Below are 70,919 nucleotides of genomic sequence, written 5' to 3' on the forward strand. Positions count from 1 at the left end.
GGGAGCTTGGCTGAAGCTGTCAACGGTACACCTGCAAACACACGGCCTCTCTGGCACAGGCTAGTCTCAGGGTAGTTGTACTTCTTAGGTGGTGTCTGGGTTTCCCCAGAACTCCCAGCGGAAGTGGCATGACCAATTCTAATCTAACCTCAGAAGTCACATAGCATTATTTCCGCCATACTCTGTTGGTCAAAGGAAGTTTTTGCTCACCCAGATTCCAGGGGAGGAGCATGGACTCCATTCCCTCGAAGTGTTAAAGAATTGGGGGCCTTTTTTAAAAAAGCCGCCATATCCCTATGGTCTGTAGAATCCTTTTCCTCTAGCCCAAGGCCCTGTGGCTGGAGCTGGCTGAAGCTGTGTAGCTGTTTATGGCTGTTGTTGGGGGAAGCATGATGGTGTGAGGGATTGGGGAGACACCCACACTTCTGATACTCCCTTTCCTTAAAACAGTGCCTTCTCTCCCCTCCTTCCTTGGCTTCTTTGAGTTTTAGGCTTTCAAAATAGCTCTGGGAGAATGACTCACTGCAAGGGTGATGGGGCCCCCAGAATGAAGCAGGCCCCATGGACTTACTCCAGTTGCAAGAAGGAAGGAAGCTAATATTTAATGAGCACCTATTATATTCCAGTTTGGAAAGAATTCTATACTGGATTCCAGTAGGTTTTCCAGAAGGAGTTCATTTTTTCCTCCCAACACCTCTGCAAGGAAGCGTTTTTATTGTCATTCTCCCTTTAGAAAGTGGAGGTTCAGAGGGTTCAGGGACTTGCCCCAGGTCATAGGGTTGGTGATAGAGTCATGATTCAAATCTACTTCATGCTACCTGCCCTGGGCAAGCATGTGGCAAAAGAAGTTGTCTCTCATGCCCCCCTCATGCCCTCCTCTTCCTCCCTGTCTGCTTGCTATACCCAGGGCCCAAGCTCAGCCATTCACTTCCCCATCAGAACTTAGCTGTTTGTGCCCCACTCAGGCACCAGTGACTGAAGATCTCTGGCACCCTGGAATAGGCCTGTTTCGTGGGCAGCCACAAATTCTTTGGCCCCCTTCCCATCAACAAGCGGGACCTGTATGTCCTCCCATTAACTCTGGGCAGATGCTGTGACCCACAGAATATGGCAGAAGTGTCACTATGCCATTTTCCAGGCCCAGGCCTTAAGAAATTGACAGCTTCCATCTTCTATCTCTTGAATCGATCTCTCTGGGCACCTTGAGCCATCACATGCAAGTCTGGCCACCCAGAGGTGAACTGTGCTGTGGAATCCAGTTGTAGATGCTCCTCTGGGGACAGTCTGAGCCCAGGCTGCCAGCTGTTCTCACTGAGGTGCCAGCCATTTGAATGAATGTGAGCGAGGCTGCCTTGGACCCTCCAGACCAGCTCATCTGCCGGTTGAATACCACTGAGTGACCTCAGTTGCCACTAGAAGAGCCACTCAGACAAGCCATACCTGAATTCCTCACCCCCAAAATCATGAGATATAATAGAATGGTTGTTTCAAGCCACTAAGCTTTGGAGTAACTTGATACACAGCAACATGCATTATCTCATTCAATCCATTCGTTATACCTATCTTATAGACTAGGAAATGTAAGCTCAGAGGGGTTAAATAACTTGCCCTAGGTCTTTCAGGAAACAGGAAGCCTAGCTGGCATTTGAACTTGAACTTGGGAAGTCTGACTCCATAACTCCCTCAAACCCAAGCATTTGTGATACCGCTTTTTGGTGGATCTATGTGTCCCTCCTGGCAGGAGTGTTGGCATTTCAACCCAAAACATTACCTTTAAACAAATAATTGAATTAATTTTCAAGGAGTGATATTTTTAGCACCAAGACATTCCCCTGTTTGAGAGATATATGGGGAGATTTGAAGATGGGGGGCGGGGGAGGAGGGGTTCCCTTCCCCAAACTCAGGACAGTGAGCGCTGCTGATTTATTTATCTTTGTGTATCCATAGCTGGCACAGAGCCTGTTCATGGTGGATACTTAATAAATGTTTGTTCAAGAATAAATTAGCCCACAAAAGAATAAGTGATGGAGTTGGAGAGACGGGTAAGTGGACCAAGACCTGGAGAGAAAGGTTCTCCTGCCATCTGGTGGCTATTCCTGGAACAACACTTTCTTCTCTGTGGCAGGAGAAGGAAATGGAAGGTTCCTTGGGGGACTTTGGCTGTGTCAGGTATCAGGTAGCATCATTCTAGACTGGAGTAGAGTGCCGTGTGGTGGGGCTTCCCCCAGGATCCAGACTTCTTGTCTCTTCCAGTGTCTGTGCTCCTTGAGGGTAAGCAAAGAAGTAGTGCTTTCCCTACCCCCAGCTCATTCTGTTCTCCAGAGCTAAGCATTCAGTAGGTGCTCAATAAATACTTGAGACTGAAATTTGTGAAAATAGGCAATGAACAATCTCATATTTCACCTTTACCTTCTAGTGAAGTTTGCAAAAAAGATAGCTACCTTGAAGAGAGGGGCCATTCTCTCAGAACTTACGTGGCCTGCTCCTGGCAAACCCTCAAGTCCCCGGCCATCCCCCACCTCAATCTCAGGCCTCAGGACACTGGCGCCTTCCCACCGCCAGCGTCTCCCACCTCCCCCCTTGCAGAACTGACAGGCCTAGATGGCTGTCTTCCTGGCAGTAAGGCAGGGTCGGACTTTTCCCTACGAGGTCCCGTACACGGACACAAAACACCATCGTCACATCAGACGAAGCCTCATTTGCCTCACCTGGAAAAACTTGGACAACAGCATATCTCCCTCAGAGAGCTGTTGCTCTGTGATCACATGAGCTTAGATGTGTGAAGTACTTGGAATCCGTAAGGCTTGCTACCAGTGTATGCGGTTACCTATCCTGGACAATTCCTAGGAAAATAAACACATGCCCCTCTTCATCCTCCTCAGACTCCTCAGCCAGACAGCCAGGCAGCCCCCAAAGTCCCACAGCGGTCCTCACCAACCCATCCCACCCAGGCTTTCAACCCAAAGCTGCCCTCGGGATCCGTGGCCTCTCCCATCCCCTCCCCCTGATCCCAGAGCAGGTCAGAAAGGCAAGAGGGGTTTGGTGAGAACAGACACTTTATTGTACACCATGGGGGGTGTAGAGAGGAAGGAGGGGCTCCAGGGGTGACAAAGCCTCATCCCCTCCCCTGGGCTGAGTGGTCTTGACCCAGGGCTCTGACCAGCATGGGGCATGTAGACTAGTATTTTTCTGAACTTGCGCCAGAACCGAAAGTGACACCTGGCATGTGTGCTTAGGATGAGAAGGGACGCTGGGCCCTTCTCCCCCATCCCCAGTCATTAGGCTCCAGTGAAGGGGCAGCAGGCCCCCAGTTTGGGGGCCTGGTGGGCGCTCAGGGAGTCGGGTGCATCCCAACATGTACTCCGGTGGGAGGGGGGAGGTGCGGCTGTGAAGAAGGCAGAGAGCAGCCCCCTCCCCGTACTAGTGCAGGCCTGCTTGGGCCTGGGACCACACAGCTTCTGACCCCCAGCCTCACGGCCTGTAGGCTGAGTCAGGAGGGCCTCTCCTAGCACTAGTCCCCACAGACTTATTGCTCGAGGGCAAAAGCCAACCTGGCTGGCATCAACCTCTGTGCCCACCTGTCCACCCATCTGGGCCTCAGGCTTCACGTTGCCTCAGTGGAGAGGGCTCCCTGAGCAAGAAGCTGGTGACTGGGGCTGGAGGGCGGGCAGAGGCAGGACCAGGCACCGGGGACTCTTTCAGGTACACCCCTGCCCTGCTCTGCCCCGGAGTCTGCTCTGTCCCCTGTGGGCACTGCATGGACAGCACCAAAGTCAGTGGGGTGGGGACCGTGTGCTGGAACATAGGGCCTGCCCCTCTCTGGCCACCTCCTGCTCCTCCAGGGAATCTGGGGCTGGATCTCTCTCCATCAGATGCCCTACCTGCTCTTGACCCCATCGGCCCCATCCACTCCCAGCTCCCCTGAGGAGTGAGCAGAGGTGTGTGTGTGTGTCAGAAGCACAGGGGAGGGGCAGCTGTTCCCTCTGAACACTGTCAGGGATGTCTCAAGGACAAACGCAGGACAGAGGCGCTGTGAGATGACGCCCTCTTGGGGTCTCACCAACCTAAGAACCCCAGCACCTTCCCCGGAGCTGAAGACGTTGTGTCTCCAGTGGGCACAGCAAGAAAATAAAATAAATGTGGGGACTTCTCCCACTCTCCTAAGATGCCTCATTCCCTGTTTCTGGCAAGCCCAGTGGGGTGAAGGCAATGAGTCACCAGTGAGAGGCATGTGCCCACGACAGGGGTTTCCCACAGAACCCTGCCCTGAGGCCTCGCCTGACGGAGCTGAGAGGAGGAGGAGGTGGCAGGAGGGCAGCGTGGCCTTCAGGAACGTGGTGAACACGGGGACCACAAATCAGCACCCTACGCACACCCACACCCACATATGCACGCACACACACACGCACACGCACACGCACACACCAAGCTCCGGGCCCTACGTCTAATGGCAGAGACGCAGCAGGACAGGGCCCGGCCTACGGCAGCCGGCTGCGAGCACTACCCAGCCCACGAGGACCAAGCTGACGGCCCCAGCTCAGCCGCCCTGTCACAGGCTGGCGTGATGGGGCCTGGTCCAGCCACACGCTACAAAATTAAAAATATATCAAATATACAATGAAAATAGATCTTTACAGCACTGAGGATGAAAATAGTCCACCAGCCACAGTATAATATTGGGTTTGTCATTTAACAGCATTTACACCCACATGTACAGATTGAATATACAATAGAAACAGAATATATAGAAGAGTATATATAGTAGTGTCTCTCCTGGGGCCTTGCTTTTCCTGTTGCTATTTCTGCTTGGGATTAGGCACAGGGCCAGGTAGGAGGCGTTGTCAGGTGAGGGGGCCTAAGGCGTGATGTTGTGTCCCAAAAGCTCATGTCTTTGTGGAGATGTGGGTCTCCCCCTCCCCTCACACACTCAGGAAGGATGGGTGGGGCTGAGAGGGCTGGAAATGGGAGCACGTGTCGGGGGAGGACGAGGAAGGGAGATGGCGAGTGGACCCCAAGGCGGGTGGGGAAAACCAAGGGACTAAGGGGTGGAGGAGGGACCCCTGGGCCTAGTGTGTCCCTCCCAGGGCTGAGAGCAGTCAGAGGCACAAGAGTGACTCAGGACCCTTTGTGGAGGAGCCAGGCCTGCCCCTGTCCTGCCCACTGCAGCTCTCAAAGATGGAGATTTGCTGTCCCAGCCAGTCTTCCTTCCTCCCCGGCTCCTTCCTTCCATCCATCCATCCTTGCATCCTTTCATCAGTCCATTCATCTCTCTGCAGATTCTGACCTCCAATCAGGTTCCAATCCTCTTAGCCTGCACTCCGAGGGCAGCCCTCTTCCGGGGGAGGCGAAGGTAAGCGTGGGTGGGGTGCCACAGGGCTGGGCCCCAGGACAGAGGCCTGGCCCTCCCCCTGGGCAGCTTCCAGTGGCCACAGCGCGGCCTGTGCCCCCTACACCCCGCCACGGGCCGGGCAGCTTGGGAAAGGTTTCTGAGGTGTCCACACACGACGTGCGCACCGGGTGGCTGTGCTTGCACAAGGAGAGGGGCGGTGGCCCAAAGGGGCAGTGAAATTATCTCTTTCCCAGGTGTGAGCCCCTGACCTCCAGGGACTGCCGTTCCAGGGCAGAAGCTGCCGCTAGCAAGAAAGTCGGGCCCCGGGCGAGAGGGGAGGGGGTATGCTTCACAGCTGTGCTCCAAACCATCTGACTTGTGCTGTGAACCATCAGGTGTGCTCTGGAGACCTCTCCTCTCTCGAGGACAGAGGCAGAGGCCACGACTCTGGGCTCCTGGGTGGGGGTGTGGGGAGAGAGCAGGCTAAGCCCTAATGGAGGTGGGAAGGGCTCTGGGGCCAGTCACTGCCCTACCAGGCAGGATGCGGGAGCACACCCCACCCACCCCAGGCAGGGCCAAGAACACTGGAGGGTCCACCTTGAGCCCGGGGCCAAGGAGCCCCCTCATCCCATCACCCCCGCTGCCAAGGCTCATGCTCTAAACCAGAGGGCACCGTGTGCCTCACCAAACAGAACTTGGGGATTTCTGCAGACTCCATCCCAAAGTCTGAGCCCTGAGTCCTGGCACCTCTGCCCCATCCCCAACCTTAAATTGGGCACCTCTGGAAAGGGACACCCCACCCAACCCATCCCTGCGCCACCACCACTACCTGGCAGCACAGATCTAAGGGACTCCGAGACCTAAGAACTGCAGGAGAGAGGGAGTATGGAGTGACCCCTGGAGTGGCCACTTGGAGTCTCCCCTGTGCTGGGAATCGGGACGTCTGGGTGGTTCCAGTTACTCAGCTGTAGTTTGGTAAGAGGATCTCTGAAGGTTAGCTGGGTTGGGGGCCTAGATTGGGGGACAGAGTTTCTCCCAGCCTCCACTCAGATCTAGGAAGCAGAAGTCGGCTGGGACTGGGGTGGAGGGTGAGGCAGGGCAGACCCCCTCCCCTTGGGCAGAGGGCCTGGCCTGGAAGGAAAAGCCAGGCTGGGACACGTGGGCTGGCTGGGTGTGGGAGGCGAGGCGGGCAGGGCTGGGCGGTGGTCACAGCTCCGACTCAGGGGTGCTGGCCAGGAGGTAGCCACTCCCATAGTGTCCGTTGGGGTTGCCACTGGTCTCCAGGGGCGATGTGCTGCCGGGCCCCAGGTAGGAGCGGTGAGTGGGCATGGGGGAGGGCGCCTCGCTGGGCACCTTGCTGAGGATGAAGCGGGTCTCGTCGTTCTCCTCCAGGTTGGAGATGTCCTTCATCATGCGGCCCTTCTTGTAGGACACGGAGAGGGTGTTGGAGCCGTCGGAGAGCAGGTGGAAGTGCCGCAGAACGAACACCACAGGGATTGGCAGGACAGCCACGATGATGAGCGTGATCAGGAGAGCCATGGCCCAGTTAGGGAAATACAGGTAGCGCTCCGCAGCCTAGGGGTGGACACGGGTGAGAGCGTGCTGCCCGCCCTGCCGCAGCCTCACCCTCTCAGACTCCAGGACCACCACCCCCGCCGCACTCATCCTGCCCAGGCACTGGCAGAGATGGGGTTCATCAGGGGCTGCTCCTTGGGTTAGCTGGTCCCCTTGGCTAAGGGCCTGAGCCTCCCTGGGTCTCAGTTTCTGCACTTGTAAAAAGCTGGGGTGGATCCACTCCACGGACTCCACGTGGAGAGAAAACGTGGGTTAGAAAGACTGGACAAGCGCGTTCACCTTTCTGACCCTCAGTTTCCCCATTTGTGTGACAGCGATAACACCACCTCTCTCTTTGGGTTGTTGTAAAGGTTACAGATCAGCTGTGCAGAGCCCCTGGCGGGGCCTGGCACCGAGTAGTTGCCCTATAAGGGGTTATCTCTACCACCTGTGGCATTAAAGGCCTGGGAAGATGCCAATGTCCCTGGGGTTTCAGACCCCGCCTCTCACCTCCTCCTTGATCCAGGCGCTGTAGCCCGGGGGCGTGACCCCCAGCTGGATGATGCTGGCCGTGGTGAGCACAGCCATGCACAGTGGAGACACGAACTTCCACATGTAGAAATAGAAGCGGTAGGGCCGGAAGCCCAGCATCTCCGTCAGCTCCTGCATGAACCTGCCAAGCACAGCGCAGGGTCCAGAAGTTGGCACCCCCCACTATGCCGGCACAATGCCCCCCAGCCACCTCCTCCAGGAAGCCTTCACTGACCAGTCCCTCCCTCCCAGGCTCTTACGCTCTTCACATTCAATACATTATTCTGTGGCCCCGCTGGCCTCTGAAAAGGCTCTGTTGTCCTCCCCTAACTTCCTCTGACTATGTCACGTCACACCTCACCCAGGGATATGATACAGCCCATAGGACACGCCCTGGGCAGGTGGACAGGCTCCAGAGGGCTTTGCTGGGCGCCCAGCCCACCTGGTGCTGGCCTGGCTCTAGACTCCCCCTGCTGGAAGAGAGGTAGAAGTGCACATTCCTAGTGTCCAAAGGCAGAAGGCCGTCCTGACTCAGGGATGCCTAACCACTGGGAGTGTGGGTGAAATTCCAGGAGGCTGGCAGGCTGTGTACATGAATGGCATGAAAAAAATCATCTTTACCTCAGTAACACCTAGCTGAAATCTTGCATTTCTTTATATTATAAGTGCAAGCAACGACAGTAGTATTAACAGTACCCAAGACGCTGTAAGCAATTGATTAAATCACAGATATTTTCCTAACACATTACAATTGAGATGCCGACAAACATCATTTATGCTCATCACTGCTTTGAAATTACCATTGTTATTAGACCCACAGCTAGATCTTGTAACTTAATGCAGTAAAAATAAAGTACACGTATATTACTGTATCACAGATTTTAAACATTATTTTGCTAATTTTCAATATAACTAGTTTCCTATATAATCTTATATATTTTATCTTATGCATTAAAAAATAACAGTCTGAGAAGGGGTACGGGGCTTCACCAGACTGCAGAAGAGTGAGAGCCTTTCCAGCAGCGTGTTCTAACCCCGGCTCACAGGGTTGCTCTCTGTCTTATCAGCCCATTCCCTCCTGCACTGTCCTAGGAAGTAGACGGCCTGTGAGAGTCTGATTCTGAGACCAGGTCTAGACATCAGGGTGGGTCAGGCTGAGTGGGTTAGAGGAGCCCCGGGCATTGCTGAGTGAGTGAAAGGACTTCCTGGGGACACAGATTTGTCCTGAAATGAGGAATGAGGCCAGGGGCTGACAGTGTGTATAGGTTTCCCTGAGGCTCAGGCTACGAGACCCAATCCTTTCATATTGCTGAATTCTCTTACCCCACCCAACCCCAAACTTAGGGCCCAAACCACACCTTGTCTCACACTCCTTTGTAGGTCACTCTAGAACTATGAGTCAGGTTGCCGAAGTCAATGGGTTCTTTGAGGGCAGGGGCCTCTTGTGTACCCACCAAGTGCTTAATGAGCTTGACAGAATTCTGAAGAGTTGGTACCCAGGAAAGGTGTTATGGTAATTTAAGCCCGTTCAGGATGATGCCAGCACCTGAATCCAGAAGACTTGTGTCCTCAGCCTGACTCTCTCTCGCACCAGCACAGTGGCCTTGGACAGTCGTGTCCTCTCTCTGAGACTCAGTTTCCCTAAGTGATCTGTAAGGGCACTTTCTGGCTGACATTCTGACTCTGTGATCTCCTGCCCCACTCATGAGCAGCCCTGGGAACACAGCACTCTCCAGGGAGTCATGATGGGACAGACCCTCCTCCTGTCCCCACCTCTCCCCCACGTCCCCCTTACTTCTTGGTTCCATAGATCCAGGCCACAGCGACGTTCTCAAGGATGACGATGACGGTGAGCGGCAGGGTGGCCGAGTAGTCATCAAACATGGTGACAAAGTAGTTTCCGGAGCGCTGGACGAACAACAGCCCCACGAAGAAGGCAAAGACACAGCAGCCCACTACAGAGAGCCGGGAGGCCGGTATGGGGGCAAAGGTGCAGGGTGGGTGGTGCCCCAGGGGTCTTGGGGGCACCCAGGTCCCTCCCATCTCACCCCTCCTCACAGCAGGCCTGCAGCCCACCCTCCGGTAGGCCCAGCCCTGCATGGAGGTGGGGAGGCGGTCCAGATGCTGAGGTCCTGAGCTCCTACTCTACTAGGCAGGGAGCACCCTGGGGCTGGGAGTGACAGGGATGGAACAGGGTGCAGGGCCTGCACGGAGGAGGCCGCCCCTGCTAAGACACCTCAGCAGGCCCTTGGGGAGAAGGGCAAACGAACCAAGAAAGAGGCCTATCTCCCAGCCCAGGTTTGGCACAGATTCCCAAACAGCCTTCTCCCTTCTGGCTCTGAAGTGCTCTTCTCTGGGTGGCAGAGCCAGGCTCCAGCTGTGTGCCGGGTTGGGTGGGGGGTGGGGAGGTGGAGCTTTCTAAGTATGGAGTCATGAATAACCCAGTGGGAAGCCAATCCTTCTACCGTCAGAGCCACCACCTGTTCACTGTCCCCCTGGACAGCCCACAGGGCCAGTGGGGGCTGCCGGGAGGAGTTACCTGTGAACATCTCCTTGGGCACCTTGAAGGTGTCGATGATGGGCGTGGTGATGCCCGCCATGGTCCCGATCATACTGCCCAGGCCCAGGTTGATGAGCATCAGGAAGAACATGACGGACCAGAACGGGGAGGCGGGGAAGTGCGTCATGGCCTCGGTGAAGGCGATGAAGGCCAGGCCTGTGCCCTGCACGGACTGAGGGTGGGTGTGGAGGGCGGGGCTGAGTGAGGGTCCACGCCCACCTGGGAGCCCCCTGCTTCCTTATCTCCGCCCTCAGAGCTTTAGGAATATAGCTGTTCCCTCCTTCACAGAGATCCCCGCCCCCCTAAATCCTCTTGCTTTCGGCCAGTGGGTCTCAAATTTGAGTGGGCATCAGAATACCCCCCAGGGAGTAAAACATTAATTCAGGGCTTCACCTGTGGGGCCTGGAATCTACGAGTTGTCCAAGGACCCCAGGTGATTCAGATGAAGATGCTCACTTTTAGAAACACACCCAGCTCAAGACTCTCCTCCTCTAAGCAATGCAGCTGCCCCCAGCTCTGAACGCCAGACTTTATCGAAGTGGTCTCAGCCTCGGCTGCCCAATGGACTCACGTTGGAACCTTTAAAAAACACTGATGCCTGGGTCTCTCCCCCAAGGACAATGATTTGTTTGGCCTGGGGGTAAAGCTGGGTATCAGGGTTTTATAAAGCCCCCAGGTGACTCTGATGGGCAGCCAAGGTAGAGAACCACTGCTTTAATGCCCAGGTCCCTGCTCACAGGGAACTGACCACACACTGTCCACTGACATCACTTCTGTTCTATCCTGTAGTGTCTGCGGACTGCGAGGGGACACCTCCCCAAACTGTGAGAGTGTAGTTCTTGTCATTTAGATGTTATCGAGATTGTATTATGTAAAAAAAAAAACTGCTATGGGGACTTCCCTGGTGGTCCAGCAGTTAAGACTCCGTGCTCCCAATGCAGGGGGCCTGGGTTCTATCCCTGGTCAGGGAACTAGATCCCGCATGCCACAACTAAGACCCCGCACAGCCAAATAAATAAATAAATATTAAAAAAAAAAGCCTGCTACCATCCTACTTCTATTCAGCGGACCAGGCCACACCTGTGAGAATGGGGCAGGGTCTCAAGGAAGGGTGCCGTCCTTTATGCTGCCAGTTACCTGGGGAAGAAACCAGGGCAGGGGTGCCCAGACATGGCCCTTTCACTCTTGATCACATGGGAAGAGCTCACAGGCGACACAGTCCCTCAGCATTAGGCTGGTGCCAGTAGAATGCAGCTGACTTTTTCACGAGCGCAGGGAAAGCGTCAGCTTCCCTGGCTCCACGGAGAAGGGGAGGGTTGGTCGAGGCTGACTGACGGGAGCTGGCTTGGCCCCATGTGAGCCCTGGCACCAGCTGGATCCCAGGACCCCATGGGTATGTCTCTCTCCTGTTACCCCTCCTAACAGAACAGTCACTTTGAAAGTTTCCAGCTGTGCAAACGGGGATAGAAGCAAGGTGTCCAGACTTGGGCCTGCACGTTAATGAGAGGTAGTATTGCCCTGCCCTCCCCAGGGGCTAAGGGTCATTGTGGCAGTGGGAGTGGGGCAGCTGGGGGAGGCGCAGAAGCATCAAGATTTGAACCCTGGCTCCCCTACTTCTTAGCCGTGAGACCTCAAGCAGGCTACAGGCTGCTCGCCTGTAAAACAGGAGACAACATTAATACTCGGCTCACGGCTCTGTCACGAGGGCCCAGGGGATAGACAGCAAAGGGCAGACGCTAATGTAAACACTTATTTTCTGCGTGCTGTGTCCGGGGCACTGTTCCAAACGCATTACACATGGCAGAGACGGGTGCGCAGGAAACCCATTCAAGACACGAGAAAGCCGTCCCCATTCCCTGTGATTTCTGGGACTTGTGTGTCTGCCTCGTCTTCTCAGAGAGACTCAGCCTACCTCAGGGCAGGGGTTTTGGCCTTCCCTCTGTCCTTCTCTGGGCACATAGTAGGTCCTCACTTATCAAGTAAAAAAATGAGTCCCTGGAGGCTTTCTGCACCCAAGCTCCAGCCACCCATGGCCTGTCTCTGGGTCTTGCACTCCCACACCTGCCTTTCTGCCCATCCTGGAAGGACAGCCTGCCCCATACCTTGTCCAGCTCATCCTCCAGAAGGCAGGGATCGAGGCCCAGGGCTGAGAAATGGTCCTCCTTCACGGTCTTGATGACCTTGTACATCTCCGCGTAGTCCTTAGTGGTCAGGTGAGAGAAGTTGACGTGAGGAGGGATGAGGGCCCGGCTCAGGACGTCGGTGTTGAGGTACCCCAGGATCTTCTCGGCATTCCTGCAGCACAAAAGGGGAGGGTAACGTCAAAAGGTTTAAAACAAAAAAGTCGAGAGAAAAGGTAAAAAAAAAAAAAAAAAAAAAGTGCAGGTAAAAAGGCAGGACTGGGCACCATCCTGGGGGCACCTCCTAGACACCCAGGCAGGATGCCATGGGCATCGACGGAGACATCTCTGAAGCTGTCCCTGTGGTCCAGGGCTGGGGACAGAGAGCTCCTCTTACCTCCATCGCCCAGCGCGGGTGGAGGGGGACTCTCCCAGGGGAAGGTGGACAGCGAGAAAAAAAGGACAGGAGGAGAAAGGGGCCACCTACTCGACCACACACTTCTCGTTCATGATGTTGGCCTTGAAACCCAGCACAGCGAACACCACGAGGGTGGCCAGCACCGAGGTGAAGAAGTTGATGAAGGACACCAGGGCGGCGTCGAAGTGGCAGTTGTTGTCCTGTTTGTTGTAGCTGGAGAAGGCGATGACACCCCCGAAGCCCAGCCCCAGGGCAAAGAAGACCTGTGTGGCTGCCTCCCGCCACACCTGGGGGTCCAGCATCTTGTCCAGCTGTGGTGGGGGAGGGGCGACCATGGCGGGGAAGAAAAGAGACACACAGATCATGGCTTAGGGAATTCCCTGGCGGTCCAGTGGTTAGGACTCGGCATTTTCACTGCCGTGGCCCAGGCGCGAACCCTGGCCGGGGAACTAAGGATCCTACAAGCAGGCGGCGCAGCCAAAAGAAAAAAAAAAAAAAAGATAACGGCTTTATTCACGTGCAGTGGAATTCCCACCACACACCCCCCTTCCTCAGCCTCACGGAGTCCAGAGGCAGGGTGGCACAGTGGTAAAAGAGCTACGTGTGGCCTGGGCAATTCCCCTAACCTCCCTGAGCCTCAGGTCTCCTATGGGTAAAACACAGATAGCAAGAGTATCAGGAATCTAAAAAATACAACAAACTAGTGAATATAACAAAAAAGAAACACACTCACAGATATATGGAGAACAAACTAGAGGTAATCAGTGGGGAGAGGGAAGGGGGAGGGGCAAATGGGGGAGGGGATTACGAGGTACAAACTATTGTTTATAAAATAAGCTACAGGGATATATTGTACATCACAGGGAATATAGCCAATATTTTATAATAACTATAAATGGAGTATAACCTTTAAAAATTGTGAATCACTGTATTGTACACCTGTAACATATACTATCGTACATCAACTATACTTCAATTTAAAAAAAGAGTATCAGCTTCAGATGATTGTTGTGAGGCCAGGTAAGATAAAATAAACGCTACATGCTTACATAGTAAGTTCTCGGTTAATTTTAACTGCTATCGTTGCTTACCACGGAGCTATCATACCAAGGAACATCTTCAAGGCCATCAGGAATGATGTGTAGGGCAAACTCTAGGGAGTGACATTCACTTAGACTATAGTGTGAATGGTGCCTCCTGGAGTCGTGCAGTATACGGCTTGCACAACTGTACAAGACAACTAAGAACACAAACGTCTCCCTCCTCCACCTCAAACCATGAAAAAAGATACCAACCTCTCCCTCCTGCCCACCCAAACTCCCTTTTCCAAAAAAGAAAAAAACCCTACGTTCATTCATATACATCTACAGGCCCATACAGATCACAGAAGAATCACCCCCAACCCACCCAGCTTGAAGCACAGAACCCAGACACTTCCTGGAGAGGCGAGCCCCTACCTGACCTGCCCATCTGCCCTCAGACCCAACAGGAGCCAGGACCTCCACAGTATCTAGAGGGCTTGGGGCAATTTCTAAACGCTTTTCATGTCTGTTTTCCTTTTACTGTTTGTTCCTCAATGCAGGGACTAGGGCTTGGGCCCAGCATAGGGTTTTAGAGAGTCAGAAAGACCCAGGTCTAAGTCTGATTTCCTCTTTAAATAGCTGAGAAGGCTTAGGCAAGTGATAGTGCCTGTTTTATGAGCCTCTGTTTTCTCATCTGAAAAATGGGAATAATAATAAAGTCTCCCTCCGAAAATGATTGTGAGGACCAAATGTACAGTCTCAAGTAATGCCTGGCGCATTTAATCCTGGAGCATTTAATCCTGACAAAATGCCTCTGACCTGATCAGGACAGAGGTGGGTTTTGGGGGTTTTTGTGTTTTTTTGTTTGTTTTTTTTGGTGGGGGAAGGAATTGTTATTCACATTTAGAAAGAGTAAACTAAGACCCAAAGGTGAAATAACTCACTCAAAGTACCGGAGCCAGCCAGCTGGGGCAGAGGAATTACTAAAACACAGATCGTCTGACATCAGGCTATGGCGCCCTCCTAGCACCATCTCCTGACTCAGCTGGTCTGCCGCTATACTCCTCAGACCACTTTCCCTTTGGACCTTTGCTGCTGAGGTGGACCCAAGTGACTTCACTCTAAACAGATGAGGAAGGCAAGGAGCGAACTAGAGAATCTACTCCCCCTGTGGGCACAAGCCCCACGTGGTCCTGGCCCGGTTGCCCCTTGCTGCGTGCCTATAAGAGAGTCTGTTCCTTGTGTGTACAGTAAAGTGATGGGCTTAGGGTCCATCCAGCTCTAATATTTCAGTCCTAACATCCAGGACAGAGGCCCACCATCTCAGCAGCTTCCCAGGCGTGTCTGAGCACCAGGAGTCACTGCCCAGCTGAGAAGGCATTGGCAAGCTTGGAGGCTGGCAGAGTGGTGGCTAGGGGAGGAGGAGGAGGGAGATGGTAGTAGAGCCCTTGGGCTTTGGGTCCTGTACACAAATGGAGGACCAGGAGGACTGCCTGGTCGTTAGTATGCGCATTCCAGGGGAGATTACAGTCCCTCAGTCCACACAAAATAGGTAAAGCCATCTTTGGCCCACCAAGAAAGCCCCGAGCCCAGACCTTAAGGAGCCAAGAGCCCCTTGTCATTCATGAGGAGGTGACACCCTCCCACCCCCTCGCCCTGGCTGTATACTCAACATCTGTAACATGTGTGGGCTCCCTGTGGATACGACATGCAGCCACTCATCCATCAAACCCTGAGCACCTACTGTGGTCCAGGCCCGGTACTGGGTGGTGGGGAACCACGGGGAGCAATAGCAGGCAGGGTCCCAGCTCTCGTGGAGCTGACATTCTAGTTGGAGAGATGGACATTGGTCAAATGACCCCATGAATAGATGCTAAGTTGCAAAAGTGACATGGGCTGGGAAAGCCAGGTACCTAATGCTGGGAGAGCCTGTGATAGGGGGATTTGAGTGAGTCAGGAGGTCAGGAAAGGCTTCCAGAGGAAGGGATCTTTGAGCTGCCCTCGCTAAAGGGAGGGAAGAGCATTCAGGCAGAGGGAACAGTGTGTGCAGAGGCCCTGAGGGGGGATGGAGGAGGACACCCTCCCCACACGGGGAGCTATGTGTGTAGGGAAGCGGTGAGGACAAGGCAGGAGTGGCACAGGCGAGGCTGGGAGAGTCAGAGGAGTCACAGCAAAGGCCCATAAGGATCCTTGTCTTGATCCTAAAAAAAGCACTTAACCAGGGAAAGCACTAAGGGGTGTGAAGGAGGAGGGAAACAATCGGATGGGCATTTCTAAAAGAAACCAGTGGATGCAGCAGATCTGCGAGGAAGCACATCCTGGGATTCAGGTGGGAGGTCACAGTGGCGTTGCCTAGGGTCAGGGTGGTGAAGACGGAGAGGGTAGAGTAGGAAAAAACAAGTCTACCTTAGTGACGGACTGGAGATGGGGGGTGCTGGAAGGGGAGATGCCAGGGTGACGGCCACAGCTCTGGCCTACAGACCTGAGTGGGTGGATGTGGAAACAGCGGAAGAGGGGCCGGTGTCGATGGGGTTAGAACAGGGAAGATCAAAGCATCCCTTCTAGAAATGCTGAGTTTAATGCGTCCTTAAGATATCTACAAGGAGATGTCAAGCCGGTAGTCAGACAAATGAGTTTGGAATTTCGAGGAGAGCGCTGAGCTGGAGGTATAATGTGTGCGTAGCAGGTGTACAGGCAGTGATTGCCCTGAGGCTGTGGATAGAGTGAGAAGAGGCAAGAGGCTGGGGCCAAGTCAACATCTGCAAGTTTAAAGCAGGGAAGAGGATCTTACAGGGAGGGAGAGGAGAAGCAGCAGTGGAGGCCAGAGGAAAAGCAGGAGAGGGCTGGATCACGGAGGCCATGGGAAGAAAGCCCGCCGGGGAGGAGCAGGGACCCCTGCTACGGAGTGAAAGATGCTACAGCCACGAGGTCATGGGTGAGCTTAGTCGGAGCTGTACAGGGAGCAATGGGGCCAGAAGACAGAGAGGAATGAGGAGAGGTGAGAAGCAGAGGGGAAGAAATGGTGGACACTCTGGAGAAGCTAGGCTTGGAATGAAAGACAGGGCAGTATCGGGGGAAGGCTACGAAATCAGTGGAGGGTTGCTTTTTGATTTGTTGTCTCGTTTTTGTTTTTAATGCAGTGACTTGACGATACCTAAAGCTGATGGAGGACAGGAGACCTAGAGGAGGGAAGAGGAGCTGTCTTCCATAGGGGACCCTTGAGCTGCTCACCTGGGGGACGAGAGAAGGAGGACAGGATAGGGCAGCTGTGGGCAGGGTTGTATACATATTCTGTTTCTGTCTCCGCCATCTAAGGGAGTTTTCGTCTTGGTGGCTTCTGTTTTCCCCATAAAGCAGGAAGCAAAATCATCTGTTGGGGGTAAGGTGCACTGGGAGGAGAGGTCAGAAGGTTCAGACAGTGGAAGGGGTTTAAAATGTTCACCATGGAACACGGGAGAGAAAGATGGCCAGAGAAATGGCACAGGGTCATCCCACACTGTTGAGGGCCCGCTGCTCTTGCAGTGTCATCTTCTTTACAAAAGTGGTACAGACCTGCATCTCCTCATCTACAAGCCTCGGAAGCAGACTGGTTTTGGAAACCAGGCTTTGTTTCCAATTTTATTTTAGAAAGGTAATATGGTGCATATGTCACATAGTTACATAACACGCCCCGTGGGGTCTAGGGCAGCACCCTGTAATCAGACACATTAGTATTTCTGCAGCAGAATATGAATATTCACACCAAGTGAATCGATAAAGACTATAAATAGTCTCACATCTGTTCAGGTCATTTTGCCGCCAAATGAGTTCTGGGAGAAAGAAAAATTTTTTTTTTTGTTTTTCAGGGTTATTTGGATTTTGGCATTGTGCATAAAGAAATAGGCGCCTATACATGCTCCTAATAGAAATCTGGAGATTATTTTAAAAGGGAGAACAAAATAATCATAGTTCCACTGGGAAAGGACTTCTGTACCTCCCTTCTCCTGGGTGGGTTTTTTGAAATGATCCTCTCAGAAGGTTCCAGAAATGGGTGGATTACTTATGTCTGGAAGGCGTGCTGGTATTCACTGAAGTTCACGGATGTCAGTCATGACAGTCCTACCAATCCGCTGGAACCTCAGGCTAGAAACCTGGACCTAGTGGGAGGGCTCTGGGTAGTTTGGAGAGTTCCAACTAGGAGGAAGCACGAGATTTTGTAAGAGAGGGCCGGTTGAGACAGACATAGCTCTGGCAATGTCGTTTGCATGTTGAAACATCTTTAATGGTTCCCCACTGCCTGCTGGAAAATCTTTTTCCATTCTGTGTTCTGAACATCCTAACCACTCTTCAAAAGCACCGTGGTCTTATACTTCTGGCCTTTGCCCAGGCTGCTCCCTCTGCCTGGAATTCCCTTCCACCTACTCACTTTCTGGTGAACTCCTATTTATTTCTCAAAACCCAGCACAAATATCACCTGCTCTTTGAAGCTTTTCCTGACTGCCTCTGGCAGAGCTACTCGTGGTCCCTGGACCCTCACAGTTCTTGTCAATACCCGCATTTCAGGTTTCTGTGTCTGTCTTCCTTTCCACACTGGGTGCTTCTTAGGGGTGGAGCCCATCTCCTGTTCATCTTTGTGTGAGCAGTGCCTGGCACACAGGAGAGGAGGAAAGAGTGGGGGGCAAGAGAGAGACAGACAAAGGCTGACCTGTGTCCTCGAGGTGAGCTGAGCAGGAAGGACCAGACCAGGGGCTATGAAGTTGTATACGCCTTTTTGTGCTAAGATGCAGTCTTCTCAGACAGGAAGATCCTTAGGACTTTAAACTTCTACTTTCTAAAACAAGGCTATTTTAATGCTGGCTTCCTTTCCATCTCCTTTCCTTCTCTTCTCTCTCTCTCTCTGTCTCTCATTTTGAAGTAATTATTTCCTTTTTGATCTATGTCAGTCATTACCAAAGTTTTTACAAAAAGGTCTGGGCCGCTTATGAGACTCAAACACATGTCAGCATTAGGATTTTCACCACTTCCTGAGCCTAAAACTACGATGTGGATAAATTCCTAGGCCCAGGCACCATCAGGGCCAATTTCATAAATGGAGGCGGCCACTTCAGGGAGGACACCATAATCCCAAACTGGGCCATCAGAACTGACCCTATAGCATGCGGGATTTCTCAGAGGACAGGGTAGGATTGTCTTACATGCAATGATTTTGGACGGAAACAAAAACTGTTTTTTTTGTTTGTATGTTAAGATGGTATTTAATTGCTGTTATTTTTCCCTTTTTAAGAATTGTAGAACATTGATTACAAAATGTACAAAAGTGGAGAGGATAGTGTTATGAACCCCCATGTACCCATCCCCCAGCTTCAACAATTATCAACACATGGCTAATCTTGCTTCCTCTATATCCCCACCCTTCCCCCCGCCCACCTCTAGATTACTTTGAAGTAAGCTGATGGATCCAAATCTGACATTAATAAGCCCCCAGGAAAGCAGCCGAGAGGGCCAAAGCTTGGCCTTTGTGTGAGTGGTCCCTGGGCATCCCCCCTTCCAGCCTGCAGTGTGGAGGGGCACTCTTACCGGTGGAGAGGACCAGAAGCCCAGTGCACATCTGGGGGTAAAGAGAGCCAGGCACCTTCAGGACTGAATGCCTGTGTTCCTTGAATTTAAAGGGGCTCTTTGAGGATTTCATGGATGATAGTGCCTGATCGCAACAAGGTCCTGATCATAGTGTCAACAGAGGAGGAACCCCAGACCAGACCTCAGGAAGCCCAGTGTCCTTTCTGGACATCAGGATGTGACTGCAAGAAGAGAGGTGGGAAACGGGCTTTCCCCACTGAAAACAAGGCTCAAACCTGCCTCAAGGTGCCCACCCTGAAACAGAGCAACGACTTCCTGCCATTTCCTTGGCACATGGCTGAGTCACTTCCTCACGCGGGGAGCAAGGTGTTCCACGGCATTTGACTCAGCAGCATGAAGATGCTTTTCGAATCGACAAGCAGCTGCTGAGCCCTAGCCCGGGCTGGTGCATGACAGGAGCGCACGCTGCCCTTGCTTCTCAGCACAGACGGGCCCGCAGACACCAGATGGCACTGGGGCACCTGGTTCCTACTGCCCAAGAACAGTGTCACCTTCACGACGGAGAAGAAAAATAGCTAATGCTCACCATGCACTCCCTGCACCCCGAGACAGTCTTATATGCTCTCTTGACGATGCAGTGAGGGAGCTGCCGTGGTTCACCCCATCTTGCAGCTGAGGAAACTAAGGCCCCGAGAGGCCAAGGAACTTGCCCTCCCACGACTGAGGGATGAGCTAGGATCTGAGCCAGACTGTCCGGCTCCAGAGCCCACCTCTGGGAACAAGGCTGGGCTGCCCTCACCACCCTGCTCAGAAGCCTTACGCTAGTTGCGGGAGTCACGAAGTTCCTCCACTAACCGCTACACCTGGGCCTTTGCAGGGACCCCACTTCTCCTCTCTGAGGGTGAACGCACACCCCTGACCCTGCGGCCTGTCCTCACCGGGGAGGACCACTCGCTCGTCCAGACCCCAGAGGCCGCAAAGCAGATGCCCGCATCTCCCACATGGCTCAGGTTGTGCCAAGTCCCGCCCCCAAAAAACTGGTGTGGCTTCCATCTTACTGATTATAGGTGATGCGGTTACTGGTTTAAAACTCGAAAGGCATAAAAGGGTCTCCCTTTTCTCACCGCTGTATTCCAGATACTCAGTTCCTCTTCCCTAGATGTAACCACAGTACCAGTCTCTTGCCTACCCTTCCAGTGATATTTTATGTGTATACCAGCAATATAGATATATGCACGCACACACACACACGTCACACACGTCACACACACGCATATCTACGTGTGTGTGTATTCCTCCGTTTCTTCCCTACTGTCCACCAGAGATGTCGCCCCCAGCCTTAACACTTCCTCATCCTGCTGAGTTGGGAACCCACAGGGTTCCGGGGCTCCTGGTAAGCTGTCCCCCCTGCCTCTGCCCACTCATAGCCTCGTCCCCACATTTGGTTAAGGGACCACCAGGCCAGGTCCTTGGTCCCAGGGCCCAGTTTAGCTCCGCCGCTGCAAAATGTCCAGGACTCCAGGGTCATCCTTCATCTGGCCTTCATCCCGGGAGGGCCAGGTCTGTCCCCTGCTCTGACTCAAGCCTCTGCGCCACCGCCCACAACTGCCTGCACCCTACCACTGGGCTGTTATCAGCACAATCCCCTATTACTGCAACGCATCTCCGGATGTTCTCTTCACCTTCTTGCTGTGACTCAGAAGCTCTCCACCCTGGCTACCCACTAGAATCACCTGGGGAGCTCTGATGATCTACTGCCATCTGGACACCACACCCAGCGATCCTGATTAACGAGTCCTATTGCTGGATTCTGATTAGTCAAGGGTGGGCCTGAGCGCTGGTAGTTTTTCCTGGTCGTTACAGCTCCCAGGGGAGCCTGATGTGCAGGGAAGGGCTGAGCAAGGGGCCCTGAGGCCGAGGCGGCCCCTGCAGCCTCTCAGGGGGAAGGCTGTTTTCTTGCACACTTAGGAGCACTGGGCCTGAGGGGACAAAGTGCTGTCCGCTCTCCCGGCCCCTCCCCACGTTCCACTGCACACTGTCGCTCTTCCCAACACTACTGCTGCTGTCATCTGAGCGATTTCAATATCTCCATCAATGTCCCCTCCAACAATCTGCCTCTGGGTCCCTTTTCCTCCTCCCTTCAGAGACAGGAGCAAAGAGGGCAGGGCACAACCTTTAGAAGAATGACAGAGCTGTTGAGGATACAACAAAAACTGGTTAGAATGGTTTAGGCCCAAGATGGCGGAAGATTCGACTTCCAGTGGACTTTGAGCCTCATGATACACTCATGGAATAGATTAGCTACGTGACACACCCACAGGCGCCAGGACAGTTCCCAGGCCAAGCATAAAAGGCCAAAAGGTGGGTGATGGCCCAGTTCCTGGAAATCCCCGCCCCTTTCCCAAAATAGTTGGAATAATCCTCCCACACGTTAGCCTATGAAATTACCCAGCCCATAAAAACTAACCACCCCACCCCTCGGGGCCTCCTGAGACCCGTTGTGTATCTCAGTAAACCTGCTTTCACTTCACGATGGCTCGCTCTTGAATTCTTTCCTGCGTGAAGTCAAGGACCCTCCCTTGGCAGCCCATCCCAGGGACTCACCCGAGACCTGGGCCATGACCATCCTCTCAGGCCCCATTTTCCTACAACACTTCCAGTACTCTTCGCCTTCCCCCACTCCTATGGTCATGCCATGGCCTTTGTCATGACTACTAGCTGTGCTCCAATTAAACCTCAGTTTTTAAGGGTCCCATACTCCAAAGCACTCCATCTTTCCAGCTCACCTCTAGTATCTAAACTCTAAAAATTCTTCAGCCCTGCTGGGACCGCCAATCCTTTGGCCTACCTCCATTTCACTGCCCCTCACCCTGTTTGTATCCTAACTTTCCTGCGTCACTGGCTTAGTCAATGTCCATCCTTCTCGTCACTCCTTGCTTACACTCTCATCTCCCCTGTCATCTCTCCATTGTCATCGCTTGATAAGCTCCTGACCCTGGTGATGACGAACCCCCCGTCTACTCTGGGCCTGCCCCCAAGCAGCAAGCATAGCTGGACACAACGCACACCTTGGGCCAGGACACATGGGACCTTGAACTAATTATTTAACTTCTCTGTGCTTCAGTTTCCCCATGTGGAAAACGGTGATAATAATAATACTTCTAGAATTGTCATGAGTTTAACTGAGTTAATATACGTAGGTGCCTCACATAGTAAGCACTGACTGCTGGAAAACATGTGATTGTTCTAAGTGTCTCACTGATTGTGAGAACAGCACGCCTTCAGAGATGGTAAAATATGAAGAACTGTCCACCGTGGAACTGGAACCACGCTGGCTGCCTTCCCTGCTCCCCCAACCCCTGACCTCCAGCTCCTGCCCCCTCCACCCCCGTGTGCATGCATCCCCATCTGGTACACAATTACATCACACTCACCCCTCCTCAGGCCTCCAACCCCTCCCCCACCATCCCTACTCTCAGCTGATGACCTTGCTGCCTACTTCACAGAGAAAAATGACCCAATGAGAAGAGAGCTCCCACAGTGAGAATATCCTCGCCACCGCTTCTCAGCTGCCAGCATCTGTGCCACAGGCTGGCCCATCCCTCCTGCTCCTACGGGGACAGTGTGTGCTCCAAGCTAAGACCAACTCCTCCACCTGGGCACTGGGTCCCATCTCTCCTGCTTATTCAAGGACTTTGCTTCCCTCCTCTCCTATAGCATCAATTTCCCTCTCTTTTCTGGATTTTTTAAAAAAGTGTACAGTTCAATGGTTTTTAGTATACCACAGAGTTGCACAACGTTCCCACAATCAATTTTGGAACATCTCCATCACCCCAAAACGAAAGCCCATACCATTAACAGTTACTCCCCATTTCTCCCCCAACCTCCCCACAAGCGACTACTAATCTGTTTTCTGTCTCTACAGAATCACCTATTCTGGACATTTTATATAAACAGAATCACACAATATGTGGTCTTTTGTGACCAGCTTCTTTCCCTCAGCATAATGTCTTCAAGGATGAATTCATCCATATTGTAGCACGTACTTCATTCCTATGTATGGCCAGCTAAATTCCATCGTATGAACATACTACCTTTTATTTTTCCATTCATCAGTTGATGAACATTTGAGTTGTGTCTACTTTTGGCTCTTATGAACAATGCTGCTATGAACACTTGCACACAAATTTTTGAACATATGTTTTCAGTTCTCTTGGATATGCGCCTAGGAGTGGAGTTGCTGGGTCATACACTAACTTTGTGTAACCTTCTGAGGAACTGCGAGACTGTTCCAAAGCGGCTGCACCATTTTACATTCCCACCAGCAATGTATGATGGATTACTTTTATCATCATATAAAATTCTGAAATAACACCTTTGATCCCATGGTCCTCTCTGGTTACCACCCCATTTCCTGTTCCTCTGCTCCCCTTACAGCAAAATTCCTGAAAATCAGTGGTCTTCATTACTTGCCTCCAGTTCCTCCCCTCCCATTTTCCCTTGAACCCACTGTTACTAGACTTTGTCCCCAGCATGCCACCAAAACAGCTCTTGTTGAGGTGCCAGTGACCCCCCTGCTGCCAAGCACGTTGGCCATTTCTCAGTCCTCATCACCTGACCTCTTGGCAGCTTTGGACTTGGCTGACCATTCCCTCCTTCTTAGAGCACTTTCTCCACTTGGCCTCTGGGACGGACCTCTCTATCTCGCTCTATCTTTCTCATTTCTCCTCTGCCCTCATTGATTATCTCTCCCCCAACCTCTAAACACTGAGACCCCAGTGTTCAGTGCTTAGTCCTCTTCTCTATGTTCACTATGTGACTGTAACCAGTCCACGACTTCAAATTCTCAGACTCCCAAATTTATACTTCCACGCGACCTCCAGACTCATCTATCCAACCACCCACTCAGCTTCTCCACTTGGATATCTCTTAGATGTTTTAGACCCGCCATGTTCAAAACAGTACTCTCGGTGTTCCTCACCAAACCTGCGCCCCCCAAACACATCCTCCTGGTCGCTCAGGCAAAAGGCCTTGCAGTCATCCTTGTCACCCTCTCTCTCACATCTCACATCCAATCCAGCAGCAAATCCTGTTGACTCTGCTTTCTGAATATAGCCTCAATCTGACCACTTCTCATCTCTTCCATTGACATCACCTGGGCTCCAGCCAGTCACCTCCCACCTGGATGAATTCTAGCACCTGGATGGAGGCTTCTCCCTAGTCTACCCTTGCTCCCTCAGATTCTCAATGGCAACCAGAGTGATCCTCGGAAGACGGAAGTCAGATCATGTCACTCCTCTGCTCAGAACTGTCCAATGGCCCCCATTTCACCCCAAGGAAACACCAGAGTCCTTACCTGGCCTACAGGACCCTCCTGGTCCGGCTCCCCACTGGTCCCGTGGCCACAGGTCCTATCTTTCTCCCCTCCCGCTCCAGCCACAACAGCCTCTTTGAGAATGACAGACACGTACAAACTTAAGGGCTCTTCATTTATTGTTCTCTCTGTTTAGAATGGGATGTGCTACTTCCAAATATCCACATGGCCTGCCCCCTCACCTCCATTGAGTCTTCACTCCAATATCACTTTCTCGGGGAGGCCTTCCTTGAGCACACTAGCTAAGCAAAACTCTCCCCAGTGCCCCGAATCCTTCTTTTTCTGCTTTATTTTTCTCCTTAGCAACACCATCCAACAATTCCTTTGTCTTACATTATCTGTCTCCTGTTACTAAAATATAAGCTCCAACAGCGCCAGGAAGTTTATCTGCTTTGTTCACTGCTGGATCCCAGAACCCACAGCAGTGCCAGAACATAACAGGAATTCAATGAACCTTTATTGAATGAAGAAATAAATAAATGATGGTCATTCAGGTTGTTTTCACTCTTTTGCTACTAAAACAAATGCTGCAATGACCAATATTATGCACAGATCATTTTGTGGGTGAGTACATCTGTAGGACAAATACCTAGAAGTGGAATTGCTGGGCCAAGGGACGTGAACAGTTGTAATTTTGATAAATATTCCCTGGAAGTTTTGGTGGTTACAAAATCTATCATAATCCATTTTATATTGAGCAAATCACATGGTTAGTCGTATGGTACCCCATAGCGACTCGGGTTTTAACTGGATGGAAAGAATAATTCAGAAAGAAGTAGCCCAAGGAATTTAAGAAGTTCGTTAGCCATTAACATGAGCTACTGTCCCATCAAAACTGCTAGTGGGTCATCATGGTATCCTGGCCACACTGCATTCATCACACTTAATAACTGCTTGAAGGCATGGACTGAGAGCCCAGGTCCTCTAGCTTGGATTATTTCTGATGTTGGAAGACTTTATAGAAGGGGGCATCTTCCTGGTTATTCAGCATACCCAGGGAGGGCCTATGCTTCTTTCAGGTAGATTCTGAGATGCCCTGGCCAAAAATCTGCTTGGACTGTCCCATGGCTGCCAAATGGCATGACCCCCTGGTGATGTCATTTACATTGTGGTCGATATGAATGGAGCAGTGCACAGGCTGGGCAGCTGTGTGCAGTGACCCTGGCACTCTACAGCACTATACTAGAGCCAGGACTTGAAATGGCTCCCGGGTTCCTCATATCTCACCAGTCCCACGCTGAAACAGTCCCAGCTCTGCAACAGTAGCTTGCCATGTATGGACAGTCAGACATTTGTGTCTGAGAATGGGTCCACACTTTTTGCAGATGACTTGGAAGGATTTGTAAACAGGAACTTCACCCCAGCCATCACCACTGGGCCTCGCCTGCCTAAAACAAATGGTGACACAGGCTGTGAAGGAGATCCTTGATGGAGGGGTTTGGCCTCTGACGCCCTCAAGTCTCTCCTTCCCTGCTCAATACATCCCTCCAGGGTCAAGGGCAGGAGCTGCCCCATGGCACTGCTCAGTGGACAAGGTCTCAAGATGGGCCCCACAGGCTCTATCCATACCTGAAGGTCACAAGAGCTAGATGGACCAGGGACCACACCTGCTGGTTCCTGGTGACCTGGCTCCTCTAGGGCCTTCTGGATTTGATTTAAGTTTCACCTCATGAAGACGCGGGGCCTCTGCAAATGCTAAAGTGGAACCACACTGTTTCCTGAACATCCAGGAAAAGCTCTGGGAAAGGAGCGCCCCTGTTATTCAAAGTGTACATCAACCTTTTTGCATCCACCTGATTGGCAAAAATTGCAGTGTAACACATGTGGAGCAACTGGGTCTCTCATATACAACTGGTGGGAGTGTTAATATCGATAGATGCAACCACTTTGGAGAGCAACTCAGCCAACATCTAGTAAAACTGAAGACACATATACCCTTTAAGATGGCAATTCCACTCCAAAACATATATGCCGAGAGAAACGTGTGCACATGAAGACCTGTGTCATAATGTTTATTAGCATTATTAGCAATGGTGAGAACTGGACACAACTTAAATGACCATCAATTAGAGAATGAATAAATAAATTTTAGTTTAGTGCCACAGTGGAATACAATACAGTCATGAAAACGGATGCACTAGAGCTCCATATATCAATATAGCTAAAATCTCAAAAGAGTGTTTAGCAAAAATAAAAGCAAGTTGCAGAAGGTTGCATACAATACAATAAAGATTAAAAGTATGCACATATGCTACATCCTGTTTAAGTATACACATATATGTATTACAAAATTTTAAAAATGTATTAGCAGGTTAAACCACAAATTCAAGATAGTGATTATTTTAGGGAAGGGAAGAGAATGGGATGAGGGCCAGCTACACAGGCACTTTTATGACATCTGTAATAGTTTATTTCTTAAGAATGTTTATTATATTATTATATGTGTGTTTATATGTCTGAGACGTTTCACTTAAAAAAATGTTTTAAAGAGTGTCTGAATCAGAAGGGGAGCAGTATTGTGTGTGCTGGGACTGGCAACTGATCTTATGAATCGGTTCCACTGGCTTCCGAGTTAAGTACCAGGCTCTCTTAGCACCACCCAGCGGACCATTTGGAGACCTGTGTGAATCTCCATGTTTATTAATATCTCCAGAGTATATAATTTTCTCATAAAGCTCAATAAAGTATAACGGAAAGACTCAAGTGAACACATTAGACTGATCATGGTTCTAGAAATACAGTTGAATTCATTCGTAAAAACCATCGGCTTTCATCTCACGGCTGTTTTCCCCCAAAGAAACCAGGTTTGCATTTTTCTCTTCTTTGTCAGACATCACATGTTCACAACAACCCTACCCCAGCCAAGTGGCTCGGTAGTCACACTCATGCCTCGGGAGATTCACTAAGTGCTCCATAGAGCGGACCTCCGTGCTTGTTCACGTAGAAACCTAGGGTGTTACATCCAGGTACGCTGAGGGCCCATATGCTCTGTCCAGTGGATATGGAGGGGTCTGTGCCCTGCCCATTGCTACCCACCTCCCCCACCCCCAAACATCAGGAGCTGTTTGCAGCTGCAGAGCAGGGCAATTGGGAGGGAACGGGGATTTCAAACACCACTAGATCTGTATTCTTCTCCCTGTGCCATTTGTATGAACTTTCTGTGTAAGCATTAATGCGTGTGTGTATGTGTGTGTATGTGTGTATGGGTGTGTGTGTGCGTGCACACATGAGTGAGATGGCACTACTGAGGGACAGTGTTGAGGGCCTTAAGCTGGCCTGGCAGGGTTCTGACCCTGTGCCTGTGGACTGGAGCCTCACCAGGCCCCTGATGTTGCTTACTGATCAGCTGGCATTTGGAGGTGGACTTCCCAGCCTGCCTGCTGGGGCAACTAATGTACTTTGCTTAGGGTTACCTTGAAGGACATGCCGTTTCTGCCTCTGAAATTCTCTTATTCCTCAGTGGACTGGCTCATGCCAGCTGTGCCCAGTGGTTTGGAGGGCAACAGAGAGGCAGGGCCACCTGGTGGGCAGAGACCATGCTTAGGAAACTGGCTGTTTCCATTTTCCTAAGGAGTATAGGTGTCCACCTTCAGGACACCATGCACCACGGTCCTGCTCATCCCTCACTGGGCTACTGGGAGGATCTAATGAGAGATGTGGATAGCTTTGGTAAGGGTAAAATGTCTACCCATGTGCTCTTTTATCTTTAATAAGATAGTAACCTCATTCCCCTGATTGGGGTACAATTTGGGATTCCCAGGGAGCTTTCTTCTCTTAGGCATCTCCTTGGTTCCTGCTGTCACAGATCCACTCAGTGAAACCGCGCCCTCCCCCCAACAACCTGAGCCAAAACTGACTTCACACCATGGCCCCAAGCACGCCCAGTGCTTTTCCACACTCTCGCTCATACAGTTCCTTTGACTGCAACGTCCTACTGCCGCCCACTGAAATCCTATCTGCTCCCTGAGGCTCGTTTCAGATATCATCTCCTCCCTGAAGTGTCTTCTGATTTCACCCATATTGATGTGGTGTCCCTGCCCTGTCGCTCTCCTTGGAACCACACGGGCAGGGCCCATGTCCGCTTCCCTGGTGCCTCCCTCCAGCGCCCACCACAGTGCCCGCTGCACAGCACGTCCTCAGGCAGTGTTAAACTGCGTGAAGCAGACAAGGCCCAGAAGAGCTGTCCATGTTCCTGGGGAGCCCGAGACCCTTACCTTGGGAGTGAACATGTGTAGGATGCCGTCGACGGCCCCCCGCAGCAGCAGCCCCCGGACCAGGAAGCAGGCCAGCACCACGTAGGGAAAGAGGGAGCTGAAATACATCACCTGCAGAGAGGACAGGGACCCACGGTGGGCCAGAGCCCCTCCTGCGGCTGGCACCCGCCTCCCTGCTCACAGCTGGGGTACACGCGCCTCCTCTGATGGCAGCAGAAAGCAGAGCCCCGGGACCCCTGGGCACGGGGCCAAACCCACTGCACGTCTGGCATCGAGCCAAGGCAGAAGCAGCCACACAGACAAGCTGGAGTCAGCATGGCTGTGCCTGAGGCTTGTTTTCTCCTTTCAAGGGCTGGTGGGGCTGGGCTCGCGGCCTCCGCCCCCCCAAGGGCCGCCAAGGGGGCGAGGAACCCTTTGCTCCCCGCTCTTCATTTTTTCATATCTCATGCCTGCTTTTCTGTCCCTGATTCCAGTGGACCCCCTCAGGATCTCCCCTGTCCTTAGAGCTCCTTTGACAGAAGGCATCCAGGAGGTTATAGGCACGGCTCCCAAGCAAAAGCATCAGAAGAAGGTCCTGCCTCTTGTGATTATAAATTAAATGCTACTTTCTAGCACATGCATTTCTTGAACATTTCTATATCTCCATGGGCCTGGCACAGAGCCTCCCACAAAGGAGATGCTTACAAAAAGTTTGCTGCACTGAAACAAACCAAGAAGGCCGTTCAGGGAGGATGGTGTAAGGTTAAAAGCACGCAGGTCCAGAGCTAGACAACCTGAGTTCTGATCCTGACTACCATTTTCCAACCACATGACCTTGAGCTATTTATTTAACCTAGGGGTGCCTCCATTTCCTCATCTATAAAGTGGGTAAAATAACTCCTAACTCCTAAGATTGCTGTGGCCCAAATGCACTCATACATGTGGCAGTGCCTGATCAGTGCCATGAAGTGCCAGCTACTATTTTGGCCTTTGGAGAGAGAAGAGGTGGTGCCTGAGACCATGCTACCTTTCCAGGGCTTAGCTTCCCTGCTCATCAAATCCACCAAAGAGCCTGGAGCCTCAGACAGACAGACAGACAGCCAGGATTCTAGTTCCAGCCCTGGGGCTGACTGGCTGCCTGGTCTCAGGTGAGATATTTCCCCCCACTTCTGGAACCTCAGTTTCTTCGTCTGTAAAATGGGTGGATTGGGCTATAGGATCTCTAACATCTTTTCCAGCCCTGGCAGTCCATGAATACTGACACATGACAAAGAAGAAAGTGCCCTTATTTGAAGGGAATCTGACCTACTGGGAGAAGGTGTGTGTGGGGCTTGGCTGGTCTGCACCCTCAGAGGCCCCCAAAGCCCCCTTCACTCACAGTACCCACCCGTTCACAGAGCCCATCAGTTGTAGATACATTGAGCTGTTGGTTTTCACCAAAAATTGCTGAGCAGGCTCTTCTAGGGCTCTTGCTAGGGAAGCTGAAGGGCTAGGGTCTAGCCGAATGTCCTAGCTCAGTACTCCTGGTTTTCCTTCTCTTTAAAGTCTGTGGGAGCAACCCAGAGTTATCTGAGCACGGAGGCAGCTGGGGTCAAGGCAGTGATTTTCCACAAGCCCATCCTTGGCGGGCTGTCCACAGGGAACAGTGCTGTGGCTATGACGCTCCCATCACCTCCTCAGGGGCCTGTGTTATCATCCTGAGCCATCCAGAGGCCAAGCCCACCCAAAGAACCCTGCAGGGGCGACCCAGAGTTCTCCACCCCTGCCTTCCACACTTTTCTGTGGCACCCCTTCCCCCGTGTAGGTGTGGGTGCCCCCCCCCACTCACCTTCCCCGAGGACTGGATGCCCTTGACGACGGCCATGCCCACGATGCTCCAGGCCACGAGGAGACACAGGGTCATCTTCCAGTTGAGGCCCCCGCTCTCTGAGATGGAGTTGGAGATGTCCAGTGCCTCTCGGTACCAGAAGTAGGTAGTGGCCGAGCTCTTCTCACACTCTGGCTCCACCACTGAAACGGCAGCAAAGGCCACAGGGTCTCGGTGGAGGGGCCCGTGGGACCACCTCCTCCACTTGACCCCCACCCAGGGCAGCTGAGCATGGGCAGCAGGGAAGAATGATATTGTTCTGGGTTAGCCAGGATCTGCCAGACCCTGAGGACTCCTGGGATCCCAAGGGGCCTGGGAGACTTCAGGATACACTGATCTGACTGAATTCCCACTCATGTCATCCCCCTGCCCACATCCATCCATGGAGGGCAGGAAGGATTAGGCAGAACTGGCCTCAAGTTCCTTGGGAACGGTTCTGAGCGAGGAGCTGGAGACCTGCATTCTCATCCTTGATCCTTGGTTAAATCAGTGGTGTGACCATGGGAGAGTTGTTTCTGGGCCTCAGTTTACCCATCTGTGGGTGGGATAAGTCAGCCAGCCCTTTAGGGGACTGGCATGTAAATTAAGGTTGTTTCCAGATAGGATGGTATTAGAGTAACCTAGGGTAGTTAATAATAACTAAACAAAAGTCACAATCTCCAGAGTTATACCTACACTCACTATTTCATTCAATCCCTGTAAGAACTCTGTGAGATAGGCTGGCAAGAGATCATCAGAAGGGGAAATGAGGATCAGAGAGGGTAGGTGGCTTATCTAAGGTGACACAGCAAGTCAATGAAATCCCAAATCTGTGCCTTAGCCTCTTAGGCTCCTTCAATTCCTTCCTGGGACAGAGCTGGCTGTAATCCCCAGGTGGGTTCCTCAGAAGAACCATACTTGCCTGCCACGGTCCCATTCCTGGCGACAGGGCACTCACTCCAGGGCAGCGGGTACTGGAAAGACTTGAAGAAATAGAAGATGCTCCACCCGATGATCACATTATAGTACAGCCCAACAAAGAGGCAGACCTGCAGACGGGGGTCCATGGGGGTCACAGAGGCTACAGGCAACTCCATCCCCACGCGCCTCCCCACACACAGCCTTGGAGGAGGGGGAGGAGGGATGGGATGATGGGACAGTGGCAGCTGAGGGTCTGCTCCTAATCCTCCACTCATCTGCTATTTGGGGAATCCACAGAGGAATGTTTCAGATATTAAAGTTCTCTCCTTTAAGCAGTAAACTCTTAAAATGTTAATCCTCTCCAGTTCGAAATTCTTCTAAGACGCCTGAAGCACTTCCCCATCATTTCCTGATGACTCAGGATTACAATTCCAGAGCTGCCCTCCAGGGCTGTGGAGGCATGTACAGCTACTGCCTCTACAGTAAATGGCCCCAGACTGCTGCGCTTTTTGAGGTTTTGTAAATGCTTCTTATTGGCTTCCTATGTCTTTCCTTCTCTCGGGATGCTACTTTCTCTTTGGTACTCTCAGCAGTCTGCTTCTAGAAAGACATCACTTCTCGTTCTTGGAAACATGATAACCAACCTTGGTAGAATTGTATTTAAAACAGGAGCACGTGGATTCTGACTGAGGGTTCAAGGGGTTTCTTTGAAAGCAATGCTTTTACATGCAGAGATTTGCTGCATCCACTTTGGATGTCAAGAGATCCCTTCTATCTTCAGGGGCACGGCTATATGATGCATCAGTGACACTGCTGGGCAGTGTGAGAGCTGAGAGCCCCTTGCTTTATTAATCTCACCTAAGCCCGGGTATGCACAAGCAGACATTCCTACAGCACACCTTATGTGGAATACAGAAGGAGAGACACACACTATCTTTACTTGGATGCTTTTAGTCCAAGGGGCAGGCCACTCACACTCATGCATATACACCCGGCCAGCCCCAGCAGAGGGTGCTGTATTCAGCCATGTCAACCTGTGTAGAGGTGATCTCTCCCAGTCGCTGAGTGAGGCAGGTTTGGGCTGGCCCTGCTGTCAGGGCTGACAGATCCTCAGTCCCTTCCAGAAGCAGATTCCAGTTTTTATCCCAGGTGTGAGCATGGGCACCTGCGGGCTTTGCCCTTAAGGGAGGCTCGGTTTCCTCACCTAGAGAGCTAACTAAGCAGGGCCTCGTCTGCTGCCCCGTGGATCAGCCTGGCGCTCTCATGGAGTTCCCCATCCAGGCCAGTGGGGTCTCCCTGTCTCCCATTGTTCCAAAGCCTCACCCCTCCTCGGTCAGGCCCAGGCTCCTGAGTCCTTCTCCCGGTCTGTTCATGCGCACAGCAAACTGGCAAGGAGACGCCATACCCCAGGGCTGCCTTTTCTCGTGCCACCCACTTACTCAAATAAAATACTCTTTAACCCAGGAAAAAGGATGGGCCTCCCTCACAGAGAGCTGATGGGCTGGTAGGCAGAGAGGGGAATCTGGGATGGTCCACATGTCCCCAGAGAACTCTGGCGGAGATGTCCCAGGCCTTTCCTCCTTCATAATAATCCCAAATATTAGACCATCAGAGAGCGGTGCCAACTTTCGGTTTAGGAAATATGTGGCCCTGAGACACCAGCTGGATGCAATTCTCATGATGAGGGTCTCCCTCCCTGCCCTCACCCCTGCCCAGGACTCTGGTCTGTAAACCCTGTGCCCAAGAGCAGCCCCTCTGCCTCCTGGCTAGTGCCCGCCACCAGCCCCCGACTCACTATGCAGCTGGAGAAGCCGATGCCGCCCAGGCGGGGGCACACATAGTGCCACACGCCGATGCTGCCGCGGCGGATCCTCTGGCCCACAGCCAGCTCCAGGAAGAAGAGCGGGATCCCAATGATGATCAGCAGCACCAGGTAGGGCACCAGGTAGGCACCTGGGGAGGAGGGAGGGATGTCGGAGGGTGTCTGCAGCACAGCAGCAGGGTAAGGGAGGGGTGGCAGCCAGGCCCTACAGCATCGGCCACATCTCCAATCGCCCTCAAACCGTCACCAGTCCCTGTGCTCCTCCAGGAATGGTCTGGCTCACACGTGCGACCTACCACACACTGGCCGCCCAGACCTCCTTCTAGCCCTTGGCTCCCCTGACCCGAAACACTAAAGGAGGATCCACATGTATGTCAATGTCTCCCACTCACGAGGCTGGACTCAGAGACAGACACAGCCACCTCCTGACATACTCTGTGGACACCTGTCCCCCCAACATGTGCCCAAACTGCCAATGAGTCCAGGGGTTTGGGCATCTCCGGGGCGCACGACCCGGCACTTGGCAACAGTCAGCTGTTATCTACTCTGTACCAGGTGTGTGCAGTGGGGAGATCAGGGCAACAGAAGGCACAGACGCTATCCCAAGAGAGCTGCGGGACCCTCAGGTTCACACGAGCAATGTCAGTGCATGCACACACATCACACACGGCCAACTGAGCACATGTGTCCTGAGGAAGGGGTGTGAGTCCCATTGAGCTAATCAGGAGAGGCTTCCAGGTGAGCAACCTCCCACACCTCACATAACAGCATCTAATTCGTTAAACACACAGGTGCACAGGGTCACATGCACACATAAATTCCACTTGTCACTAACAACCTGCTGTATCACGATCCTAAAAGGAGGAGGGCCTGAAGGACCCCTGGCTCTGTCTTTTAACCTAGTTCTGTCTCTTGGTCTCCAGCTCAGGGAAGCAGAAGAGGAGAGAAGTGATCTGCAGGAAAGGACAGGGACACATCTCCCTGCACATCTTGCCCGACCTGAGGACTTGCAGGTGAAATACAAAACCCGGGAGGCTGTGTGACATGTCCATACATGTCTCGCTTCTTGCAAACCCCAAGGTTATCCCTGGGCCTTGAAAGACCATCTCGATCTCAGCCTGTTGAGATGCACACTGAGTAGGGGTTGAGATCCAGACCACGGAGCCAGACCTCCTGGGCCTGAATTCTGGCTCTGCCACTTACTAGCTGTGTGACTTTGGGCAAATTGCTTGATCTCTCTGCGCCACTGTTCTGCCATCTATGTAATGAGGATGAAAATATTAAGTAGAACCATATGAAATTGCTGATATTTGATCATTTTTGACTTATGAAAATGGCCATTTCATATGCTTCAACTGTATACCTACTGCACAGGGCTGTTGTGAGGATTAAATGAGTGACTTACCCATAGTAAGCACCTGATGACCATTTGCCTCCTTCTCATAAAAATAAAGAGAAAAAAAAAGCAAACTGAGAGGATGCAGAATAAACTGTCAACATCTGGTAGAGCTAGGCAGAGTTCCAGAGTTTCCATCCAAAATTAAGTAATTTTGACTGGATCACCCAGGGCTCAAAACCAGAGTTTTGACTCTCAGACCAACCATCTCCTTCCTGTGATAATTTGCCTCCTTCCAGAAAACATTTAAGATGACTTACTATAAAAAAGGTAAAATACTGGAGAGTTAAAGGTAGAGATAAAGCGGGATTCCAGGAGTCAGAAAGGATGGGAAAATGAAGGCAGGAACATGGGATGGGGAGCTCAGAGTCCTGAGACCCGACAACGCTTTTCTTCCAGGGGTGTTCGTGATGTCTGGTGCCGTGGCAACTGTCTGGTGACACTGGAAACAGACTTTGGCAAGAACACTGCCCGGGGGAGCGGGGGCGCGGGCAGAATGTGTGGTGGGGAGAAGGACTCTGTGATTCAGCATCAGGGCTCAGGCAGACTGATTATCTCGGCCACAAAAGTCCCCAAATGCAACGTGTCCTCCAAAGTTGTTTCGGGTACTCTGAGCTCTTAACATCTCACCGCACTTAAGGGAACCACACACTTCCATTTGTATCTTTGCTTTGGGCTGGTCTTGTATCAACTCAGCGACCTGGGCCTGGCCATGCCATACAGACTGAAAGCTCTGATTGGCAGTTATTTATTGGGGGAGAAAAAAAAAGATCCTTCAAAGCAAGGAGAGCATAGAGGGAATAGACTGTGCCCTGGTGGCAAGATGGAAGTTTCTGGCCTAAGTCAGGTGGGCATTCTCACTCCCTGCCCTTCACTAGAAACTGCAAAGGAGGGGAAGCCTCCAGACAGACTCTGTCTTCTGGACCAGGGATAGTGTCCCGGAGAGGAGGGAGGGTCCCTGAATAGGGCTCCATCACTGGGAGGAGAGTCCCACGGGGCAGCGAGGGAGGCAGCAGGGTTAAAATGCCTGCAAAGCTGCGGCCACACCTTCAGGCTGGAGTGTGGCGGTGCCAGGGCACAGGGACTCAGGGGCATGAAAGCTCTCTTCTAACTCAAATCACTTTCCCAGGACCAGAGGTCTGAGCTTGGAAGCGTCATTGTTTTCAGTCCATTGGGTTTTGCCTTGCTCATTTTTGGTTAGTTTCCCCCTGGTTTCAAAGCAAGTTGCCTTTGGAACTTTCTAGCCTGCAGTCAGGTGCTGGGGGATAAGGCCTGGGGGCCTCTACCCACCCTGGGAGCTAGAAGTAGTGAGTAGAAGTGGTTTGATACCACGGGCAGGATCCTCTGGGGGAACTGAAACTCAGGGGGCAGCATGAGGACCCTTCCTACCTGGGAGGCTGCGGGTATAGTGATTAAGTGTTCAGGCTCTGGGGCCAAGCTGTCCAGGTTTGAATCCTGACTTTATCACTAGCTGTGTGACCTTGAGCAAGTGATCTAACCTCTCTGTGCCTGTTTTGCAGTTTCTAAAGTGAGGATGAGAATAGCTCTTCCTCACATAGGCTTTTTGGGAGGATATGATGGTTGAACCATATGAAATTGGTGCTTTGGGTGTTCCAAGACACTCACATATCAGCAGTTTCATGTATTTCAGCCTAATATCCAAGAAGTGCTTACAACACTGCCCAGCAGTTATACGCATTTAGTAACAATGGCCAATAGTTACTGTGTCACATACAGTGGTAAGCATTCTACATGTAAAGCTCATTTAATTCTCCCAACTATCCTGTGAGGCAGGAACTACTATTATTCCCATTTTCCAAATGCAGAATAGCAAGGCACAGAGCAATTAAGCAACTTGCACAGGGTCCCAGTGGCTGCACTGGGATTTGAACCCAGGCTGTCTAGGGCCAGATCCCACATTCTTATCATCACGCCTGCAGCCTCCTGAGAGCTGTTAGCCCTTAGCTATTCCTGGGGAGTCTCCCTCTGGAGTTCTGAGCTCCAACCTACGAGGGCTCTGGTTCTGCCTCACAAAGGGGTGTTTCTTTTCTCCCCTCAGCCCAGCTCATTTGCAGGGCACCCCCAGGGCAAGCAGGGCTGCCGCTTACCTCCTCCATTTTTCTGGCACAGGTAGGGGAACCTCCAGATGTTGCCAAGGCCCACAGAGAAGCCGATCTGGGCCAGGATGTACTGCAGCTTGCTGTTCCAGGCCGGCCGGTCCTCCACATCCAGCTCCCCCTCCGCCACCTTCTGCTTGCCGCCTGCTTCTCCGGCCACATTCAGGATGCTCTGCTTATAATCCACAGGCTCCTCAAGGGCCAGCAGGTCGGCCACCGACTCCGTGACATGCTCACTACTGTGCTCGCGCTGGGTCACCTTGCTGTTCTTCGGCATTGGGCCACCTGGGCGACGCAGCCCTGCTCCCCAGCACGCAGAGAAGGTGGGGCTCGGCTGCTGTCAGCTCCTTCTCATGCAGGGACCTCTGAAACCAGATGAGCAGGAGAGGATTAGCTGACCACGCCAGAGAGGTGGGGAGCCCAAGCGGACACGACCCAATCGATTCATCCACTCCCCGTCACTCGCTCAGAGGCTGGTCAGTGGCCTTGAGCATCGAGCTCGCCTTCCTCCCCATCGAGGTGCCCGCTGAGGAGCTCGAGGTCTGCACACTCAGTTTCCCCACTGGCCTTCTTACCTGAGCATCACCAGAAAGGCCAGCCTAATGGGACGGAAGACGCAACACCATACACCAAACCCAAATAAAGGGTCGTCCACGACAACACTGACCCCTTTCATAACCACAGATCCTAGAATGTTCAAGAACATCTGGAGGGCTCCACGGCCTTCCCCGCCCAGGGCAGCACAGGGTATAGCCAAGTCCTAGCCCTCCTGTGTTCTATTTAGTCAAATCACCTGGTGGGACCCAGGAAGCCAGCGCCTGCATTCAAAATGCAGTTTTGGGGCCAGTGGCATCATGGGAACTTGTGAGAAACACAGACTCTCAGGCCCACCCCAGACCTACTGAATCATTCTCTGTATTTCTACAAAACCTTTGGTGATTCAGAGGGACACTAATGTTTGGGGAAAAGAAGGCTAGAGCTCTTACCGTGGAGCCCCTGGACACCAGCATCCCAGGCAGGAGCACCGGCCAGGCTCAGCTAAGGATCCTGGCAGCAGAGCCCTAGAGATGTTTGCTCAGTGCCAACAAATCCTGGGTCATCACTCAGCAGTGACATTATCTGAAGGCCACCACAGCCAAGAGCCAGTTCTCCATCCTTCAGTGACAGTTTTACAGCAGATAATGTCTGCACAAGGTGGGCGGGGGAGGCAAAACCCTCCCTGCTCCTGCCATTCCCCATCGCGTGTCATGCTCTCCCTTAAACAAATAAAGCACCAAGGAAATGAGTCCTTTGAAGGATCCCAACATTCTGCTTGTTTTGAAGCACCTCCTCATTAAGGGAAGGTTGGAGGATTTAAAATTAAACCACGTACACCCCGGCCTGCAGTTGCCCTGCATCTTTCTAGGGATGTAAATTATGCGGCTCTGCCATTACTAAGGGAAGGAGCTGCCTCTGTTCTCCTCGCACGTGCCACCTGAACTCTTGGGCAAGGTCCCTGTGTAGCGGAAGCCCCTCCTGCTGGGCTTGACCCAGACCTCCTGGCTGACTCCAGCCACAAGGACCTTCAAGGAGACCTGGCTGGCCAGATCCCGTTACACACGTAATGAAGCTAGGAGGCCTGGCAGATGGGGACAACTGTCCACCCTGGTCCGCGGGGTTAGCCAGCCCTCCCCAGGCCAGGCCTTGGACCACACAAGCAGGTGACACTTCCCTGCCCTCCTCATCTAAGGGGGACAGTGATTCTTTAGGGACTGTCCCCTTCCACCTCAGGCACAGCCAGGGTCTTGGGCTTTGGAGTGACTGGGACAGAGCCAGCCTGCCTGAAAGACCTCAGAATCCCCTACAAGAAATGTAGCTCTCTGTTGGGACTCAACTTTACAGTGGGTCAGCTGAACACTCCATCATGTCCTGGAGGGTGCTTCAAGGTGGGACTCTTGTGTCTGTGGCCTCTCCAGCCCTCAGCCTCCCCCCGGGCTGCTACGGTGCCTGTGCTACAGAAGCCAATGGTGCCCGCAGGAGTTGTGCAAGGGGGAGGCTTGTGTTCTTGCCTGGGCTGCCAGGACAAGCCCCTCCCCCTCCCCAGTCAGTAGGTCCCTGTCCCCAGGCTCTCAAATGGAGAACAAAACCTAAGGCACATGCAGTGGTCGCTTGTCCAGCTACCCCATCTCTCCTCAGCTTATGTCAAGAGTTTTATTAAAAACTAGAGCTGGGGAGAAGGGTGAGGGTGGGTCCCTCCTGCAACCACAATCACCAGGTACCTTAGCCTGGAGCCTCTCTGCAGGTACTCAGCCTGCAGCAGGATTTGATCAGAACAATCTGCTGTGCGTTAGATATGACGTACTGTTCATCTTGCCACAACTGGAGAAAACCAAGGGGGATTCCTGCAAGTCTGCAGAATTTATCTTGAGGCTGACCAATTAGAGAACATGCTTCCCCATAAATAGATTAGTGAGTGGCAGCTCTGGTCACCAGCATGAGAAGCAGGGGGGAGGGGAGGAAGGCATCATTTTAAACTAAGTGGGCTCAAGGACAAAATGAACACCTTCTGGTAAATCCAGAGAAGGATACCCACAGCAGCATCACGGAAACCATAGGCATCAGCTCAATATGAGCTTCTTCCTCCTTCCCAAGACATCACTGATGTGCACTGCAGGATCCTGCACTGCAGGATGGGGGCCCGGGGTCCTCCTAGGCCATTGGGTTTGCAGGAAGCAAAGTGCCGGTGCAAACTTGCAAGCTGAGACACTGGGCTGGGTTTCAATCATGACTAGAACCGTCTGTGCCCAGTGAATATGCTCATGTGACAGCAGAGTCCAACATTTGGAATATTAAAGTTTGAGGGATCCTAGCAACATTCTCATTTTATATATGAGGAAACTGAGGCTGAGAGAGAGGAAGTGAATTGCCCAAAGCCACTGGGTCAGACTCAGCAAGGGGGGGATGAGACACTGGAAGAAGACAGTCGTCTCTCATGGTAAAGGGCAGAGGCTTTGAAGTCAGAGGCCTGGGTTTGAGAGCCCATTTCATTCATTCATTCATTCACTCACTCATTCATTGACTTGACATACATTAACTGAGTGCCTTCTCCGTAGCAGGCTCTGTTCCAGGTGTGAGGGATACAGCAGCAAACAAAATAAGCCAAGTGTTTCCTCTTGCGGAGGTTATATTTCTAGTGGAAAGGCCAGATACTAAAGAAAGAAATAAACAGATAAAATAGCCAGTGGTGATTTTTGCTATAAAGACAATAACATGGGGTAGAGAGCGGGGTGGCTTGCGAGCTGGAAGGCTGCTATTTTATGGTCTGGAAAGGCATCTCTGAGGAGGGGACATCTGAGCAGAGGCGTATACATCAGGAGACGTATGTTAAGTGTGTGAGTGAATGAATGAAGTGCCTGTCTGACTTCAAAGCCCCTGCCGTCCGCCCCGGACGCCTCCACCCCACCATCTGTAAAGACATCAGCTGGTGCCGAGTGAGGGGACAGCCACCTCACTTGAATTATGCGAGCATCAGGCTACCTCTCGGGTGAAAATGTTCTATCTGATGACAGTTCCTGCCTCCCAGGCAGGGCTGCATGAGGATTCCATGGGCAGATGCATACAAAGTGCCTAGTGCAGGGCCTGGCACCAGGAAGAACCCAAATGACAGAGGCTGCTACCTGGAAGCCTGGTGTTCTTTGCCTTTATTCATTTAAAAATATGTAAGTCCCCCTATTTATATTTTGTTACATAAATGCCCTGTTTCTCCTCAGGAAAAGCCAAAATGAGTTTGCGGGGGGGAGCGGGGTGGAGGATGGAGAGCATTTTGCAGCACCACCAGCTCAGAGATGTCTTTTTCTGTTAGCGAGAAGTGACAGCACCCTGAGGCTGCTGGCGCAGCACCCTGCGAAGCCCAGGCCCACTCACCTGCCCCAGGGTCAGAGGGAAGCAGGTAAATGCCATGCGGCGCCAGATCCCGGGCCCAAAGATCAGTAAGGTTATTACTGATAAAAACATGGCCTCATAGTAAAGTCTAGCAGTATCATTACTCAAACTATAGCTCGCATTTGGAATAGTTTGAAACCATTTAAAAACATGTTTTACACAGTCTATGGGCACAGTATGGGATGATTCTGCTCCGAAGCCGAACTGCCTGGGTTCGAATCTCAGCTTCGCTCCTTACCAACTGCCGCCGGCCTGGGAAGCTTCTTCACCTTACTGAGCTCGTTTGGTGAGCGTCAGTGAGGAGAGCAGCGCTCACTCTGCAATGTCATGCAGAGGACAGGTTGTACAGGTCTCCGAAGGGGACCGGCCCCCACCAAGCGCTCACAAACGTCACCTCTTCTCATCATCTCGGATTCACAGCCCGGCCCGGGAAATGAGGCGGACAGCTATGCCCCAGGGTGGGACAGGGCATGGCTCACATCACACAGCTGTCAGCACCCAGGTCTCCCCACTCCTGTGCTCTCTCCGTGCCTTTAAAGGGAAGGTGGCAGCAGCGACTCAGAACAACCCTCGCTCCCTGCACGCACTAGTTCCCTGAAGCCTGGAGGCCGTCTGTGGGGAAAGGTGAGCTTTCAGACCAGGGCCCGGGAATCCAATGTGTACCAGCCAGGGACCCCGAAGCACTGCTGCGGACAAGCACCAGGATCAGAGAAAAGCCAGTGGGGGCAGATTCCTCTCTGCCCCTGCCTTTGCGGACCATGGAGCCAGCCGAGACCCAAGCAGCGGGAGGCTGGCTCGGTGCTGGTCTTGACCAACCACCAGCCAACCGTGCAAATTGGCACCATCACCCTGACCTCTCTGGACCTCAGTTTCCCTGTGTGTGAAATGAGTTGGTCTGGATGATCTCTGAGGCTCTTTCAGCTCTGCATCTATCCAGGGAGTGCCCCTCCTGCACGTGCGTGTGAGCAAGGTGTGACCAGCCCCAGGCACTAGACACTGCAGGTCCTTGGGCTGGTCTGTCAGGCCACCCTCTGCCAGCTGAGAGCTCACTGGTGCGCTGAGGGGATGCTTTGGCAGCCAACCCAGTCGTACTCAGATCATCGCCCTGTAGTAGTTGGGGGTGGGTTGTAAAGTTGCTTTCCCAAGCAGCACATCAGTCCATGGTACTCTCGGAAAGGAATGCCTCAATTACTTAAAGCACAATGCAGAGGGGCTCGAATGCCAAGAAAGCCCTTGGTGCCAGATCTGTCACTTAGCAACAGACGCAGCTTACGGCTCAGAATAGCACACGTGAGAGAAGCAGGACCAGTGCGTGAACTGTGAATCTTCTTAAAAAGAGAAAAAAATAGTGCCACTAGGCGGCAGACAGGTAAAAATGTCTCCTGCCAGAGGACTGATGGCTCCACAGCTTTTCAAGCACAGCGCTCAGCAATTACCCCAAGGGGGTGGCTGTTCACCCTGAAACCAAAGCCAAGCCAGAGGCCCCTCCGCTCGACAGCAGCCAGAGAGGGGGCGGGGGACCCTCTGAGCACCTGCCTCCTGGGGTCGGTAAGTTTGTATCAGATACCTCAAGGGACAAACTCAAGGGAGTCACTGATTTTCCAAGGGAGACCCCCGGGGAGCTGAGTGGACAAGCTGCCATCCTGGGGAAAGAGGAGCCAAGGGGACCACAGACCTCGAGTGCTGGCTTCACTGAGCCCCAGGGGGCGTGCCCAGTTTTGCTGCTCTTGGGTCGGGGGGCTCTGGAGAGGGTGCTGCACATTCGTAAATGCAAACCCCCACCACAGGGAAGCCGTGAGAGCCCCCAGCAGAGGAAAGTCGAGGAGAGCGCCCAGCTCCCCGCGCCATACTGCCAAGGTCCAACTCAGGGCTGAGCGGTGGTGAGAAGGAAGCAAGGCCGGGCCCCTTTCTCTCAGGGAACTTGACAGCTTCCTGATTTCCAGGTGACAAGCGGTGGTGGCCCACACAGTCGTCCTAATTACCTCAGAGCCTCTGGGCTTCCACTGAGCCCGAAACAGGTCAGACTGTTATCAGAGACCCAAATTATCCTCCAAATTATTTTTAATTGTCTTATTGGAACCTCTGGCAGTCACCTGAGGCAAACTGCTCCTGATGGACGTGGTGGCCACCCGCCTTGAGTTTTCTCGCCCAGGATGCACAGGCAGGGACCCAGCACCATTCCTGGCTTCTCCCTCCTTCACCCTTCGTGCCCACGTCGCAAATTCCTGTCAGTGGGTTCAGATCTGTCCTCTCCCGTCCCTCGTGCTCTAGCTCAGAACTTCTCTCCGCTAGAGGCCGGCGACAGGCTCCCAGCTCACTTCTCCTCCAGGCCTTCGGAGGCGGCTTCTTGGGTACCACGTCCTCTGCACCCACTGCCAACGCACTGCCCTGGCCAAGACATGCAGCTCCTCCTCTGGGCCCCCTTCCACCTCCCCAGCCCCGGCTCCCCCTTTCCTCCCCTGCCCACCCACCACTCCCCATCCTCTGCCTCCTGGACTTTCTAGTCTTTGAAGGCCCAGCTCGAGGCCCACCGTCTCACCTGTGGCACCTTCCGCAGTTCTCTCAGTAAGAATGAGTATCCCTTTCTCTCTCCTCAGCACGCTCTTTATAAGACTATTTTACACTTTTACCATTTGGCTTTCTAGTATAGCTAGTTGTTTACAGGCCTGATTCCTTTTCTAACCACAAGGCTCCCTGAGGGCAGGACCCGAGGTGTATTCAGCTTTGTGCCCCTCCTGCCTGCCCCGGGCCCAGCAGGGCTTGGCATACCAGACAGAATGTGGTATTTACAGATGCTCCAGGGTCTCTGCCTGCCTACCCTCCAAGAACAACCCGCTTCCTATGTTGAAATCTGAACCACTGCCTTTGCCTTTGAAACAAAGAGGCCGGGGTGAAGAGCTAATAGCTCTGACTAGAGGAGAGGCGGTAAACCTACCAGAAGTCGCCTGCCCAGCCGGGGGCTCTAATCCGGCACAGCCCTCCAGCACATGTCAGGGGGACCCCAGGCCTTGGAAGACAGCTTTCTGTTCCTTATTCATATGGAAAATAGGGAACAGCGCTTACCTACCAATTGCATCTGGTTACCACATGGATAGAAGGAGAAAGAAAAGCTTACTGAGAAGTCAAATCAATAGGATGGTTACTTCTGACTCCATTTCACAGATTTGCTGGGTTTGTGCTGTGGTCTCCTGTCCTTATCCAGATTGACAGCATCTTTGCTTCTGCAAGGCCAAATCCTGGTGACTTAACTACCACATGTGCTCAACAAATATGATACGAATGAAGTGAGTGCGTGAATCAATGAATTAAAGTATTTTGAACTCCCCAAATTTTCTAGGGTCTGATGTAATTTTCCAGCTTCAAATTTTCCCCATTTTCTGACAGGACATTCTGATCCCAAGAGCATCTGATGCCCCAAGCGGCAGTTTAAAGCTAAGGTAAACTAAGAAGCCTGACCGTCGCTCATTGACTTTTTGCCTTTTATAAAGGAGCCATGATTTGTGCCTCCTTTTCTCCACTTTGCAGACAGGATCCACCCTCACCAGAGAGAAATAAACACTGGACGGGCACAGTGTTGGCATGGAGCGTTTCTGAGGCTGGTGGACAATTCCAAACAACAAACAGGCAAAGGAGCCAGTGGAATCTTCTGCCGCCCGTCTCACCTTCCTGCTGCGTTTGCTGAGCGTGTTCTCTGCAGTTGGTGTTTTGTTTTCTTAGTCAAGGAGGAGAGAAAGCAGGAAAAGGGGCAGATGGTCCACAGGGGGAGGAACTGGCACTGGAAAATGTGGGCGGGGCCAGTGCCAACAAAATCTTTTGGTTCAGTTCTACCATATCATGTGAGGGGGAAATGCACGCCCAGTGGGTGTACAAGCAAGAGCAGTACCACGGCTGCCCCACAGATGCCTGAGCCTTGCACGAGAATTTAGGTTGCTGAGGGCAGAGTGGGGTGGTAATAATGACAATGACAACAGCAGCACATAGGTGATACTTCTTGAGGGCCAACTCCATAGCAGCCACTGTGTTGAGCAGACATTATCTCCTTTAACCCCACCAATAACTGTATGAGGCTGGTGCCACTCTTATCCCCATTTTACAAATGAAGAAGTAGAGGCTCAGAGGGATTAATTACCTATATTTCATTGAACTTAAGATCCTTTGGTGCTGGTACTTTCTTGAACTTACCAGAAAGTGTCCATGGAAGGTTTTCACCCCACCCCCCCGCAACTAGGTCACCACTCCACCTGACCAACAGCCAATCTGAGACGTTGTTGATTGCACATCCTGATTTTAAGATGTGACACTGTGCAAGATTACACACCTTGGAATTGATGAAATACGGCACACAGTCAAACAGTGGAGGCCGGAGGCCCAACCACCAAACAGGATGACTCCGGAATCTCTCAACCACCACACTGTCCCAGAAAGATCATGGGTTTTGGAGCCAGGGAAACCTGGGTCTGAGTTCTGCTGCCATTTACAAGTTGTGAGTCTTTGGGGAAGTACACCTCCTCTTTTGGTTGCAGTTTCTGGACCTGAAAAGATGGGGATGAGGCTCTGACTTCGCAGGGTTGTCATGAGGATAAAATGATATAACGCAGGGGCACACCATAAACCCACACCAGCTGCCCCTCCTCGTGAGAACATGGGGGAAATGGGTCTAACCAGGAACAGAGGCCCATCCACCCACAGTCCCGAAATGGCCAGGAATTGGTGTGGAACAAGCACGCAGGTACCTGAGGACATGTGGGGCTGGTGGGGGATGCAGGTGCTTGGAGCTCTGACTGATTTCCCACGCCCCTCTTGGGCTGGAGGAGAACAGAGAAACACCCAGAAACTCCCACGAACTAGGGATACTGCTGAAATATGGGACTTTAAAAATTCCTCTCTATATTTTCCCTCCCTCTCTCTCTTCCTCCTGTCCTTTACTTCCTTCAACAGGTATTTACTGAACACTAACTATGCACCAGGCCCTGTCCTAGTACAGCAGAGAACAGAGCAAATAATGTCCCTGCCCTGCGGGACGTATATTCCAGTGCAGAGGACAAATAAAAACCAGACAAATGTGTAATTAATATTGTATATATAGGCATAGACTGTATCCATAGTGGTAACAAATAAATATATAATACAGCAGGGATGGAATGAGGTAGGGATGCTACAATATGTAGGGGAGTTAGGAAAGCAACTCTGATAAAGACCTGATAGTGTGAGAGAATAAGCCATGTGGATATCCTGGGAAAGCATTCAGGGCAGAGGGAACAGAAAGTGCAAAGGCCCTGAGGCAGGAGCAGCAGTTGGTGAGTTCAAGGACTAGAAGGAAGGGCCCTGCGTCTAGTGCATCCTGAGCCAGGGAAGAGCGGGAGGTGCTGAGACAGGAGGATAACTGGCATCCTGAACAGGCAGGACCCGTGGGCCATAGAAAGGAGTTTGGGTTTCCTCTCAAGGATAACAGGAAGCTGCTGGCAGTTTTCGAGCAGGGGAGTGATGTCACCCGACTGTTTTTAAATAGATCAGTATAGTACAAATTAAAAAGCACATGGAGGGCTTCCCTGGTGGCACAGTGGTTAAGAATCTGCCTGCCAATGCAGGGAACACGGGTTCGAGCCCTGGTCTGGGAGGATCCCACATGCCGCGGAGTGACTAAGCCCGTGTGCCACAACTACTGAGCCTGCGCGTCTGGAGCCTGTGCTCCGCAACGGGAGAGGCCGCAACGGTGAGAGGCCCGTGCACCGTGATGAAGAGTGGCCCCCGCTCGCCACAACTGGAGAAAGCCCTCGCACAGAAACGAAGACCCAACACAGCCAAAAATAAATATAAGTAAATAAATTAATTTTTAAAAAAAGCACATGGATTGGGAGTTTGAGATTAGCAGGTGCAAACTATTAGATATAGAATGAATAAACAACAAGGTTCTACTGTATAGCACAGGGAACTATATTCAATATTCTGTGATAAACCATAATGGAAAAGAATATGAAAAAGAATATATATATATATGTATAATCGAATCACTTTGCTGTACAGCAGAAATTAACACAATGTTGTAAATCAGCTATACATCAATAAAATAAATTAAAAAAAAAAAAAAAAAAGGAAAAAGTGGGGACGGTAGGTTAGAGATGGTGGTGACCTGGGCTGGCTGTTGGATAAGGTTTAGGTTTTAAAGAGAGAGGGAAACAGAGGACCCCAGAGTGCTGAAGTGCACACAGGCCCCAAACAGGAGATCCATGAGACTGTCCTGATTTGGAAAAAATAGTTTTTTAAAATCAGTTGTGAAAATAAAAAGTCCAGGAGCAATGAGTGAATGCCTCACTCCCTTCTTTTCTTATTCATGGGAGGCCCACGGTGGTGACAGACGGGTCCTCACAGCTACTGCCCAAATCCTCTGACCTGGATTTTCTTAAAGCCACTATTTTCTCTTGTCTCAGAGAGAGACAGAAGGAATCAAGGGTGTCCAATTACCTGAGTTACCCACCAGACTGTGAAGAGCACTTGAAGGAATAGTGATCAGAAACCCTTAATTACAGTCCCAACATGATGTCTCTTTCCTGAGAACCAGAAACGTTTGTGTCTCTTTCCTCACCAGGCTTCAGTGCGGCTTTGTGGAGGGGTGGGCAGAAAAGCACTCCCAGCAGGACACCTGAGACCACAGCGGAGGGAGCACACATGTTTGAAGACCTACTGTGCTTACATATGTTATTTACCCCCCAGAAAAGCTTGGGGTAAAATGGAATTCTCATTTTACAGATGAAGAAGCCTAAGCTAAGGGAAGCTAAATACCATGTACAAGATTACCCAGCCATGAAACGGAGGAGAGGGAATCCAAACTGTGGTCTACCTCACTCGATAGCCCATACTCTTTCCAATACACTGGTGCTTTACATCCTTCCACATGTGATGACACACAGAGAAGAGAATATGGCTGTGGAACACTGGGGTAAATGGAGGAGGCTTCACCACCCTAGGCCACTCAAGGCTATTCCAAGGAATGAAGGCGTCATTATTTCTGGGCCTCATGCCACCCCTCTGGGGCCCTGGTTAGGAAGTTCTCCAACGCACCATGCCACACTGCAAAGTGACATACGTGAATCTCATTCAGCAAGTCAGCAGTGGAACAAGTCCATCTACCATCATTCCTCCCTGAGGTCAGGAGCTTCCTCACTTGGCTGGGCCCTTTCCCAAAGCTAAAGGCATAATACAATTTGGGGACTGGTCAAGGAGATTCCTTCCAGCAGTTCTAAAGGAGTCCCTGAATTACTAGCAGGCAGGTTGTCTCAGAGGTGTGCCAGGACCGTGGACAGCACCCACCAGGCCATTCTGGGAGCCACTGCCAGGTTGCCCAGCACAGGAGCACGCTTGCTCTCTGCCCTGTAGACCCCCCAGGGAGACGAGGTCCACGTCCTCCCTGAATACTCACCTGGCAGCACCTGCTGGAGCCATTCCACCAGGTGACTGTTCACATCTCCTGAACGGTAACTTTCTCAAAGAGCACTCCTGACCTGGAGTTGGATTTAAAACCACAGAGCCCAGAAGTCTTATAATTAAAGAGAAAATGCAACCAGCAGGAATTTGGGGTGGGGACCAACAGATCCTATTTGCAAGTGAAATAATAGGTGGCAAAGCAGTGGTGCAAAGAATCCAATGGAAGTTCTAATTAAACCAGTAATTAAATTAGAAATGATGGAACACGTTGAGAGGCAACTTGTTATCTTCAAATGAACTGTGCGCAGGCCCTGGAAGACAGAGTGGCAGCGCAGTGGGTCAAATGCAGCTGGTGCGTTGACCCCGGGGCCTGGGAGCTGGGGTGTCACTTCCCCTGGCCCCGCTCGCCCCACCCTCACTCCACAGGAGGCCTCAGAGCAAAAGCGCTTTCGGTCTCTACTCCCAAGTTGGGGGCTCAGGCTGCCCAGGCCTCACCTGACCCAAAATTATTCTCTAACAATATATATCTGGTTTTAAATGTGAGAATAATTTGGTACAGTAATCCATCCTGCATCTGAGTTTATGTTCTCACATGTGAGTTTTCTGTACACAGTGAATATCTAATTATATTTTTCTTAAATAACTGGATTTATCCAGAGATGAACCATGTTTTAATTTTTAAAATTACTCATGGGGGATGGTGATCTCCGCGTCTTACTCTTCTGCCATGTTCTCCTCTACTTTTACTCATGGGGGATGGCAGATGGGGGGAGAGAATTACCCAAAGGCTGTATCTCCTCAAAATGGCTGTCTGTGGAGTAAGGGTTCCTGGGAAGACCTCTTTGTCTGCTGGGCATGGAGGAGAAGCTTACATTCTAACTATCCACCCTCACTTTCAGAAACTTCCCCATGGTGATCAAAGGTGGTTTGAAGATGCCAGGCAGGCTAGGACAGTATGGGCCTATTCCTCCAGGTGATTTCTCAGAGAGAGAGAAGAGATGGAGAGCCAGGAGGATGCCAAGTTTCCCAGAACAGCCAAGGATGCAAGTGGTGGAGCCCCAAGGATAAAGAGAGTGGGCTCCACAGGACAGGACCAGGAAGCAAGCAACATCCCTCTGGGCAGCCCATGCCGCAGCTGCTGTAAATAACCTTGAAGTGTTAGCAGTTTTGCTCTGGGGTCTGGGACCTCACCAGAAACTGCTGCAGGTCCCTAGCACATTGTGTCCAGCAGAGAAACCTGACACATCAGAGCTCCCACCAGCAACTGGCTGTCCTTGATCCTACAGACACAGAAATCCTCAGGGCAACCTCCAGTCTGCTCTGACTCTTCCCTCACTGCTCCCAGAACCAACCCCAGACTTGGACAAACTTTAAGGGAGTGAGATCAGGGGTGGTAGAGGTCAGGAAGAGAAAGATGGACAGGACAGTAAAGCACCAAGATGGAGACTGGGATGTTCTTCTGGATTCCAATCTACCTGGAACCACATACTGTATTCCCCAAAACTTAGAAACTGAGATATGTTCATTCTCTACCAATTTCCCATTAGTAGAGGCTCATACCCCCTTCTCAGGGCACCAGCTTAAAGAATCAAACTCACAGGTTTAGACAAGCTCATTTGGGTAAATGCCTAGGTTGTCAGCAACATTTATTAAGAACTTATTACAGAGACACATCACATAGACATCAAGAGCATGAAGTCTGGAATCTGACAGACCTGAGTTCAAATTCTCAGGTTGCCATTCACTACTGTGTGACCTTGAGCAAATTATTTAACCTCTCTGAACCTCAAGTCCCAAATCTGTAAACTGCTGAGAGCAATAATATGCCTCCTGGGACTGTAACGAAGCTTAAACGAGACAGTGTATGAATAAAGCACTTAGCACAAGCCTCAATAAAAACCTGGATATTATTACTGTGTGCCAAGCACCGAGTGAGCTGCTGGAACCCAGCACCTGCCCCTCCTAGAAGCAGGCCAAGTAGGCATTTCCCCACAGATCACCATCCCACCTGCGTTCGGGGCAGTGCACTAACACAGATCTACCTGTGGTATTGTGCTTCTGACCTCTGGAAGCCTCAGTCAGGAGAGGGCTGCTATAAAAGGACTTTGTACAGGCTAAGAGAGTTTTTCCATCCTGGTGCTCCAGATTATTTTGTTGTGAGGACTTCTTGCAGCCCAGCCTGAGAGCAAGCAATAACTCAGACCTGGTTTTCAGGAAAAAAAACAGAAACAAAAACGAAATCCATCTTCCTTTTAAACCGTTCTGCTGCTTATCTTAGCAGCTTTGAAGGGATTAATGATGAATTGTCCTGCTGCAGCAAACCTGGATGGGAAGGAGCACAGGGAAGGGATGCTGCACAGGCAGAAGGAACTTGCTTCTTAGGAATCCTCCCATCTCTGTATTTATCATCCTTGGAATTTGCTCCCAGATCCAATTGGGAGGGCAGTGATTCCAGGGTTCATGTACCACCCCCCTCCCCCACCCACACCCACACACACACACACACACACACGCACATTTCCAGAAGCAGACTGGAGTCCCCTGGGTCAGCATGGCTTCTTTCTTGCTGCCCTGGGGATCCCCATATTTCCTTTGCTCTTAAGGTGCACACCTCTTAGCTCAGCACCGGGTCTAGTCATATTACAGGAGGGAGCCAGTGGCCCAGGATCTTTCAGGAAAGGCAGGAGATATAAAGGCAGGAGATATACTCCTTTCCTCTCCAGGAAGGCCAGCCTAGCCTCTCCTGGACTGTTCTTCTGCAGCTCCCAACTCCATTATGGACAGGACAGGTGGGGAGGGGGATGGCAAGACCTGATCAAAGAGCAGGGACACCTGAAGTTTAGCGAGTGCTGCAACTTGGATGTAGGCCACAGCCATGAACAATCCTCAGGAGTCAAAGTCTGTGCTAGAGTCTCACCCTGAAGCAGCTGCAGGCAACCAAGGGCATCCAGCAGACCCAGCACAGCCCCTCTTACCCCCCACCTTCCACTCCATCCCCCATAGCACTGCTCTTACTCAGGCTTCCCCACTCAGGGTCTCCCAGGGGAGACCTGAGGGTTGGAAATAGGTCAGTTTGAAGCTGAGTTATGCGTCCTTCTTAACCACATGGAAAGCCCTGACACTTTCATTTGTCTCCATGCCCCCTCTCACACCAAGAAACAAGGACAGGAAGAGAAAGAATTACTTCTGATTAAGGCCCATAAGGAAAGGGGTGGGGAACTAACATTTAACGAGCATCTGCTACATGTCTAGCACTGGTCTCAAAAATAAGCCTGCAGAAAAGGTACCACTGACATCCCTGCTTCACAGCTGAGGAAACCAAGGCTCGGGAGGTAAAGGGACTTGCCCAAGGTCACCCCATGCTGGCACATGGCAGAGTACTGGACCAAGTTCTCACTGAAATCACAGGGCCCCCCCGCCAAGCCTCTCCTCCAACACCCACCCCCCAACCCGGCCCTGCTCACTTTCCCCATGGGGTCAGAGCTCCAGGACCCTTGCCCAGCAGCCAGGCACCCTGAGCTCTGCTTAACTCATTCTGGAAACTTGCTCACCTTTGGTCAGTGACTCCAAAACACTGAGAGCTTGGGTCACTGCCACTCACAAGTCCTGGTAAAGAACTCCATTCAACTCACAAACAGCTGACACATGACTGTGTGTGACTCAGGCCCAACACACTCACTCCAATCAGAGCTGGTGGGCACAATTTGCCTTCTACACTGAGTCACCCTCCAGGCTGAGATGCAGGGATTTGCTGAAATTCACCACCTACTTAGCCACAGCTGCTCTATTAGACAAAAAGCCAGCAGAGGAGCTGAGCCTCTCATGGTCCCCGTGGATGGGCCATGGCCAAGGACAAGCAGGTGTGACCTCAAAGCTCTTCCTGCCCAGGTGATGGGTCCACCTCACCAGACCATGGGATAATGCAAGCACAGCATGAGACGGAAGAAGCCCTCTGGTTAACCTCTACACACTCTGGCCTTGTTCTTCAGACATCAGTCGGTAGGTCCAGCACAGCATAACTAAAGTTTTGGTTGAATTTTGGGGCGAGCCATTACAGGATTTTCTTAGTTCCTGAAAGTTCCTGTTAACAGGCAGGGGCAGTGCCCTCAAAAGAATCTTCCTCCTCTACACCACTGACTTCTCTCCCCAACCCAACCCCACCTGCCTCATACTCACAGCGGAATTGCCCCAAAGGTAGCTCTGGTTAGAAATTTCCTAATCCAAAGGGTCCGTTAAATGTTTTCTCAAAGAACGAAAGAGGGGTGGGAACAAATTTTTTTTAACTCCGCGTCACAGCGACTGGGTCCTGTAAGGTGAATGGCCTCGGGATTTCTGAACACTTGCAGCCCTGACAGGGCTGTTTGAGCTTTAAAAGGACAGAGCAGGAGACCGCGCCCCTGCGGGAGCGGCCCTCCCCAGAGCACTGTGCGCTAGACACACTAGCATCGCTAGAGAGCACGGTGCGCACAGGTATAAACGTGGCAGAGGCCTCTCTCCCGAGGCGGTGCCCCCTCCAGACCTGCACCCCGCGCACGTCCCCCATCTCCGCCATTCGGTTCCCAGACGCGCTTCCCTCGAGGGAGGATGGGCGCCCCGCTAGCTCCGAATTCAGCGAGGACCAGCCCCAAGACTGGGAATTAAATATTCATCTCGCGCGTGAGCGCTCTGCTTCTCTTGCCAGTGTTACTGTCAAGGTCACGGGCCTGAAGCCGAGCGGCTGGGGCTGGGGTCTCCTGCCGCGCAGGAGCCTCCCCGAGAGAACTGCGCCCTGGGCGCGCAGCTCCAGGCGGCGATTCTGGCCGGGCCTCCTCCCCGTTCCTCCGCGGGCGCTTGCCTCTGCAGCTCTGCCCGATTACCTCCGGAGTTCTTGGGCCCTCTTAGCCCCGGAAGCTGGAGTCCGGTGTCCAACCGTGAGCGCAGCGCAGGACACCCCCGGAGCGCCCGAGAAGCGCGGGCCCCGGGGCTCCGTCGCCAGGCAACGGCGGCTGGAGTGGCGGGAGGAGCCCGGGGCCCTCGCAAGGCTGGGTCGATACCCCGGCAGCGCCGCCTCGCACCTCGGTCCTTAGGCCTCCCTGGCTGGGGCGGGGCCGGAATAGCTGAAGTTGCGGTGGCTGGTCCCATAAAGCCAGACGGGGCGCGGCCGGCGACTCACCTGTCCCGCGTGGCCGTCGCGCGGTCTCGGCCGCTGCACTCCGACCGAGCAGCTGCGGTCCCCGACGGGTCGCGGGCGCACAGCCCCTCCCACGGGCAGTCCGAGTGTGGCGGCGATGGGCCCCGGCCAGGGCTGGGAGGGGACCCGGGGCCGCGCGCCGGCGCACGAGACTCTGCTCGCTCCTCTCGCCCTCTCCTCGCCGCTTGTCCCGGCCCGTCTCCCGCCCGCGGCGCGCTCGGGCCTCGGGGGAGCGGTCCGGGAACCCAGGTCCCGCGCCGGAGGTAGCGCGTGAGGTTGCAGGCACCGGGGCCGAGGGCCACCCTCCCTGCGCCCTGGCCGCGCCGGCTCTGCGGAGCGGAACGGAGCGGGGCGGAGCGCAGCGCGCACTGTTCCCTCGCTTTGCGAAAGGCCACCCTGGCGGCGGGGCGCCGTGACGCAGGCTTGACTCACGCACGGGCCCGCGTCAGTGCGAGGCTCTGGGGCCGTGAGCGAGGCTCTGATGGACGACGCAGACAGAGGGGGGTGGGCAGGGAGAGGCAGGGGGCTGCCCCGGGAGCAGCCTCTGGAAACCCCTAGCCAAGGGACCCAGATTCTGGAGCATTACCAGGTTCTGCCCTCAAAGAGGAATGGGGGCTCCATGGCCGAAGCCCTCCTGAGCCCTGGGCCTCACTTCCTTCATCTTTCCAGGCGCATCTGTTTCGGCCTCCTGGTATGAACTCAACCCCCGCCAAAGTGGTTATTCCCCTGCCCTAGCCACTTCCACCTCCATGCCTTTGTTCACTCGCCACACTTTTCCACTCCACTGTCCTTCCCTCCTACCATTCTGCAAGACCCTTCCCTGTGCCGTTCAACTCCTCAATACATCGCTCATCTATTGAGCTCCTACTGTATGCCAGGGGCTGCAGGAGTTGCAAAGATCACTGCTCTGGGAGATGAAGGCATGGAACCTCGGGGAGAGGCAGAGTGGGGTTTACCCAGGAAGCCACAATTCAAGACAGAAGGATGGGAGGACCCTACAAGATGAGTAAAGTGAGTGAAGCTCAGAGAGTGACTGAGCTCTGGGCAGGCCTTATGGAGGAGGTGAGACAGGATCCTGGCCGTAGAGGGTGGACAGGATTTCAATGGAAAGGGGGATGGGTGACCCTTGTGGACGGAACAGCATGGTAAGGGCAAAGGTGCAAGAGAGTGGAGAAGGTGTGCAGTTGGGATGACTGCCTGAGCTGGAGCAGGGGTGGGCTGAGCGGAGGTGCAGTTAGGGAGGTAGGAGCCATCCCTCAGGGCCTGGGAGGGCTGTGTGGGGAGTCTGGATGAATTATCTCGGCTCTAGAGGACACTAAGGGGACCTTGGCATTAGAGCCAGGTGTCTGGGAGGGATGGGAGGTGGAGGCTGTATCAGTTGCTCTACTGAAAGGCAGTAGGACCATTGTCATGAATTCTGAAGGCTCTGAGATTTTACCCTTGCGTCTAACACCTGGGCCAGAGACAAAGGACTCCTGGGCCAGAGACAAAGGACTTTCGTACTCATAGCACAGCAGGTAGCATGAGCTTAGCATTCAAATCAGTTTCTCTAACCCAAGTCCCATGGGAGGGATGTGCAGCTGGGCCCAGGTGATACTGCACATGCTGAGGAGCTCCAAGCTTAGGAAACCCCAGTCTTTTTATAATGCAAGCAAATCTGCCAAACTTTGCTCCTGAGGGAGACATTATCTTTATTATACTGGACGGCAAATATACCTGGCCTCCACTGGGGGAGACCCTATCTCTGTCTTTCAAGGCTGTTTGCCATGCAAACCTCCTCAAAAAGATAGTCTGGAACAAAAAGCCATCAATGCCTCTACCCATGAGACTTGTGGAAACTTGAGTCACCCATGGAGAATTATCTTCTGATAGACACTTATCTCTTCACTCAACCACTACTTAGTGTGAGCCTAGTGTTTGCCTACACTGTTTTAAGCCCTGAGGATACGGCAGAAAACAAGACAGATAATGATCCCTGCCCTTGTGGAGCTTCCACTCTGGTGGATCCAGCCAGCAATGCAGAGTGGGGTGGAGGGGCATGGCAGGCAGTAGCAAGTGATACAGGAGGCTTGACAGACGTAAACCAAACGGAACGTGATGACTGACCCTGTGTAGGAGGGAGAAAAAGGAAAGAACCCAAGATAGGTGGTTATAAGGCGGGGAACTTGAAGGTGGTGCAGTGAGGAGAAAGGGGAAGGACTTTGGACTCATACAGACCTAACTTTTCATCCTGACTACCATTTACTAGAAACCTTGAGGAAGTTATGTAACCTCGCTGAGCCTCAGTTTCCACATCTGTAAAATGGGTAACACATACTCCGTAAAGTTATTATGGTGATCAGAGGAGATGATTCTTTTAAAACATCTGGTATCACATCTGATATCACCTGCTTAATAAATTACTGTTATTACTGATATTATTGGGTAATTGTATTGTTGTTAACCAAGGTAAGGAATCTAGAAAGAGGAGCAGATTTGGGGAGCATTGGGGAAGAAAGTAATGAGATAATGGATTTGAGGCATATTGAGAATGAAGCATCCGGGGATATCAAGACATAAGCAGGTGTCCTTGCCTCTCTGCCTTTGTATCACGTCTACCCAGTAAAACCCCAAATTTGAATGAACTCAATACTTGGTTTCTCTAGACCAAGTTCTCTAGAGAAAAACACACTATGGGGGTACATGGGTCTCCCTCTGACTTCATGGTTTCCAACCTCAGGTTGGCTGCTCCTGCTGCCTGATGACCTTCCTATGACTCCCTGGTCGACTTACTTCCCTACTCTGATGAAGGTCACTCCAACCCTCTCCACGGTCCTTGAACACCCACCCTGCTCAATACCCTAACCCTAACCCTTTCTTACTCCCTCACAAAATCTATCACTAAATCCTGGAGATTTTATCTCCTAAGTACCTCTAGAATCTGGCCAGTTCTGTTTAATTCTGCTGCCACAACCCTAGTTGTCCAGGCAATAATCACCACCCGCGTGAACTCTCACAATCACCTCCTGACTCAGACTTCAGTCTCGTCACCTTTTCTCCATGTAGCAGTGAGCGTGATCTTTTAGAAGCACAGATATGCTCACACCCTTCTCCAGCTCACACACTTTTGCCCACATCTTTAACATGTCCTTCAAGGCCCCTCGTCATCTCCAGCCTCATTTCACACCCCTCTCCCCTCAGCCTTCCCTGCAGCCCACTACCTACACGACCTTCTCAGCTCTCCTGCTCACCCACTCCTTCCTGACTCAGTCTTCAGTCCCTGTGCCCTCTCTGCCCCAAGCTGCTACATCCCACTCCTCTTCCCCCGTTCCCCATCCACTCCCCCACAGAGTTCACCTCAAATCCTACTTCTTCATGCCTCCCCTGACCTGGAGAAGAATTCGGTCCACTTCCCAGGTAGACATGGCTTCTCCTTTGTGGCCCTCATCATGATTGTAACTGAGGACTTAGTGGTGTGACTGGGGGCTGAGTGACGGTCTCCTTGGCTGGGGTGTAAGCTTCATGGGGCAGAGACCATCTTCAACACAGAGCAGACACTCCATAAAAATTTGCTGAAAAAATAAAGTGTGGTTAGAAATATGGGCATAAAGTCCAGGAAAGAGGGTAGAGATGCAGACTGGGGAGTCATAAGCATAAAAGGGGTCGTTAAGCGGAGGAAAAGATGGCAGAGGAAGTACATAGAAGACGGTCAAGAAGATAGAATTTTGGGGATGCAGGGCAGTGCTCACTTCTAAGGGGCAGGAGAAGCAAGAAGGGTCAAGAAAGAAGACAGAGAGGAGGAGTCAAGAGGTGAGAGGACAACGTCTATCACAGAAGAAAGACATTTGAGCCTAAAAACTTGGTCCCTGCAGTCGAGGTGCCAGCATTCATAGTTCACCCCATTATGACTAGCTTGGGAACTCTCAGGGCCGAGCCTCCTCATCTGTGAAATGGGGAGAATAATAGTACCCCTTTATAGGATATTGAGTGTTAAATGAGATTTTTTTTCCCAAGTAACACGTTTCTAAGAGCAGCCTGGGCCATAGGAGGACTCAGTACATGTAACTGCTGCTGTGTTGATGATGATGATGATGGTGATGATGGTGTGATGATACACAGTGAGGAGCTGGGCCAGGGGCTTGGAAGGGGGCCTTCAGGCCAGATCTCTTTGTCCTGGGGTCCCATGCAGATGCAACAGCGCCTGGAGCTCTGCCTTGCAAACCAGGCCATCCAGGAGGTCACCTGTCCAAACGAGTCATGTGTTGAGGGAGCAGCGAGAACCTGAATGGGGAAGGGATTTCCCTGGGCAAAGTCAGGACATGCAGGCAGCTGTCCCTCCTCTCCTGCCTCACCTGGTGCCAACCTTGGAGGACGTCAGCCCTTCATATAGCTCTGAGCACACCTGCTCCTGTCTACAGGACTGTCTGGTCTTCAAATCCAACGACATCATATTTGGGGAGAGCTAGTCCATGTCGGGCACTGTACTAAACTCAGTAGCTCGTGGCTGAATTCAGAGGCAGGTTTTATACAGCCAGTCAAGGACAACTTGGAAGGTGTTAGGAGCTAAACAACTTTCCTCTGCCTAGGCCAGAGCCTAACGAAAGCCCCAAAGCAGCCCCAGATGGGAGAAGACAACTATGAAATTCATCTTATGTCCGTAAGAGGAAGCAAATGTTTCCTAAAGCAGTGAAAAAGGGACTTTGTTAGCACCTAGGGGGTCTGTGTTGAGTTCAGTTTTTGCTCTGAGTATTATGTTGTTTGGAAATGGGAACAGGAGTCTATCTCTTCCCCCCCAACCCCCTCTCTCTCTGCTTGGGCATGTGCAATATATATATGATTCATGTAAGAATCTTTGTAGAAACAGCACAGATGATTTCATTCCCTTTTACACTTCTGTTTCATGTTTCTTCTCAAAATCCATCCTTCTCAGTTCCATCAGAGTTTATATGAAAAATAACTGGAGTTTTATTTTATCTTAAGCTATAAATATGAAGCAGCCATGTGAAATGCTGCTAAAGCAGCTAATGTTAAGCTTGAGCTGCACTAATAGAATTATCATTTTCAGATGAAAGGATGGATATAACCAGTCTATCTAGCTTCCTCTCTGGAGCTAGAGGACCACTCTAAAGAAATAGAGAGCAACCATTCCTCCTCAGCTTGTGAAGGAATTTACCATGTCCCCAGCCTCACAGACCTAGGTCTGGATCCAGCCAGGCCATTTAGAAGCTGTGGGCTGAGGGGACAAGTGAGAAATAAAGCCAGAAGGCAAGTTGGATTTGCTAATGTGGAGGCCTGACATGCCAGGATAAAAAAGCCTCTACTTACTTCAGAAGGTAATAGGGAGCCACTGAAAGTTTTACAGCATGATAGCAACATTATAGGGATGACTTCCTATCTAGAATGAAATGGGAGGTGGCAACCCCAGAACCCTTCAGAAGCATCACTGCTTCCTGAAAGGAGACTGCAATTTCTATTCCCAGGTCCCACCTCACAGCAGCTCTGAGAGTCTCTTCGTTCTTGACCTTAACTCCCCAGGCTGTAATGGAAGCCTCACTTCCGGGCCTGAGAGAACCCCAGAGGTGAGCAGGGTTGGGGAAATATGAGGAGAGAGAGAGGCAGCGAGAGGTCAGAGGCCCAGGAGGACCGAGGGGACCTCCAGACTTTTTCCTGCACCTCCACCTCATTTTCCCCACGTGTGACTCAGGTAAGCCTGTGGACCACTTGGTTCCTCATGTCCCCCCCGCCCCCCACCCCCGGCATCAGCATTGCGAGGTGGTCACGTGCAGTGCTGGAGGAGAGGAATGGACAGCTCTTCACAGGAGCAAGAGGCGCCATGCAAAGGCAGACCAGGTCCCACTGCCCAGCTCCAAAGGCAGCCCGACCTTCTGCTTATTGGGACTCAGTGGCCTAGAATGCTGGCCCCGGGGCATCTGACTCCATAGGGCCCTTATCAAGCACGGTGGGTGCCCCGACTAAACACACCCCTGCGTAAACATCCAAAACACAAATCAAAGCCCACCTGTGGGATGAGCGATTCTAAAGGACCCTTCACGTGACAAAAGGACTTGCCTTGTTCTCTTTCTCTGAGACAGTGTTATGTATACAGTCAGATAAACTCAGGTTCCATCCAACACTGCCTTGCCAGGTGACCTTTGACAAATCGCTTAATATCTCTGACCTTCAGATTCTTTATCTGGAAAATAGAAATAATGTGTTCTCTAACCTCATGGGGTCGTTGTAAGGATTAAATGAGATAAAACCCTGTGTAAACTCAAGGCATATTCCCACTGTTGCTCTTAAGATGTGCCCAATGCTACTCTAAGCATCTTACACCTATTAACTCATTGAATGATTAAATAGCCATTTATCCTGGAAGTTTTAAAATATAATGTGCTTTCTTTCCTTAAAAGCTGAAAACTTCATTTAAAAAATAACTCAGAACTAAAAAACTTAAACAATATAATTCAGTAAGCGATTGTTTGCAAAATTAACATGTAAGATATCTATAACCTTCAGATCTACAATGACCAGTAAGAAAACGTAAGAAGTGCTTCATTTGCAATAGCAACAAAAAAAACAAAAATACTTAGAAATAAACTTTAAAAGATGTGTAGAAAGCTCCTGAATGCCACTGAGAGCTCCAAAAGGACATTTGACCATAAGAAAAGAAACAGCATGTTCTTAGATTGGAAGACAAAACATAATGAACATGTTAATTCTCTCTAAATTAATCTGTATTTTAAAATGACCTCCATGAAAATAACAAAAGGGTTTTATTTTTCTTTTTAACTAAGCAAGCTGATACTAAGCTTCATCTGAAAAAAGAAACCAGCAAAAATATCCAGGGAAGTTAAGGGAGAGAATGGGTGTGGTGTGGGAATTTACCAGGTGGTAAAACACAGTATAAAGCTATGAGTTTAAATTAATGTAGTCCTAGTTATGAGAAATACATGAAGCAGAACATAGTCCAGAAATAAACCCAGATTCAGTCATTTAAAATATAATAAAGATTACATTTCAAATGAGTAGGGGGAAGATGGATTTTTAACAGACAGCATTGGTTTGGCCATCTGAAAAAAAGTAAATTTGAATCCCTGCCTTATTCCTTATACCCACATACATTGTAGATGTATTGAGATAATAAATGAAAGAAAAAAATAATCCATAGAAGGCATCAAAAGCAGTACTTAGAGGGGTATTTACAGCCTTAAATAGATATATTAGAAAAGAAGAAAGAGTGAAAATCAATGAATCAACCAACCATCTCAAGAACTTATGAAAATAGACCTGAAGAAAGTAAATGATAAAGACAAGGTAGAAACTGATGAACTAGGAAAGTAAACATACAATAGGATCGTCAAAGTCAGAAGTTTGTCCTTTGAAAAGTCTAATTTTTTTTTTAATAAAACCTAAAAGAGGGCTTCCCTGGTGGCGCAGTGGTTAAGAATCTGCCTGCCAATGCAGGGGACACGGGTTCGTGCCCCGGTCCGGGAAGATCCCACATGCTGCGGAGCAGCTAGGCCCGTGAGCCACAACTACTGAGCCTGCGCGCCTGGAGCCTGTGCTCCGCAACGGGAGAGGCCGCGACAGTGAGAGGCCCGCGCACCGCGATGAAGAGTGGCCCCCGCTCGCCACAACTGGAGAAAGCCCTCGCACAGAAACGAAGACCCAACACAGCCAAAAATAAATAAATAAATAAATAAATAAATAAAAATAAAAACCTAAAAGAAAGCATGGGAAAAAAAATTGTCACAATGTGGAGTGGGGAAGACCTTTCTAAGTCTGATATAATGACTGGTACTCCCTTTACCTCCTTCTGCTTTATTTTTCTCCATATCACTTCTCACATCTGGCACTCAATTCACATTCATGTTTATTTACTTGTTGTCTGCTCCCAACTAGACAGATGAACTCTGTATTCCCTAGAACAGAGCCTAGAACAGTCCTGCCATATAGTGGGTGTTGAGGGATATCTGTGGAGTGACTATTTAAAAAGTGGAGGAGGTATTTCTTTAATATATAAAGAGTGCCTAAAAATCAGTAAGAAAAAGAGAAAATGATGTGAATAGAAAGTTCATGTAAAATAAAATACAAGTGGCTCCTACATATATAAAAAGATGTTTAGTTTCATTCATAATAGAAGAAATGCACACTGAAAAATGAGATACCGTATTTTACCTATTATGTTGGCAAATATTTTTTTTTTAGTAAAAGAAGGTTGATAACACACATGTTGCTAGTGGGAGAAGAGTTAAATTGTACAATCTCTGCTGAAGATAATTAGACTATCAAAATTACAAGGGTGCATCCCATTGCCCATCAGGCCACATCTGTCAAAGTTATGGAAGTACACACTCATTTTGCATATGTGTTTGTTTAAAGACATTCATCTAAAGATTCTCCTTCAGCAGTATTTGTAATTTAAAAAATGGAAACTATTTAGCTGTCTATCAACAAGAAACTGTTTACATAATTTATGGTACCATCACACAGTCAAACTTTTTGCAGCCATTAAAATGAACAAGTCTGCTCCATGTTCTGATTTGCAAACATCTGCAAAATGTGTTGTTAAATGATAAAAAGATGCAGGATAGCGTGGAGAGAGTATGACCATTTGTGTATGCTGCACATACTTGTAGAGGCATAAAATATTTCTGGAATGATACATAAGATACTGACAATAGTGCATGCCTCTAGGGCGAGCATGGCTGTGGGCAGGCATGGGAGAAAGATTTACTTTTCACCTTTTGAATTTTATACCTTATGTCCGTACCATGTCGATTCAGTATATCCATATCTGCTTCTATAGTGCGTATGAGATCTCTAGAAAGGGACATCTGAAACTGGCCATGGTGACTTCCTCTGCAGAAGGAAACTGGGGGCTGGAGGCCCCTGGGAACAGAAATTTGGCATTGAACTTATTGAGTTTTGTTTTAATTTTTCTTGACCGTGGGCATGTATTACCTGCTCATTAAAATAGCAAAATGCATTTCTCCTTGCTCCCCTAGACTGCAACTGTCTGCCGCGCTCTCCTTGGCCCCTTCCTCCCCTCCTATCCCTTCCGCTCAGGCTTGCTCTGCCTTCTCCACAGCTGGGCACGGTGGGAAGGGCGGGGACTGTGCAATCAGATAGGTTGGGGTTCTCATCCTGACTTGGAGCTTCCTCGTCCTCATCTGTGAAATGGGGATAACAGCAGTATCTATGTTCTAGGGCGTGTGAGGCGGGCGTATATGAGATAACATGTATAAGGTGAGTGCTCAATAACTAATGGTTCCCGCTAGCATGGACTTGCTTTTCTGGAACACGGCTGTAACACCCACGAAGGGCTGGGTGGCCGAAGCCCTCCTCCCTTTGGCAGCTGTCTCCAAACTTTGAAGGAAGAAAGAAGTGGCAAAGGCTTTGAGCAATGACAGTATCTTCTAACATTTATGAAGAGCAGCAAGGACATGCTTCTGGTTTGTACTTGGGGTGGGGGGGTAGTGAAAGAGGGTGTCCCAATCTGCCCACATGCCCAGCATCCTGGAGCCCCAAACTCCCAGCCTGGGAAGAAGCCTTGTTCAATGTAAACAGAAGGGAGCAGGGCTCTGCTCTAGTAGGAGCAGCATCAGCTGGGCGTCAGGTGAGGAGGGGAACGTGCCAGGAGACAATAGGAAGGCAGGGGGCTATCTGCCTCACCAGACCTGGGGAGGGAGAATCTGGTGCAAAACATGCCTCACCCCAGAGCCAGCATGAAGCTTTCAGTACCAGAGTCAAATATAGACCCATTTCCGTAAAAGCACCAGCTTGCTTCTATAAATACCTCAGCCAGTTTTCTGGGGTTCTCATGTGACTTTGATGCCTACCTCGTCTGTGGGGATCCGTCTCCATGGTGACCAGGCCATGTGACCAGCCATTCTTCATTCAAGGCAGGTTGCCGCATCCCAGGTTGGGGGTGGGGTGGTGAAGGGGGCTGGAGGGAGGGCTAAGGAGAGGGAGAAAAGGGATGAACAATGAATAAAGATAAAATGTCTAGTCTTGGGGAAAACTGCAGAGTTCCAGCCTTACTGCAAGGATGCTCTGACAGAATTATTGATCTCCCAAGCTGGCTGTCAGGAGAGGAATATTTTTATTTGAGAAGCAATAGACATCTTTGCCTCTGAGTCAGAGAAGCAAAAGTTCAGAGCCATAAAGCACCTTAACAACCCTCGAGGACTGTTACAATCCCCTTGTTGTCAGATGAAGGTAACCAGGCCCGGAAAGGTCGAGGGACTTGTCCAAGGTCACGCGGCGAGTCAGTTGAAAACTGGGGCAAGAATCAGCATGTCCTTAGCAGGCTCCCCCCCACCTCACTGGGGCTCCACTCTGGACTGGGGACTGCGAGGGGCCACTGAGATATAAGTGTGACTCTGGTGAGTGGGGATTTCGGTACCTTGGCTCCCAGGTTATCCCACCTGGCTGGAGTCAAAGGCCCTCCAAGGAAGAACAGAGCTTAATTATTCTGTGCTGAGACTCGGCCCTGGCTCCTTGGCTGATACATGTGGAGAGAGTGGCTAATAAATCATGAGAAGTCCTGCAATGTCGAGCAAAGCCAGATGTCATCCATGGTAATCTATGGAAATCTTTTTTTGATCAGAATGTCCCAGATCTGCCCCCATCCAGCTGAATCCCTTAAATATCACCAAGTCCTTTGCCCTTCTTTGATTGGTGCTGAGGATGAGATGAAAAGGCAGGAAAGGACTCTTCCTGCCCTTACAGAGCTGCCCTGCTTTAGGTACATATGGATAAGTGAATAGAAGAGAATCTTGTCAACCATTAGCTGCGCTCTGGGGCCTTTTGGGTCTGGAAGTAGGGTTGGGCCACAGAAGTCAGGGAAGGCTTCCTGGAGGATGAGAAGGGAGAACACACAGCCAGGCAGGCAGATGGGGAGGAGCATTCTCAGGGGATACTGGGTGCTGGGATAGGACCTGGGGAGGGGGACAGTGCTCTGACTGAGGTGGGCTGAGGAGGAAACGCTAGCCAAGTCTTGGTATAGGACATTGCCTACCACAGACCTGATTCACGTGGTTCAATCCCGTGGGCTCAAGCTGCCAGCAGTGGAGGGTCCAGGGGGAGGTGGATTCAGAGAAGACAAAGAAACTCGTGCATTGACGTATTCTTGAAGGAGACAGAAGAGGAAAACAATCATCATCACAGGGCTGCCTCTGTCAGCATCAGCCATGGGCTCTGTCACCACCTGGCCTTGGACGGGTGTCCAGCAGGCTCCACAGAGGTTAAAGTCCACCGGGCTGGACGGGTAGACTCTGCCCACACTGAGGACTGGCCACACTGCTTCCCTGCGAAGTAGGTGATGGATGACTCTTCTTCCTTTACTGCTGTAAGATAGTTAAACAGGAATCACAAATTCCATTTTACAGATAGAGCAGTAAAAGCCTGAGGTATCAAGTGACTTGCCCAAGGTCACAGCCAGCTGCTAACGGAGTCAGTTCTAGAACTCAGGGCTCCTAAACCCAGGGCTCCACTTTCTCCCTCATCCCTGCTGCCTGTGGCTGAGATTCTTGAGATGGAGACACAGGGACCTTGGCCAGGAAGTCGGCCACAGGTCTCAGGCTGGGCCCAGGATGACTCCAACCTGGGAGAAATCTGCTTTGAAGACAAAGGATGATTCCTGGCAAGGAGAGTCGCTCCTACTTCTGCTCCAGACAAATGGGAAGCTGTCGCAGATTCCATGATAAATCTTTTTGCTAAAGATGATGCTTCACTTTGAGCTTGTTATATGCACGGAGTCTTTGGACATCATACAAGTCAATTACTGAGACTAGGTTCTCAGCTCTGAGCAGAGATATTTGCATTGAGTGGCTAAAACAGAGCCAGAGCCTCCCAGGGACCTGGCTGGGAAGCTGGTTGACTTCAAGTTTGATGCCAGGGGTGACTGCAGAGTGCTGAGACCTGCCCCAGGAGCCCGGTGGGAAAGGTCCCCCATTCCCATTCTAATGGCCTCCACTCTGTTTGCCCTGAGGCCACCACAAGTCTTCTGGGCAGGATTATTCACAGCCAGGATTATTCTGCCTATTTTATAATCCCCAGCCTCACTCTCAGCTTGCCTGGACTTGGGGAAACCCCAAGTACAGAGCTGCAAACTGGGCCTTGCTTCCCTAGCCCTGAGTCTCAGAAGCACTTCCCTATACCCTGAGGAGCTCCTTACCTGAGCCTGGAACACCGCCAGGTCAGCTCTCTGCCCCCCAGAACTCCCCAGAACCTCTCACGCATCGCAGCTTGCGGAGGCTGGCCCCTGGGAACTGCTCCAGGTCGGCAGATCCAGCTTTCCCTCACTCTCAGACCCTAAGAGAAGCACACGGCTGGTCCTCTGAGGCCAGGAATTTTAAACCTAGTATGTTTGTTGTTCCAAGAGGATCTTCCTCTGGCCTGAGCGTGGCTTTCAGTGTTGCAGAACCAAGGTTTGAGGTCCTATCAAGAACATTAGGGGATGTGAGTTTCACTTAACCGCTGTGTGGCTTTGGGCAGGTCTTTAATCTCTCTGGACCCTAATTTCCTCATCTAAAAATGTGACAAATGGTCCTTCCAGCTCCAAAATGCTAAGAGTCATTCTCTGGGATTCCAAGAAGGCAGATGGAGATGGCTGGAGCATAAGAGGAGGGGGCTGGAGGTGGTAAGAAATAAGGAGATGAGAGATTAAATGGAGAGGGCAGAGGTCTGAATCACACTTGAATGTCATGCTAAAAAGCTCAGATTTTATTTTAAAGGTAATGGAGTACCAGGGGAAAATTTTAAGCACGGGAGAAGAGTTGCCAGATTTAGCAAATACCAAACATCTATTTAAATTTAAACTGGGCATCTTGTATTTTATCTGGCAACCCTGCATGGAGTGACAGAGAAAGCTCTCTGGCCACTGAGTGGAGAATGTATTGTAGGGGATAAAACTGGAAGCACAGACCATTGAGGATGTGATTATATTCCAGGCAATAATTATAAAAGTTAATATTTGTTGAATGCTTGTTTTTGCCAGGCACTGTTCTAAGTATTTTGTGTATATAAATTCATTTAATTCTCATAACAAGGTGTAGTATCTAGTATCATTTCCATTTTATAGGTGAGGAGACGGCAGCACAGAGAGGTTACGTCACTTGTCTAGGTCACACAGCTAGTTAGTGGCAGACTTGAGGTTAGAGTCCAAGGCCCACATGCTTAACCACCGTGACATACTGCCACCCCTGGGGGCCATGAGAGCCCAAACCCAGGCCCTGTAGTGGGAATTGGGTGACAGTCAGAAGCTGTCTTGAAGCCCCAGCCTCTCGGGTAGGGGTTGGGACACTGTGCCTGGCAGAGAAGTGAGAAGGGAGGCTCAGGAATCAAGCTGTACCACAGTGACACATTTTCAGATCACTTGGTATTTTCAAAGCAGGAAGAGAGGCTCAGGAGAAAAAGAACTAGCATCTCTTCAGCATCTACCAAACACCAGGCAGGGAGCGCAGCAATCCTCGAGGTATTTAGGAGGCACAGTCAGCGGGGCGCAGCGGTCGACTGCACATGGAGTGAAGGAGGACTCGACGGTTCTGGTTTGGGGTGGCTGAGGGCCACATTAACCACAGATCACTGGGGACAACGAGCTGCAGGGCGTCTGGGCCCCAGGTGTGAGGGACTGGAGAGAAGAGGCACCTAGTCCAGGACATGCTCAACTTATCAGGTACAAGACCATGAGGCAGTTGAGGCCCAGAGAGGTTAAATAACTACGCTGGAGTCACACAGAAGGTAGGTGTCAGGGCAAAAACTGGAACGGAAGTCTCTTGACTGTGTCTGGGGTGCCTGGCACAGATAGAGCCCTGGTCTAGGTTCAAAGATGGGGTGGGGATGGAGACACCCCAGAACACAAGTCGTGACCAGTATTTGGGGGCCACTGTTTGATGCGGGTTCAGGCGGTGCCTACGCGCTCAGCTCTGAGAGCAGACTGTGCCCCTTCAACTCCGAAACGAAAACTGAGGGCAGAGCTGGGCTGAGTTTTAGGCACTGTGAGCCAAAACAGTCTCTGCAACGGTTTTCTCCATCTGTAAAAAGAGAACGATATCCACAGCAAAGTTGTTTTGAAGATTGAACGGGGTTAAATAAATGGGAAAGCCATGAGCCATGCCATGTTATCTGTGATTGTGCTATTATTCCATTCTTCTGCCTCTGCCACTACTCCCTCACCCTTTCCCTCCTCCTCCAGCTTCCTCTCTCTCCCCCACTTCGCCCTCCCATTTTCTCATCTTTTCTCCCCTCTTTTTAGGCCTTGGGACAGAGCCTGTTCCAGGGAGTGTCTGCAGATAAGCAGCCTAGAAACAAATGTGCAGCCTCACATCTCCACCAGCCTAGCTCCCTCCTCCTGCCTCTGGCTCTCTACCCCCGACACACACACTCACACGCCACACAGGACGGCCCACCACATCGGAGACCAGTCCACCTGGCCTTCTCTCCAGCTGACCGTCAACTCCCCTCCCTGCTTCCACATCCATGGGCCTCCCAGGGGGCCCAGGGAGCCCCACCTGCTGTTGCCCAGGGAGCACGGCCAAAGATGGGACTTTCCAGTCCCTGGACATTTCCAGTCCCCAGTAGGGACTGCAGGGACAGCACAAGAGGCCCAGGAGGATGGGGAGGCTCCGGCCCGGACAGCCTGGAAATGCACAAAGCTGATCCCTAGGGACTGAGCGAGAGACTGACGTCAAACCGAGGCTGAAAATATAGTTTGGAAAGTCACGCAGCACAGGGAAAATATGAGCCACTCTCCCCAGCCAGAGACATGGGCGGTGGGGAAGGGACATAAATCCCAGCTCTTTAGAGGCTCCAAACAGCAGGGGTTGCTAGCCTCTAGACTTCCTGTCGAGACATCTCAGGGATTCCCAGTGTCCCATTCAGGGGCCATGGCACCTGCAACCACCCGCATTCCTGAGAGCAGCTAATGCCCTGAGAACCCAGGGCCACCAAGGGAATCTAGGGGTGGTCCTGGCCGCCTCTCTCCCTGCGCACGGCATCTCTGGCTAAGCTGTGGTGTGGTGGGTGACACAACCTGCCGAACCACACCCAGAGGGTCCAGAGAGCCAGGGCCAGTGCCTTGTTGTGGGGGTCAAGGTCCCTGATGGCACTAAGCTCTGACATGCAGCCCGCCCGGGGAGCCTGTCTTCCCATCCGATTTTCTCCACCCACCCGCCCTCACAAGTACATAAGAGTTGCCCCTTTAAGTGGGAGAAACTGAGGTCCAGAGCTGTGTTGGGTGGCCTGGTGTCCACCACACAGGCAGTTCGTGTCAGGGAGGGCCCAGAATCCTCTGCAGTATGAGGCTCTCAGAGACCAGACGTCCCACCGCACTCAGATGCCCAAGCATCCCCTTCAGACTGGTGTGAAAGGGGCAGAGGAGCCCCAGGCCTTTAGGGCTGGTCACGGGATTGGGGCTTTCTGGGACAACCAGCAACGGGCCCTCAGGGCCAGCGATGCCAAAGGCAGACATCCCTGCCCCTACCCATCTTGGCTCTCCATAAGCCCCCAAGAATTAAAGCAGTCCCAGGGAAAGTGACAGGGGTTCCCCACCAAAGCGACCGAGGTTACATTTTCACCACGCCGTGGCAACAGAGTCAAAAGAGAATTTGAGCTGTTGTAAGAAAATAAAGAAAATTTGATTCATCTCACCCCTGAGTTGGAGATTCAGATTCTTACCTTCTACACACTTTCCTATCCCTGTGTCTTGTTCCCTCTTCTGGGCTGCCCCTCCGACCTCTCTTTTTAGCACCCCAGCTCCGGTGTTGCCTACTCTCTGAATGCCCCCACCTCATTCCCTGCCCACAGCAGCACGACCCCTCCAGGACAAACCGCTCTCTCCTCTGAGCTTCTCCACAGATGGGCCTCCTCACACTGCGTCTTAGTGTGTCACACACATGTCTGTCTCCTCCTGCAGGTCTCCTCCAGGGCAAAGAGGTGCCTTGGTCCTCTCTGCAACCTTCAGGGTTCAGCTCAATCCAGCCAGGAGGGCTTGGCTCACGTTCATGGACTCTAACCAAACAGGGTTCATTTGTATGTTATCCTCACAAAGACCCTAAAAAGACAACCAAGGGCTGGAGCCCTAGGCTGGGAGTTGGAGGCGTCGTCAGACTCCCCTCCTCTGGTTGCCGGTCCACAAAGCCCTGGACCTCAGGGCTCTGACAATCCTGGGTGGCACTGGGTGGGAAGCAGAGACATTTGCATGAAAACCTAAGTCAGAGCATATCCCTCAGCTCAAAGTCCTGCCCTTGTTCCTCACCTCACTTGGGGTAAAAACCAAAGTCCTTAGCAAAACCCAAAAGCCCTGTGTGATCGGGTCCCCGTTATCTCTTACCCTGTCTCATGTTGTGCTCTGCCTCCTTCTTCCTGTTCCAGCCACAGCAGGTCTTCTCCAACATCCACCTCAGGACCTTTGCACCTGCTCTGTCCCATGGCTCAAGTGTCACCTCTAGGGAGGCCTTCCCTGATCAGCCTATCTGAAGCCACACACACGTACACATACACACAATCATGTTCCCTCTACCTCTTCCCTGCTTTCTTCTTCTCATTTATCACCAACTGATACCTATATATTTTATTTGTTTGTTTATTATTTCTCTCCCCCACTAGAATGGAGACTCGATCAGAGCAGGAACTTTTATCTGTTTGATTTTCATTCTTCTCCTAGTTGATTCACACTCCCCCCTTTAATATCCTGTAACTTAAATTCTGAGATATAAAGTTACCTACTATTTTATGTTATGTTAGATGGTGAGAATGAGAGAGGAAAAAAAAGTAAAATATTTGCTTAATAGAAATATGCATATAAACATATTCATAAGGAAATCCTGTCCTTGTTTCTACAACTGGCAGAGTATTGATAATTCCCTTCCTCCACTGGACGGTCCTTGTCCCCTTCGCCCTCAGCAAGTACCTCAATCAGCCATAGTCCCTGCAGGGGGGGGTGGAGGATGCTGGGGCACACAGCAGGCCCTCAAATGACATTTATTGAATCCATGAGGAAGAGGCTGGTCTACACATATCATAGGAAGTAGAAAGGAGCCCGTCTCTGATTTGCATAGACAACCAGAATAGATAAACCGACTAAAAGTTATACTCACAAGATAACTATGTGACTAAAACACCCAGATCGGGGGATATTCTCTTGTCAGCTTTCTTTTCTCAAGGTGCTAGGACACACAGTCAGAGAGCTGTCACTCTGGCTGATGGTGAGCACCTACCTGCCTCAGTTTCCCCACATCAGTGGAGGGCTCTTTCAGGCTGGATGGATAGGAGGGCTTAGGCCCTGGGAGGCAGTGTGTGGGAGGGAGATGAAAGGCAGTCCCTCACGCTCCCGTGCACCTCCTTCCGCACCTCCCTCTGGATGGCGTTTTCCAGTGCCCTTACCAGTGCCTCTAACAAGGCCCAGGAGACCCTGGGAGACTGCCACCAGGGTTTCTGCTCGTGCCCTGAGAGCTCTCCACTCTGTCTGCAGGCCCAGAGCACCTACCTCTGCAATGGTTTCTCCTGCAGGCTGTGAGCCTGGGTACTGCTCAGGACAACCAGGTCCAGGCAGGAAAGTCAAGTCCAAACCACAGCTTTCTGAAGGCCCAGCATCAGCCCTCAACCAGCCGTAGGCCCCAGAGAGATGCCTGGACTAGGAGCTCCATGAGGGCAGGGGAAGAAC

At 51.5% G+C, this 70,919-nt stretch overlaps 1 protein-coding gene across 4 annotated transcripts; it reads right to left on the reverse strand.

Annotated features, from left to right (window-relative positions):
* Window positions 1–3,038: 3,038 nt before the first annotated feature.
* On the reverse strand, window positions 3,039–53,655 carry SLC6A17 (solute carrier family 6 member 17). 4 transcript variants are annotated; one of them, XM_082432094.1, is made up of 14 exons: window positions 53,255–53,655; window positions 48,098–48,179; window positions 39,828–39,947; window positions 36,751–37,124; window positions 33,220–33,377; window positions 31,426–31,552; window positions 30,486–30,667; window positions 28,679–28,789; window positions 12,582–12,823; window positions 12,077–12,269; window positions 9,954–10,146; window positions 9,210–9,369; window positions 7,394–7,556; window positions 3,039–6,904 (listed from the first exon to the last, which is right to left on the reverse strand). In XM_082432094.1, exons 4-14 carry the CDS (start codon window positions 37,034–37,036, stop codon window positions 6,536–6,538), a joined length of 2,184 nt encoding a protein of 727 aa, XP_082288220.1. In that variant the 5' UTR covers window positions 37,037–37,124; window positions 39,828–39,947; window positions 48,098–48,179; window positions 53,255–53,655; the 3' UTR covers window positions 3,039–6,535. The 4 variants fall into 4 exon arrangements, with proteins under 4 accessions (XP_082288220.1, XP_082288219.1, XP_082288222.1 ...); XM_082432093.1 differs by lacking the exon at window positions 48,098–48,179; XM_082432096.1 differs by lacking the exon at window positions 39,828–39,947.
* Window positions 53,656–70,919: the final 17,264 nt, after the last annotated feature.

This window comes from Balaenoptera physalus (assembly GCF_965194825.1).
Source record: "Balaenoptera physalus genome assembly, chromosome: 1".
Lineage (NCBI taxonomy): Eukaryota > Metazoa > Chordata > Mammalia > Artiodactyla > Balaenopteridae > Balaenoptera > Balaenoptera physalus.

Bases quoted from the DNA above. Each gene is read 5' to 3' on its own strand.
- SLC6A17 (XM_082432095.1), bottom strand. From the start codon at position 37,036: ATGCCGAAGAACAGCAAGGTGACCCAGCGCGAGCACAGTAGTGAGCAT. The intron at 31,553-33,219 runs GTGAGTCGGGGG...CCCCGTCTGCAG, and splicing joins TCGGCTTCTCCAGCTGCATA to GTCTGCCTCTTTGTTGGGCT. The intron at 9,370-9,953 runs GTAACTCCTCCC...GGCTCTCTGTAG, and splicing joins GCCCAAGGAGATGTTCACAG to TGGGCTGCTGTGTCTTTGCC.